We start from the raw sequence: 72,089 nt of genomic DNA, 5'->3' as shown, positions 1-72,089 counted from the left end.
GCGTCTTTGTTGGCCTCTTTTTTAGCCATCAATATTGTGAGCCTTATTTTCATCTCGGCCAAGAAAATAGGCGGCTCTGAATCAAAAAGAATTTGCTCCAATGCAATTTACCGTGCGTCATGTAGTATTGTCACCAAGTTCACTTTAAAATAACCGGGAAAAATAAAAGAGCCTTATATTAGCAAACAAATATTAAATAATACTGTGGAAATAAATTATTCATGCAAAGAATCGAAGTCGCTATTTACGCGACAACGTTAGGCCCGGTCTGAAAATTTGGCGCCAGCGTTGTCGGCGTCGGCGTTATAAGCGAACAACCACGGCATCCCATTAGCAGTTGGCAATTAGATGGTGGAATGGCCGTGCACTGAAGGGTCATCGGTTTGTGGGATGTCATGACATCGCTTTACGTGGTAGAGCAGCCAGGGGCTGCTAACTGAGGTTTGTCTTCGAGAAACTAGTGGGAAATCGAGTCCAGCCTTCCAAGACCCTTGAATACGAGGTACACACGCAGCTCCTAGGCCGACGTTTGCTTTTATCTTATAAATTTGGCTGTAAACAGCAGATAGCAGATTTTGCAAGACTTTTCTGGGCACCTCTTGGCGACTGTAGTGGCCCAGTGATCGGGAACGAAAGTTAGATCCCGGCCGCAACGGCCACCTTTTGCTGGAGTGAAAATCAAGATACTCGCGTATAGTACAGGGTGATCCACTCTTAGCGTGAACATGCAAGTATGCGACCGCACTCTTCACAATACCAGTGCATCTGTCCTGGCCCTGCATAAACGCTAATTGCCACATGATTCAAAGCACCCCCTCCAGACCATCCTGCACGCACACCACTTTGCTCTGATGTGCGGTCATGTAAAAAAAACATGAGCGCTTTAAAGAGTGCGGCTGCAGACTCGCACTTCACCCTAAGAGTGGATCACCCTGTACGTATCCTTGCACGTTAACAAATTCCTCGCCGAAATTTCGAAGCCGTCCGCTACATCTCCTTCACAGCTTATCTTGCTTTGGGACGCAAGTTTTATAAACCGAACAAATCGAGGTATCAGCTGACAGTGAGTCACCGCTATAGGTAAAATGTCAGCAAAAATCTACAAAGGGGCTCGCTCCCGTGCTTTATCAAGTCTTCGATATCTTGGTTTTGCTTGTGAAAAATCTACTGTAGCTTTTGATGCAGGAGCTGGTACTTGGAAATAGGAGAATTGTGCCAATGAGAAAAACATTTTTGATTTTCAGAACGAAGTTGAGGGATCATTTGGAACGCCGCTCATTCCTCGACTCAAGTCACGAGAGACGAATCGGGATAGCCATTTAACGGAATTCCTAATGCAGCTCAATTCTCCTTCACGAGGCCGCGCTGATGGAAAAATCAATTGCCCTCCTTCTAGCGAGGTCTATTTATTCAGGTGAAACCTGGGAAGCTGTGTGCATATAATGAAAACAGCACCTGGAACCAGCGCCGAAAAGACCAAATTGTTACTTTATGCATCGCCGGAAGGAAGACCATCATCGTAACAAAACGAGAATATGACTTAGTTTTTGTGCCTCATTTACTGCCCTTTGTTCCCCTTTTCATGATGCGTCCAAAAGCATAGTGAGCACACAACAAGATGAGACGGAGTTAGAAGTAGTTGCCAAATCGCGTAGATTTTTTAGTTAAGACTTCATCTCGAGATTTTTGGATCCCTATTCAATTCCGCTACCCCAATGCCCCGTAGGCAGGTTCAAAAACGTTTTTAAAAAGGCCTATTTAATAATGGCAGGAGGCAGGAGGCCTTTCACATGAAATCTCACAACTGTATACGCTAATTATTTTTGTGACATAGATGAATAGATTATGCGCAGAAAATAAACTAGTAATTAAGTGTATGTGTGTGAGTGTACATGTGCAAACGCAGCTACAGACTCGAACGTCTCGCGTAGTAGCGCCACGCCTTCCAAGGCGAAGCTTAAATATCACTTGATTTTTAATACCCAATGGGAACTTACATCGTTCTCGCCACTGATTGTTATACACCATGAACTTTGCATCAAATGATATCAAAATGCATTTAGTTTCTGTTTCTGTATCTTAAGCATGCTAATTGATTTATTACTTTCACAGATACACTGTAAACACAAACATTTTGACATTTTCAGTGGAACTTTGGGAATTGCGCAAAGGTGCTCATGAGTAATATGACCGGACTTGAAATGAAAATGTCAGATCTCGAAATGCTGCATGGCCTGACCATGCGAAAACTCGGGCCACTGCACTTTCTTGCATAACAATAATAAGGCTCTTGGAGAGGGCAGTGCGGGCACTTCGCTGATCATGCAGTGCATAATAATCGTTGCCTAGTTTTAGTTCACAAGGCTTCTGCAGGGAAATAGAACTAGTCGATGAAACTTTGATTAGTCAAATATTTACCTCGCTACCCAGTCAGACGAGATTTCGACCAACCTTGGATTTCATCGTTGCGAAATGGTCAAGAATAGGTGACCCCCTTCACCCTTCTCAACTGACTCATAAAGTCACGCAGGTGACCAGAACAAAAGGCGCTGTTAATGACAACCATGCAACTGACTGCACGCCTCCTGCACAAGGAGCAATATTAATACTCCATGGAGCCTGCCAGCTTGTTCGAGGTGGCGCTGGTATCTGGGATTGTTTGTAGTGTTTGCCTAGAAAACGCTACTACAGTGGTACAGAAAAAAACGCATACGCAAAGCTTACGCATCTCGATTGATAAGCGCATCAAGCGTCAACTGCCGCAGCTGTGTGGATGAAAATAGGTGGCGCGTATCCGCGCTGTGAAGTCTCCTTCGTCTATTTGCAACAAACGGATCAGGTAGCGAAGAGCCAGCAGCCGGAAGGAAGCAGACTTTATTGAAAAACCCCAGTTGCGTCAAACAGCTTTTTATCTGGCATATATGCCCGCTGTAGGTCTCAGATTAGTGTGGCCTGTCGGTGATGAAGCTTGGACCGGTTGATATCGTTCCTATCTAGCGCTCAAGCCCGACGAACTAGTCCGGTATACAGTTCACAACTGGCAGACTATCCCGTTTGGACCTATGCCAGAGTTCTTCAAAGCATGCAAACATACACCGTGTACTTTACAATACGGGTTACGTGCATTCTTCACAAAAGTGATCGAAATTATGATGTCATCGCAGCCTAGTTTTTGAACTATTTAGCTTGTTCCACTGCTTGTTAGTCGTTGCTACCCGTGATCATAGGCCCTAATTACAAAACAATGTCTGTGGCTGGTCCGCTTTGTAGTACACATTCATATCTGTCGGTAGACTTTGTAAATGGCAAATGGAAGCGAGAACTTAGCCCTTCGCCAGCAAAAGGGGTACTTTTCTCACGCATAACTGATTCACATTACGGACCGCCGAAATATTTACAGATAACTGCATATCAGGTGATGTTTAGAAGTAGGTATAGTAAGTACGCTATGCCATTATAACAGCCAGGTGGAAAGCGGGCGGCGAAGATAGAAGCAAGTGTATATATTCCATTTTCTTCAGCTTCATTCGCAGTTACTTTGTATTTTATGAGCCAGCCGAGCTATCCCGAGTGCGTGGACGCTTTTCAGTGGAGGCGAAAAGTTATGCGCCCGTGTGCTGTGCGATCTCAATCCATCTTAAACAATCTCAGGTGGTCGAAATTTCCACTGCCCTCCTCTAGGGCGTCTCTCATAGCCTGAGTCGCTTTGGAACATTAAATTGCAGAACTTAAAGTAAACTAAACCAAACCAATCAAGCTTTCGTTCTTTCAACGTTGACTTGCCTTTTACGCATACTAATTCTCAGCACAAGTGATTTAATAACTTCGGTACTCTTCTGGGACCACTTCAAACAAAACGCTGTAATATTACACGCATTATTGCCCCAGATATCTGTGAACGAAACAGGAATTACACGAGTTCTAAGACATTACAAAATAGCGAGCCCTTGCAGATCACAATCTTTTGGCGAGCGAAAACGGTGGTGGGTCATATGAAAGCAAGGCATAGCTTACACCTCCTGACAGCCAGAAAAGGAATCAGAATGCTTAAATGCCTATCTACGACAGCACTTTCTAAACATTAAGAGAAGGTTCGAAGTGTGAAACAGCACGGTTCTGCTACATTGTGCTAGAAATAGTCTGTGGAAGATGAGGAAGAAATGCCACAAAGAGTGGAAACAATTCCACTGCAATTAGTGGGGAACACAATTTTTTGTTCAACGCAGTTGTTCATTACCTGTTAACCTATTTATAAGGATAAAAGCTTTTTCGTCCCATGCTCGATAAACTGCTTGATTTGCTACAATATAGCATGAACCCAAAATTTTCCTTGACTGCCATGGGGCGCAGTATTTCTATGGGATATCTTGTAGAGAGCTTTAAAAAAAATCTGTCAGTTACGGAGCCTAGTACACTGTTCCTACTTGTCCACGAAAATGAGGGTGTGAAATTCGATGTATTTATGATGTTCACCCTCCACTCTGTACGGCGAAGGTGAACGGCAGTCAGATACACTGAGTTGAATGCTTCCTCGGCGAGCGAGTATTTCATGTAATCTGTGACTTCCCTAAAGGGTGAACTTAACCTGAAAAGGGTCTGCAACATGTTTGTAAGCGTTATCAAAATATTATGGTGTGCAGCAAACGCAAGCGCCATTAAATTGTATTGATCGCACATGTAACCTATAAAACAAAATGCGAGCTCCCTCAGCCGCGCATTTCACGCCGACACTTACCTGTTTTCTAGGCTACCAAACGGTTTGGACGCGACATTAATATGTTCAGGCCAGTGCGGTACCAAATGAACATTTTGTCTATCCCCGAACACATTTGTTGTCAATGTTGCCGCCTAGTTATCCTTCCCTTTTTGGTGCAAGGCAGACAATGAGGCTTTTAGTAATTTTATTTATTTATTTATTTACAATACTGCTAGCTACAAAGAAGGGGGCTGTTGCAGGCTGCGAAAATACAATAACCCTGATATTACAGAGAGAGAGAGAAAGAGGAATACAGACGCAAGGCCATTCAGCAGACATGCGGGAACAAATGGATACCATAAATGTAAACGAAATTGCAAAGTAAAAAAACCATCGCAATATTACACACTATTTGGAAAGCACTGTGCGAATGTTTCCACATCAACAAACGATAGAAATTTATCTATGTCCGTTTCTTCAACTATATAGTTATGCAGATTGTTCTAATACTCTACTGTGCGAGTAAAAAAAAATATATGAATACACTGTTTTTGGCAAGACAAGAAAGTAGACTGAGGGCATGGCGATTTCTTGTGGCATAACCAGGTGAGAAAATTAAATATTGCGAGCTGTTGAAATTGAAAGGGCCCTTTTTATTTTAAACGTGAGACGTAAACGGCTAACTCTATTACGCACAGAAAAACGTTTTAGTCCTTTTGAAATGAGCTCTGTGAGAGATTATTTGAAAGGCGTTTTCTGCAGTCTTGTTTCGCGGACTGCCGTCAGCAAACTACGGATATACAAAATAGAGCCAGGGTGCGAAAGTTTTACTTTTATCTACATTATGTTCTGAGTCATATTCGACTAACGGTTACGTGTGTTGTTGCATGCAGTTCATTTGGACCGCATCGAAATCATTATTTTTTACCTTTCACTACTAGACCACTTACTGCCCCCGCCAGCAAATTTGTTCCGTTTACACTCGAACGTTTATACTCGCTCTGGTAGTGGGAAAACGTTTCATTTGCGGTAAATATTTCAGTTATGCTACAAAAAAGTTTGCCACAATTCATCATCATCATCATCATCATCATCATCATCATCAGCCTGATTATACCCACTGCAGGGCGAAGGCCTCTCCCATATTTCTCCACTTAACCCGGTTCTGTGCTAGCTGCATCCATTTGACCCCTGCGAACTTTTTAATCTCATCCGCCCACCTAACTTTCTGCCTCCCCCTGCTACGCTTTCCTTCCCTTGGAATCCAATTTGTTACCCTAAGCGACCATCGGTTATCCTCTCTTCGCACTACATGTCCTGCCCATGTCCATTTCTTCTTCTTAATTTCCACTAGAATGTCGGTAACTTGAGTTATTTCTCTGACCCACTCTGCACGCTTTCTATCTCTTAATGTTACCCCTACCATTTTTCGTTCCATAGCCCTCTGGGTTGTCCTCAACTTAAGTAGAACTCTCTTGGTTAGCCTCCACGTTTCAGCCCCATAGGTGAGTACAGGCAAGATGCAACTGTTGTATACTTGCCACAATTGTGAATAAGTAAATTACTGAAACTATTGTCACTCAGTGGTGACACTGCCGTCGGCGATAAATGTGAAGGCTTGAAATTAATTGAAATAAACTGTTTATTCGCATGACTTGCGCCCACAGAAGAACTAAGCAATCGGTGGCGGCGATAGCAGAAAGCGAACTCGACGGTTGTGAATCTACGAATGCCGGTTGCATAAATCAGAGCTCAATATGAAGTTGGTGAAGAACCATCCAGATAACAAGCCAAGGGAACCTGCAAACAGCTCTAACGATACACAAATGTTCTGTTTTGCAGCGTTCAGTCCAGCATACTCTCGGTGCGCATCTAGTGTTACAAGTAGAGTGATAAAACCGCTTCTCGGGACAACGAGCATGAGCGAGGTGTTTCCATGTGTAACAATCACAGTGCTAAGGACGCGCGCAGGCGGCTGTTGGAAACAACGAAAAATGCTTCCAATGCTTCGCGGTATTACTCCCCGCACAAAAACACCGCCTCACTTTTCTAAAATAAACAGAGAATTGAATACGTAAACATGAGAAAATTTAAAGATTAAGGGTTCTTTTGCGTGCTTAGTATAGCTTAAGGTGAATACAATATGCACAATTTCCGGTCACGCGCGTCTTTCCTGCGATGCTGTCACGCCGTTGAACATGACTTCGTAGTGCAGTTCCCCGACGAGGCGAAGCACTTTGTTTTGCCCAAAGTATAGGCTCAGGAAGTGTTCACTTAGTACACGATAGCGTCTTGAGGTCCATACCCAAACTTGGTCAGCTGGCTTGTACTCTGCGTCGCGTCTTCGTAGGTTGTATCGCCGGGCGTCGGTGCGTTGCTGGTCCCTAAAGGGGGTATGAAATGACTAGAAAGGTCACTGACGAACGTTTTGAATGTGTAGAACGAATGAGTCTGAGCGTTCCCAATATTACAACTAATTGGAACAAAGGCAGCGATTTATTATTTATTTTGATAATCTGCGCTTTTTGAAATTCGCGGGCTCCACGGTTCTCGCGTGGCGGTGAGATTTGGAACTGTTCTGACTTGAGTACCTACGTAACAACTACCGAGAGTGACAGACCACAACAGGCTGCTATTGGCTGCAGCCACGATGGCCACTACGTCACATGCATTATCACGGACACACTTCCGGTAGCTGCGAAAGTCGTCTGCTCGAGTGCTGCATGCACTGCATGAGTAAACCTCTGAGATTGGCGCTGCGGTTCGTGATGTTAACCGAGAATGTGGTGGCATTCGAATTGAATTGAATTTTGGAATTGAAAGTTCGTGTCGGCGCCGGAGTGCGAAAAGAGCACGAGCTGGTTCGAATCAGCACCGTACCGAATGTACACTCCTGCTTCAGATCATATTTCTGGAGCAGCACATAGCAGCATCAACCTTCGTGTCTGATTGACGGCGCAGCAATAGCATACTGCAGTCCCGTCGCGTCTTTGAAGCATCGATGATTTGTGCGGTGTGTTGATAAATAAATGGAACATGCGTCAAAAAAAGTCTGCTTTCAACTTCATCCCGAATGTGCACAAGTTCGCACTGGTTAAGTGCAGCCCCGCATGCTGCCAGGTTACCGAAGAGATGTCGTCCGCGAACGCTGCGGCCGACGACACCCCGGTCCTGCTCTGCTCCCTAGTCTCCGCTAGGCCTTAGTTTGGCATCGAAACAGCGTTTTAGAATCGGTCGTTTCGCTGCCTCTAGCCTAGCCGCTCGCGTGCTCCTGTGCGCGATTCTTGCGTTTTGCTGCCGAACTGAGTGACGACATCCGCTGCCGAACTGCTTGCGCCGAGCACCTTTGCTGATGTTTTGCGCTGTCTATTCTGACTCTGACGATATGTACACATGAGATAAAACACGCATGCACGTACATATTGGCACTTCTTAAACTATGTGCGAAAGGACTACAAAAAAACATAATTCACTACACTACACGTTTTGTTAATCTCAAATATTAAGATTCGCGGGCGAATAATTCGAGCTCACATGTAATCCGATATCCAAACTTCGTAGCGATCATCAGACCGTGCTCTCGCCTATTATATGTCTATACATTCTATTCGTTATGCGCCACAAGAGATGCCTCTCGCCAACCATCATAAAAGCGCTACTGGCTAAAAACGACGACGGCATATTTTTACGCGTGCAACTTGCACGATCGTCTGCCAGCATCCATGCAGAGTCGATCTACTGACACCGGAGACTGAATGCGAGAGAAGGATTGGGTCTTGTAGAACGCCGTGCTCGGTAGGACTGCACGCTACTGTTTGTTGACTGGGACAGGGATATGAAAGAAAGTGCTCCTCCCCGGCGGCCGCCGGTGTGTGTGGACAGCAGCCTGCCCACCTGCAGGCATGCGCTCGCGAACGACCCAGGTCATTCGGGCTGCCATCGCACACAATTCCGATAGGCCAAAAAAATGAAGAAACTGGCGGCCGAGGAAGACACAAGACAAGGTTGAAAGCCATGCAAACGCAGACGAGAAGCGAGAGGCAGGGACCGTTGAATGCGTGGGCGATGCTCGGGAAAACAGGCACGACAACCAGAAGTCTGCGAACCGAGCGTAACCCGACGACGTTTCATAGGCGGGACGGAGTTCCCAAGCTGTTTTCGTCATTTTTTCCTGGTGTCTTGGAGTGTTGAGTTGAGGAAGAAGAGGAGGAGCGCCATTTTTAATCGCCGATATCTCCGGTGTTATTGAAGCTAGCTGAAAACTTCTTGCGATGGCTTATGAGGGAAAAGCTATCGCCCGACCCCTGGGGTTTACCTGATTTTAGTCATTTCATAGTCTATTTTCGGCGCAGTGCGAGTCGTCGGGCTTCCTCTGCACGCTGCAGGTAGGCTTCTGAAATTATCGTGATTCTAAAAACATTACAATTTCAAAAGATAAACAAGTGACGTGCACGCGCCCAGAGTACGGGCTTTTTTTTCTGGTTGGGGCTTTGAAGGGAATTAAAATCCAAGGCTTTAAACCTGGTGGAGAATGCGTCTTATTTTCCGGCAAGAAGACCAGGGTTGCTTCATTTTTCTAAACAATGGAACCTGTTGGTTTTGTAAAACAAAAGACGCATGGTTTAAGTATCAAGGTGCAAACAAAGATTGTAATTATAAATTATAGCTCCTTCGCACCCGTCAGAAAACCACCGCCGCTGCCGCAAGAGGTCCGGCCATTCATCTTTCCACGTTCCTAGTTGTCATAATGCTTTAGCCACAACACCGCAATAAAAGAACAGTTTAAAACTTATACATACGTAACATTTATTATAGACGTTTTATCTGCAGATGTACGCATGGTAAATGCGCATGTGGTCTGCTATACAGACGCATTTAAGATGAAGGAGCTTTTTTTTGTGTGTTTACGCGCACTCTTTAAAGCGTAAGAGAGGGAGCGCGTCCATCATCCGTCATTTCCATCGCCTTGGCTCTCCATATTTATTTACAGCTCTTTTCTTACTGCTGTGCGCGAAGCGTGCAACGCGGTACGTCTTATGTAAAGAAAAAACCTCAATTCTCGCTTTCGCGAAATACACCATAAAACTCAGACCCGTTCTTTTGTATTGTCTTTTGTGTTCGCGAAAACAGATATATTCCTCCACTGCCACTATCGGAATAATTTTGCAAATGTTTCAGCACGGGTGAGAAAAACTGTCTTAACTTTATATTGAATGTATGCACTTAGAAGACTCTTATGATTTTAAATGGATTGTTTTCATATCGTAAGAGTTTGCTACCAGGCAGACGCAGTACTGGCGACTGTTATTTGACTATATACTCTGATATATATTTCAGTCTCAGAAAAAGTGCGTAAAGGATTCAAAATACAAACACGTAAAACATGAAACCGAAGGAAGTCTAAAATATATTTGATGCTATTCTGAAATGGCCAGTCAATATGAAAGTACAAGCACAAGCAGGATACCACTCGCATATGACGGCAATTTAATGCAGGCTGCTACATGAAAGGTGACGAAGTGAACTGTGAAAAATAATGAGATTTGAACTGACACGATCGCTCGTGGCAGGACCGTGAATATAGCTGATGTGCGGTACAGTAATGGACAAAAATATTTATCGTACAAGTACTAGATACAAACTTTTGTTAGTTATGATTTGTTTTGTTAGCCATGAATAATTACATGTAATGCATCATATATCTATACCTATTGTTTTAGCGATCATTAATAACTGATGTCAGTGCCTGCCGGAGAAGACATTTATTTCTCGCAAACGACGTTCAAGGAAGTGAGCTTTAATGATTGCAGAGGCACTATCTGATAAAAGGGGCCAAACTGGACTATGGCGCCCTTTACATTCTCGTCGTGAGCCGTCTCTTCTTTTATTTTTTGAGAAATCTTGCTGTTAAATTCCCGCCGTGTCTTCTCAATCTCCTCTGCAGCATGTTATCTATGTGAAAATTGTCACATTCTTGTGTGCCCAAGGTATAATCCAAGATATAGAAAGGGCAATGTGCAACACGGCATAGATATAAACCAAGCCCGCGCCGCCGGTGTAAGGCTACAATGTTTACTCGAAAACGTCAGGCTACACTGTTGCTCTGAGCCAAAAGATGAAGTGAGGTGATGCCTACCGCTCTCTCTATACACTGAAATATGATAACTGCCCTATTCTACGACCGCTGCACATTCGCATCCCCTACCTCACCTGGCAAAAATTTAGCAAAAGCACACTGTAGACTGCGACAATCGTGCTACAGGTAACCTCCATTACGCGCAGAAAGGCATTGCGACGTAGACACGGTGATACGATAGACTGTTGTCTATAGCTTACGGCTGTGTGGTAATGAGAATGGGTGGGGCACAAGTGTCAAAAATGAACGAATAAAATATTTTCATAGGGCATGCACACAAACCGGGCTTATAACAAGGATGCGGACGGCAGCTATTCCGATCGTGTTTCATATCCTTAGCAGTTGTGCATATGTTTCCCAGAAATTTTGACAGAGGGGGTATTTTTTGAATTGATAGCAACACAGAAATATCTATTCATGGTTTATTTAATTCCGTAACAAACCCCATAACGAAGTATACACACTGCTAACAGTTTGCATATTCTAAGCTGTTGGGTATTGGTGACAATGTAGTGAAAGAGCTTTGGGGAGTTTCACCAGCAACGATATAGATTGTAACAGAGGAATTCTAGAACAGTAAAAGACGGAGGCCAGGTGTCCTGATTAGATCGTAATTAGACTAAATGAGTAGTAAAAATAGATGAATATACATCCTGCCTGACGACATCCAGCTGTGATAATAAGATATAAGACAGCTTCTACGAAGACATGAGACCACCGGTGAGTAAAGTAAAAAAATTTGAGAGAGACACAAAAGTCTGCCTAATGGCATTTGAGTGCTGGAGTAGTGGTAGTAGTAGTGGTTCCCACCACTACTACCACCACCTAGTAGTAGTAGTAGTTGTGGGGGTGGTAGCAGGTGGTGGAGTAGTAAGTGGTGGAGTAGTAGGTAAGAGTAGTAGTGGGTAGGTAGTAGTAGGTATTTGAGTAGTGATTGCAGGCGTTGTGCGACTATGGCATAGGCTTCAAGAATTGCCGGGACAGTTTTCGCAGTTTTCGCAGGAATTCAAAAACTTAGAAAACAAGAATATCTTCCTCCATAAACGGAAGAGTATGGCTCAGATTAAAGGAATTCAGGGTCTTACAAGGGAGAAATATTCTGCTTTAAAGGCCATGGTCTGCAAGAAAAGTATGACATCTTTCTGAAATTATTAATAGAGCTTAACGGAAGTTAATAATAAAATTATTAGAAAGCATGTAAGTTTTGGGAAAGATCGTAATAAAGAATGGTAAAATTGACATCATCTAGGCAACAAAGAAAAGAACACTGGCCCGTTGTTCAACAATCAAAATTTAAACATTAGGAAGCGTATAATGTAGACATTTATCCATGCGCTAATGAAACTGGTGGCTTAAAAGTGGCCGAGAGGAGTTTTCCTGCAGGAAAAACGAGTGTGCATTCAAGGACAGGCATGGCATTCTCATTACGAATATGGATAAAATAGTTCAAATAGGTACAGATGGGTCCACGAATCAACAGGTTACGAAAGTAATCAATACGATGATACGAGTGCAAGCAGCGTCGAGCAATTTAATTTAGCACCGCTAGTGAAGGCAGGCGTAAGTAAAGAAACAGAAAAAATGAAACTACAGAAGTCACCTTGGAGAGGAATAGGTATGTCGTGAAAGAAGGTAGGGAGATAGTTCAAAACGCGTCTACACTCTGTATACGACGTGTATTATCGTCTCGATTGTACAAAATCCTTGGAAGAAATTAAGGTAACATTATCCTAAAATCTAATGAAAGGGTCAACAAAACATTTAGGTTGCATGTCGAATTCATCAAGGTACTCACAGATAAATCTGCGACAACCTCAGAATTTCATCAGTCAAGACACAAGGCATCGCATCGTAAATATTATAAAAAGACGACAAGGCATCTTTTTTAGAAAATAGTATGTTGACAAAATTATGCATATGACAGCAAAATGCGGAAATATAACAAACTCTAAATTCATTTAATTTATTAGTTGAGAGAAAGCATTTACATAGCCATAATATCCGCAGTCATTTATACATGAATAAAAAATCAAAACATAGGAAATCGAGATGCAAAAGCGCATGAAGCTATCTATAGTTACCACTTCAAAATGGCAGTAATAAGCTCTCATCAAAACTGTGCCATGCAGAGACATAATCTTTCAAAAGATAACAACCACATATCTACGCGAAGTATTTACACACATGGAAATGCAGTAGCTCTGATTAAGAGTTAATGGAGAACGCTCTAAAACTGCAGTTTTCTCGTTAAATTTCTGTCCTCAGGATGTAAGACGACCAATCGGAAAGCATTATGAATGATTTTGACACTCGAAGCAGCTCTTGGGCCTAATATTTATTGTATGAAAAATTTATTATTCATTACCATTTCCGAAAGAAAGCGAATTTTTATGTAGGTAGAGAGGCGGTGAAAGTTGTAGGGTTCTCAGCCGAACAACTACAGAACAGTTCTGTTGTTACTACGCAATGTCGCTTTGTTTTTCGGCAGTGAACCTGTTGAGGAAGAATATATTTCTACATTAACATCATAATTTTATGTACTCACAGCAGAAATATAATATAGAACTACATACTACAAGAATTCACAAAATAAAACCTACGGGGCCTCAAAAAGCACTAGAGAACTTCTAGAAGTGTCAGCTAGATGTTACTACAAAACTACCAAATATATTCTTTGGTGTTTCTACCATGTTTGTGTAATTTTTAAGGCAAAAGGCTTTCTTGGCTCTTGCGCGCCTAGTGGAGAAAGTGCGTTCAGAAAACATGCGTTGTACAGCTATTTAAAGAAAACTATATCTCTACGAAGGAAAGAACGACCTACATCCTGCTATCTTTAGTACAGTGCGAAATTGTAAATAAATTTACCGACACCAGAAAAATATAAATTCGGGCTGCCGCGGGAATCAAAACTCCATCTCTCAGATCCCCAGCCGAGCATTTTAGCCGAGGCTCGGGATAGTAAACGGCACTTCGTAATTCTTCTTGTCTACCGTGAAGATGATAGTTAAATAAATAAATAAATCATGTTCCCACCGGGAATCCAACCTCCATCCCTCGGATCCGCAGCTGAGTGCTTCAGCCAACTACACCATGCCTGGGATCGTAAAACGCACATTGTGATTATTCTTGTGTACAGTCAGGATGATTGTTGCGATGACAACGACGCTACTATCAGCGATAATGACAATGATGGCATTAGCAATGATAATTACGGCATATTTAGTTGATGATAATTAGAGGAAACGTGATGCACCGTGCGCTCCAGCAATGCTCAGGCTATCGCATTTGTGAAGTGTAGATTCCACAACGCGTTAAGAATTTTAAAGATTAAACCTATACTTGGCATCCTATAGCCTATAATCTAATTTAGGTTCTTTATTTTTTGTCTCTGAAAAAATATTATTTTGCTGACAGATATAGATATCTCTCCTCCTTTTCACCTTTAACGCTCAGTTGAAACAAAGATTTATTGTCATGTAAATGTACTAATGGAGGAATTGTAAAAAAAGCTACTTGTTAACAGCTGTAGGCCAATACAGGAAACACAAATTCTATACAGTCCAAGAACACGTGTACTAAGAAATCACTAAAGGATACACAAAATGCCTATTGTACAATGTATATAAAGTAAACCATGCTACTTAAATATATGGTGAAGTTATTGGCTAACAGGAAAACAATATTTGATATTTGGTGATATTTTTACACACAAGCGTGCACACGCACACGGCCACACGCACACTGCATGGACATGAAGGAAAAAAAAAACTTCGGTCGTGCAAAGATTTCATTTCAGAACGGTCGGTGAAGGCTTGTGCCGCTTCCGAATTTTCAATTAAACTGGGTTTTCTTTCAGGCTTGATCCTTTCTCATTTTACATCGGCAACCAAGTCCAAGCAAGCTACTTTATGTTTATGTGTATATCAATGGAGAAAGGGACCGCGGTATCGTCTTCTGGGATGGGGGGGGGGGGGGGGGGGGGGAGGGGCAATTACGTAACGTACGATCGATGAAAGATTTTTGGTTTCTAAGCGTCTTAATTCAGTCGTCAGAACTGGGATAAATGTAGTTAGGTTCCGCTTGGGCATGATCACAGTCACGCATTCATAGACGCATCATTATCACAGCACCAGAACGTTTTCAGTATGTTGATGTCAACGGTTTTTGTTTTCGTATAGAGCACAGGTACACCTTATGGTTCCTCAAAAGAGCATTATGGGACATTTATTATTTGAATCACAATATATCTGAATCACATTGTTACCATCGATGTTAGAGCTAAGTTTGACGATACAAGTATTTTTTGTACTGCTGATACTGGCGAAGAACTGTTTTCTTTAGGTAATTCGTTGTTATCTAAACTGGTTGCATGGGCGATAAAAACTATTTATTAGTTAATCAATCTAAAACAGAAGCAATTATCTTTCGTGCCAAAGGAAAGGATGCTACACCAGATCTTGCACTTACCCTAAACAACAACAACATTGGAACAGCCACAGCATTTAAAACTTTAGGAGTTGTATTTTCAGAAAATATGTCTTGGGACAAGCACGCGGATTATGTATCGTTGAAACTTGCGTCAGTGATAGGCGTTCTTTACAAACAGATTTTCTCCCAAAACACATACTGCTCCTGCTGTACAATTCCCTTTTCTTATCCCACCTAAGCTATTGCGGTATGGTCTGGGGAACGACTACAAATAAAATATCCAAAAGCTTGCCAGGCTACAACTTAAAATTATTAGCGTCATAAAATACTCTCCGTATGAATATAACACTGATGAAGTTTTTCTAAAGCTGGTGTTATACAACAAGGTTGACGACTGGGCACGTTGGTATGGGTTCATACTTAACCAGCCAAAAGACGAGACACAGTTATACGAATAGAAGATATGTGCAACTTTAATTTCTGTGCAACACGGATAAATGAACGCAAAGCCAACAGTAATATTCTAGCGAGCTTAGCAGAACTTTCCATCAAAGAAACCTCCCGTCTTGACACGCCACATCGGGAACACTGGAATATTCATCCCTATTGCAGAAACTTAGCAATGCAATCTTAAAGTTATAATATCCCTCAGTTATTAAAAATGTACCTAAAAATAACATTGACATCTTCCAGCACAGCCTGAAACGCCTTAAATATACCTTTGGGACGAGTGCTGCGTTCTAATTTAAAATGACCCTAGCGACACAAGTAAGTGTTGTCAACCATTTCAATTCAATTTTAGGCATGCCTGACTGCAATGCGAACACCTGTTTGCAAAGCTATTTTTGTATTTTTCAAAAAAAAACTACAGTGCTCATTAAATTTTTCTTTTATATCACGTTTATTAGTGTCATTAACTTGTTTTCTTTACTATCACATTGAGAGCTGTCATGCTATGTATAGATGAGTAGAATTTTCATTTTTTTATTATTCTTGTGCCTGTGCATAGTACTTCCTGCGTTAATTTTGTCATCATTAGAAAGTGTCTTTGATATGTTATGGCCACACATTGTTGTGCTGTTTATTAGGTTGTAGCTGGGTATTTTGTACAACGTGACCCGCTGCTGCTTGTAGTGGACGAGGTCCAGTCAAGCTGCGAAAAGCGGCTTTTTACCTCGTCTCCACCATGTTCAATGGAAATAAATATTTATCTTATTTTATCTTAATCTTAGATTTTCTCCTTAGATTGACGGTATTGACTCCTAATTTTGATTAGGTTTCTTTTTTTATATTTGGTGTCAAGGAGCTTTGGTTGAAATGCACACAATCATAATGTACAACTGTGATCTAGATCAAAACTATTGTTATATAAAAAAGGGAGAGCTCAGATTCTTGGCAGCACATTCCCATAATCCTAATGGCTACCAGTGCAACACCCGAAGAAGAACTGAAGGAAAAATAGAAATGTTTTTTTATTATATATATTGAGCCCAATAAGCAACACCTGAAGAAGAACTAGAGGTAAAATGGAAATGTTTTTTATACCATCAGCCCACTAAGGAAAATGAGGAAAATGGCGAGCGAACAAATGCGAGGAGCTACACTACAAAAATACAAAAAAAATTGGAGAACAAGCAGCGACGCATTACGAGGGATTCTCCATTCTGCTAAACCGTTTTTGCACGGAAGATTTGAGACAGCAGGAATATGAAAACAGCAGAACAGGAATAAAAAAATAAACACACACAGGGAAACGAGGACGTGAGTTTTCTTCCTTCAAATTGAAAACACTAGAATTACCGTAAACAAACTTTCTTCTGAGCTAAAGAAGCTATTAAAATTTTGGAGCGCAATAAAAGTGCATGACTAAAATTCTTCGAAATAAATGGTGAGCTTGCTCTACGGCTCAGAAATTTTTCGATAGCGGAAATCACAGCGTTGGGAAATTGCGCTATAGCATACTGCCTTTTGTTTCTCAGAATTGGGTCATGCCTTTAGAGAGAACGCGAGGCTGGCTCGATTTTTTCTTTTAGTGAGATTTGCTTAGAGAAAAAAAGGCTGTTATCTCTGCTCAAAACAAACTTGTTTTTTAATATTTCATGGAAACGTAAAATCATTGCCTAAAACACAAAAAAGGACGTTTTGGTTTGCAGCTAAAATAAAAACCCTGGCCTATCTAACTGCACAATAAAGCACTCTGGGGGTATAAAAATGATACACTGTGCGATTTAATTCACACCTAGAATATGTTTGCACAGAAAAAGATCGGCTTTGCCGCGACAGGAGCCCTCGCCCTAGGCCAGCCATCAAATTATCTGTCACCCTGTCGCCATGCTGTGCCGTCGTCTTGCTCGTCACCACGTAACATTTCGGTTGGAGGTGCGGTATACGTCATCCCCATCCTCATCGTGGGGCGTTGACGCCATCCGTACTTCGGGACAATCGGCCGAGAGCCCGGGTATTGTCGCGAGCTTCGTCCCAGCCCTTCCTGCCCAGACCTGACCAGACACAACAGCTGCCGCCCCGTCCCCAGCCCGGATCTGAATACAAGCGCACAGACGAACGAGACCAGATCAAAGACCTGAAGGAACCGAAGGACGCGAACATGCAACCCCCGCCCATGCCGCCCGACGCAACTTCGAGCCATCGGTCCCATGGACGTTTTGGTGGCGGGTGGCTGGAGAGCTCCAGGAGAGGCGGATCACCCAAGCATCATAAGATGAGCATGCTTGAAACAGAAAAATGGCAGGAATAGCAGAAATAAAAAAGGAACGTAGCTCCTCAGGACTGGTGTCAATATGGCTACGAACTGATTAGCCCAAAACAATGAGCTACAGTGACATGAGTGTGTCAAATGGCGTAAGCGGCGTAATATTATTTCTCTAAACGTTTCTGATGTCTCCACCAGTTCCAGTCTCCTAAAGAAGGCTTTACAGAATGAAATTTGTTGTTTACTTGCTCTTTCCATGTAGCCTGCCATTTTTCTCTCAATTTATTTGATAATAGCTTTACACAATCTTTTTACGGAAACAAGGCATGACTGATAAATAGTCTTGCCTCATTGACTCTCTAGGACAAATAGCGCCACCTAACGCGTTACAGATCTCCGTATTATGACGTTAAGAATCCAGAAATATTACGGCAATATTTTTTAATGTGTTATTATGAAAGGTGCCATGACTCAGGAACTTAACACGACACCGCAACTTGCACTATGCTGAACCCACTGCTGACATTGCAGGTTCTGGCTGGCTGCTGCTGTACGCCCTCTTCCTCAAGTTCCGTCATCCGTTCGCGGTGGAGACTGCGCGGTCAGTGGCCGAGTGCTCGGCACTTATTGGACGGTACTCTGCATTGAGCCCTTGATACCGCTGCTACCCTGGCAACGCAGCCATTCATCGACGTCATCAACCATCAAACTTGCCGACCGAGCAGATATAAACTTCGTCATACCACTGATCACCTGGACCACGACACCGGACGTTGCAGCATGCGCTATCTGCTTCCGAAATTACAGGTTAGTTATATCAACAACTGCAGTGAATATAAAACTGCAAACCACTGGTTTGCAGAGGTGCCTAGACTCTATGTGATCAATTGCAGTAGAGCTGTGAGAGTGTGCTGTGACTGCACAGAATTCCATATGTTATTCCTACAAATAGGCTCATAGAGTGACGTTGAGCTGAACCCAGGTCCACCAGCAAAGCGCGAAAAATCATCTGTTGCAGACGACCTAATCATCTCGAGGAGGCACAAGTGGCCACATTTAAATAACTGAAGGCTAGGCGAGACAACCACGGAAGTCTTATATCCAAGCTACATAACCGCATTCCTTTATTGGACTTCGCTCGCAAAAAAGTACCTAAACGAGGTGCAAATAGATGAAACAAACCAAATAGAGCTTACGCGCTTGCCGTTATTCATACCGCCAATATTGATGCACACATATGTGAAGAAACAACTTACCTTTTTGGGGGACTTGGAGACATCGAAAAGTAGAGCTGGGAAGAGCCTGAACACCCTGAACTGAACCTAAGCTGAAGCACAGTTTCGAGACATGTGCTCTACTGAGCTCGGTGTATAACTGGAAGCAGGTTGTATAAAACGTGCACATCGACTAAAAACATTGCGCACCCATAAACACCGGCCAGCCATCGTTAGGCTAGCTCATAGCTCATTTATGGACTTAGGAAATAATTATGGCGTGTAGGCCCGACTGAAAGGCATAGTGTATGCAATCAGTGAATATTTCGCTCTGAAAGCAGACTTGCTTGGTCTAAACTTCTTAACTCAGAAATGTGTTTTCAAACTACGACTTGATCAAGTCTGTATTTGGAAAAAGTGCTATGATTAAAATTTTGTTACTGACTCGGTGACTGAACTAACCGCACCTGTTCCTAACGCCGATGGTAATAAATGACGCGCAAGAACTAATGCTCTCAACAGACGTCCTTCATCAAACCTCGACATCCAAATCGCATTCACCAACTTAAGGAGCATTTTTCCAAAGCGTGACCAGCTTCAGAGTTTTATCGACAATATTGGCACTTAAATTATCATTCTAACCTAAACGTGGTTGACGGAAGAACTCTTCGAGAACGAGTTGCTGCCCACTCATTTGAACTTCACATTGATCAGCGATGTCGGGGTTGGCGGTGTAGGGGGTAGCGTTTTAAAGGCCATATGAGGCACATTGCCATCATACACAGTGTACCAGAACGACATACTAAAAGTAGAATGGATTTATGTTCAACCTTAAATGCGAAACTTGTGTTCGGCGTTTCTTATGAACCAATAGACTATGGCCCATCTTTCAGCAACTCACTGTACCCTAATTTAAAATACATTGGGGACAACAATCCCACCTAAGCTATCTTTCTTTTGTTGACTTTAATATTCCCCAGAATAACTGACCCCTATTTAGCGCTCCGGGTGCTTCGCAACCCAGTCAGCCAAAGCAAGTCATTGATCTAACACTTGATTTCAATCTCCATCAACCAAATTCCCATTCCATGGGACGGAATAACACTCTCGATCTCTAACTTACGAGCGAATTTGTTTACACTTAAAGTGCAGCGATATGCCGGTACCTGAAAAGACATTATTCGACTACAGAAAAGGAACATTATAGCTATCAGCGTTTAAACTTCATGGTTTGACGTGTATTTCCGCGAGTGTTACATGTCAATAACGGGTAAATCATAACTGAAAATAAGTATATAAAGGAACAATGGTAAAATTAAGAAACAATCACATAACAATGGATTAAATCCAATCATAATTAGTACTTTACCGTAACCTTGAAGCATCTCCTAAAGAGAAAGACATGCCGGCATCGCTGAGCTATTCATCTTAATCCCTACTACACGTGGCCGATAGTGTCAGTGCGCCGACAAGCAACGTTTGCATACGCCTGTTTTACCTAGTTGAACGCATAATGCTAGGGAAATTCCTGAAATATAGTGATGCTGAGATATTCTTTGTCGACAGCTTGAAAGCAGATATTCATGGAGAAAAATATTGACATATACAGAATTTTGGTAAATAAATTGCGCGCTGTTTCAATCATAATGTTGTTCATGTCGTTCCTTTTTTAATTTGCTCTCGAGAGTGATGTGGCTTAGCCAACGTATGTGTCAATATGTGTATGGCCTTCATCGCACTTTGTACGTAGTGCTCCTCTGTGTGCTATGGAGTCAAGGCTACACAGGCTGATTTTTAAAGGTTTTTTTATTCGCCTCCTAACAACAACCTTTTTGTTGCAAAATAACTTTAAATTTCAAATTACAATGTTCTTGTCGCTTTTTGTTTTGAGGCTTTCAAAAACGTCTGCTCAAACACCGATGCAGACAGCAACGCAAGGAAATATAGTAATAAGTAGCCTGGTTTGACAACGAAGCGTCATGACGAACAACCCCGGGTTTCATAATTGACAACTCAGATAATGATATAGCGACATGAATGCCGACTCGCGCAATCTGAACTGTAACCCCAGGTTAGGTTGATTTGCTGTCTTGAATACTTAAAGGGAAAAAAAACTACTTTGGGAAGAAATACTTATAACGTGGCTGCAGTCGCGGCTACATGCCCTGCAAGAAGATATCGTTCTGCAGCTCTCCCGGACGCCGGAATTTTAATCGTAGTTGTAAAACAGGCTTGCAAATAGCTTAACAGGTGGTGAAGACTGGACCCAAAAGGCGGTTTGCGCAACAGCAGCATAGCAGCAGGCTGCAGGGTAAAACAAGCAAACTGGAAAATTATATTTCTACAAAATAAATGGTTGTGCAACAAAGAAAGGACAATAAATATTTTGATACCTTGTTTTGTAAAAGAGGTAAGAAGCCCCAGCAGAGTTCCTCGCCGGAATGCACCGCCATGGGACTAGGCCTTTATTATTAAGTCGGACTGCTCCTTTGACCACGTGTGACGCGCCGCGATAATTTTGACATGTGCAATGCGCTGCTTCCACGCGTACTAAGACAGCGGAGAAAAAGCGCGCAAAGATAAATGGTTGAAATACGTTTAGGAGCACAACAATACTTAGCCCTTTGTCCGCTGAGTTACAAAGCAACGCAATCGCTCAGCGAATAGTTGCTAGTGTTAGAAATAATTTTTGCCTGCCTCCCACCCCCAACTTTTCTTGCCCAGATTTCTAAATGCCTACTGTTAAGACGACGTCGTGCTCGCTTGCTTCCCTGCCATTCTTCACTACTGGGTTCTTCACTATACAGATTAATTTATAGATGAGATAAATTTCATTATAGATTACTATCATAACTGTTTTGCCTCTAGACACTTTTCGGTGCCTTTAATTAAAGCTCTTAAGCACTTTTATATGTATGCCCACAATGCAGTAACTGCAATAAAAGATTGTGCACACAATGTCATGACGTCCTCTTGGTAGCTTCGGTTTGAGGCCGCCTTTTGTACCAATTCAATCAAAACTAGTTCTGCAAAACATCGTTAACTTCAAGATCGGCTAGTTTCTAATCTGTTGTTCGAAACATTTTTTTTTATTTCTAACTTTGTTATACATTTTTTTCTATAACAGTCCTTAAGATGCTCACGTAAGAGAGTTGAAGCATTCTGTAGTTTTTGCAGAGAAAAATTAGTAATTCAGAGAGACTGATAATTCAACAGCCAAGATGGATCTCAGGCAACGTTGGCTGCTTCAAACGCGTTTCTTATAAAATCGCTTTGTGTGATCTTGCTCTAGGAATTTCCGAGCGCGTGCGCGCTCTAGAGACATAATCTCTGGCATTGTTCATAAAATATCTTTACTGGAGCTATTCGAAGAACCTGAGTGGGAAAGTGATGGACATGAGGTAATAGTGAATATATTTGCCATCTGCGGTTTCCTCGAGTGCGGCGGAGTGCTCGAATTAGCCTGGTCTAGGATCAAAACAGGCCGAGGTGAAACCTAGGTCTAGAAAATTTATGTTTAAGAATCTAAGCCACCTACAGGTGTCAAAAGGAATTAGGAACTTATTATCGCCACCTATGCACTGGATATGATAAAGAAACATATCTACATTAGCGAATAGCGACCGCTTACTCCTAGCGAATGGCAAATACGAGAAGAGTGGAACTAAATGCAATTCGCAGGAACTCACAGGTGATGAATAGTTGTTAAAGAACGTCCCTAAAGAATAATGACATACGAGCGGTATCTTACCGGTGCTCACCAACGAAGGGGAACTATGTAGACTAAAGAATCGAATCAAATTGAATTGGAAGCTCTTAAGTGGGGTGTGGAACGAACGATGTTAAGTGTACGTTACGGGGCAGCAACGGCCGCGGAGTAGGTCAGACAACAAATGGAAGGTAACGATATTTTACTCTCAATCAAAAACAAACGATGGGTACAGGCAGAAAATACAAAGCTAATGCAAGATACCCGGTTTTAGTTAAAGGTATGAGACGGTATTCTGAAATAACGTAAGAGCAGCAGGAGCGGAGAAAAACCAGGCAGTCGGATGAGAATAAATATGCTGCAGTGATAAGGTGACCCATGCACTGGTTTTTGGAAGGATATGGGAGTGGTGTTTTTCCTGCTGTAGGCGTAGTTTATTTGATTATGATCATGACAATCTCGAAGAACATGACTTGCGGATAGAACAGGACACTTGAAGAACAAGACGAGGAAGTTTCTTTCAGTCAGCTAATTCTCAATGGTTAAAGCCCTTTCGAAATAGAACGCACGAAATGAAATTGGTTGCGTAGAACTGGCTGTATTAAAGCCCCTTAGAAAGGTCGTGCGGCGCACTACTTGTTTTTCTCTCATGCACCAGAAACAATAGTGTGTGGCACCCTGGTCGACAAAGTGCCTGCCGTACCACCGAATATACACAAGTATTAAGCACTGCTGTATCGGGAGCGTGTAATTGGCAAGCAAGCAGATCGAACGGGAGGGTTTTCTAACTCATGACCTGATGTGCTCGTGATGAAAGGGCTACGGCTCTCAATGGTTTGTATAAGTCCACTGCACGTAAGCTGCCCCCATACACATATTTGCAGTATTACTAAACCTGGCTGTTGACACTCACGCTCACAGAAGGATGCTGCAAAAAAAGATCAGTAGAGAGTTCAGCAGTTGTGCATACAAAAAAAATTCTTAAAGAGGAACAGGTTCTTCACATATAAGCGGGGCAAAACTGAGAGGAATTAAAAGGCAACATTTTTGGAGAAAAATTATACATTTCAATAAATTCACAATAATTCTTTGCGCATAACCTTGTTTCAAATTATTCAAGTTAAGACCCGTAGTGACATGGTATTCTGCGTGCACTTTGATAGTTGCTTTTATAGATCGTGAAGCTTTACCAAGCTTCCGGGACTACGGTAATCGAGCTTGCCTCCTCTGCTGCGCCGGCACCGGTATCGTTCCGTAGGTATTCGTCGCTAGCAGTGTCATCTACAAGGGCTGGCAAGGCGATATCTTCGACACCATTTCTGGCTGGCTCTTCGGAGTGCGGTAACATGGCTTCTCGACGTTGAAGAGCGGACCACAGCACAAACGCGGCAGTGGAGGTAGCGATCAAGAACCCGATAACCAGAGGTGGAACCAGGTTCAGCCAGAACTGCGTGCAAACAAGGAACCAGTCATTATTTAACTTTCAGATAATTGGATCCTTGACATAACTCTGGCGAAATGAGACTGAGGCGTTGAGGCAAACGACCAATGCCTGGCATGGCGTAGCACAGATAACGTTTTTCGAGATTGTGAAACCTTCTTCGTGCACCTTGATGCGGCGACGGTATACGACGGCGGCGGGGCATCAATTTATGCCCTTATTCGCGGCTCTAGATCACTTCCTTTGGCCTCAACGCATTAGTCGCTGCTTTCGTTAACGGGAGCAGAAGGGGACGATGCCGCGTTGGCTGCAACAGGTTAATTTTTATCGCGGCCCTCAAAACGAAAGTTACAGAATTCTGACCGACATCATAGCTGCTCAGCCTCCATTCCTATAAGGTCACTACCTCCGTCGAATGAATACAAGAATACGCTTAGTTGTTTGAGACCTGTAGTCATAGGACCGCTTCTCGAACCATGCAGCGAGTTAGCTCTTCGGGCCGCGCAGTTTTCTCGTTATAGCAGTTGAAGAAGTTCGCCACTGGGCGAACACAATTTACCCTTGATTTCTAAAACGTTCAGTGAAGTGAATTGTTCCTACTGAAGTGTATATGTAGGAAGATGTCGGGCTAATTCTACTGATTCACTTGAACATACCCGGAAAGATAAAAATATGAATGCGTTGCGATTTCAGGTGCTGTGCGAACTGCACCACTACGGCGGGGCTGTATGAGTTTCTATGCTCGATGTAATGTGATCCTTAGTTTCCGTGAAGGCGTTCAACCGATCTTGCTACATGGGACAAAGGCCAGCCAAGTATAAGGCAGAGTCTATGTGTCCATCAAGTGGAAGCTGGCATGATATGAGCGCTGATTGCAAGACTCCGCCAGATTGTTAGAATGTTAGAAACGCACACAATTAAGTGTACTGAATGAAATGTCTGCTTTTCTCTGTTTTTTTTTCCTTGTAGTCGCCAGTAACGTCTCTAGGTACTAATGAGAACATGATTGCTTATCTCAAACGTGCTCCATGTGGGTTTTTTTCTTAAATTCAGAACCACAATGTTACCTAAATGAGCAGCAACAGCAACCCGAAGTAGTTACTTACTAAGCACAGTACTGTTATATGAATTACAGGAACCTGAATAAGAAGCCAGGAGAGCAGTGAAATACAGCAGCAGCTTACTGCATTGTAAACATTTGTGGGGCACTTTGCACCACTAAAGAGTGATAAGGCGAAGCCTTTGTCTGAAACTTCTCTTATTTCTGGTTTTATTCCATCTGCTTCAGTAGGCTGTGTGGTGCGGCGTTCGAAGAAGCGCCAAATAAAATGCGCCTGGATCGGTATGACGCGATAGCGTAAGCTACCAGCCAAAATATAAAGCTGCGCTTTAACCGAGCCGTACGAACGCGCCTGCATGGCATCGGGTTGACGTGAATGCAAGGGTCTTTGCAGCCTGATTTTGATATTACCCTTCTATATGAAAGGAGATGCCCGAGTTCGCAGTGCTCGGCCATGTCGGCTTTCAGCTACCTCCTCCTACGTAACGAAAACATATTAAGGCGTAAGCCTTAATAAGGCGATAGGTTTGAAAGATGTTATGCTGAAAATCCGACCTTATAAAAATCACAAGCACGGTTCTGGCAAGCGGTAGTCGTGAGGTGACTTGGCCGGGCACTGATTTGACCGACGGGTTTCTTGACTGCTCAACATCACATGAGATGGTAGGAACTGCCAACTCGGCCATTTAAAAAAAAAGAGAGTGAGATGGAAATATAATCCTCCGAAATGCTTGGACGATGAATTAGACCTGTGGCTCTTAGGCCACGCAGGCACCTCTGTACGGGTGTTTTAAAAGAAAGAAAAAATGTTTTAAAGGCACTTTAGACCGCTAAAGCAATGAGGCGAAAGCCTTTCTTTGAAACGTCACTGTATCCCGCTCTACTGCGTCTGCTTCTGTGTGCTATGTGGTGTAGCGTTGGAGGAAACGCCAAAAGAAAGGCGCAGCAGGGACGCCTGAATCGGACGCCCGGTGGGATGAGCTTCGTGTATGCGTGGATCATCTGGTGATGCCATCGGTCATGACGGGATATGACGTCATAATGACATTAGTTATTGTTATTAACCATTATCACACTGACATCATGATGATGTCACATCCGGTCATGAAGTCGCGTCCGGTCATGGCCGGTCGCATCGCCACTCGATGACGTCATAATCTCTTGGTATCCCACAGAATCTTGCGAAGAAGGTAACAATTATGGCGGATCTGCACTCGTGAGCCTGTTAAGGCTGCTGCCTTAAAATTCATGAAACATTTAACACGGCTGCACATAAGTAGACAAAGCGAAAGTGTATGACTCCTCCAGGATGTCTGCGAACCTTATGGACACCATAGGCGAATCTAGACGACGCGAAGGTGTCGAGGGCATTTTGAAGCGGAGGTCCCAGGAGGCCAGCCACATGGGCAGCGGTGGGCAGAGGACAAGCAACGGACAAGAAAGCTGCATGGCATTGTGTCACGCAATGTTGTATATTTTTCAAGACATCTACCGGTACGAATGATGTTTGCCAGGTGCGTGAAGAAGTAGTAGAAACAGATGCGCGATGCATAACAAGAAGAGAAGCAGTAAAAAATGAAGCGAGCTCTGCCGGCTTCACTCGCCACAGGTGCAAATACGAAACGGACGGCGCGGAGGATGCGCGCCACCAGGCGTACACGTTCAGCGCCATATGAAACACTTGCCGATCCAGTTAAAATAGACTTTGCAAGTATGTATACGTAGGTTGGTTTTTCACATAACTGTGTAGCTTACGACTGTGTCCCATTCAATGTGTACTGGACAATAACGGGACAAATTAAAGCAATAATGACTATGTCAGATGAGAGAGAGTGTGCACGCCAACGATCAGCTACAATAGGAGCAGCAGGCGGGAGCCGTTAGCGCTTTCGATCCTTACTTCTAATTAGCAGATTAAGTTTACCGCAAAATGTTTCGTCGCGTTTGGGGCCCTTCAGAAGGCCAAAGGTTGTGATTTAACAAAAAGCTTTTGTGTCAGTTAGGCTCCGCCTTGAATGATGGTGGTCCTGGGGAATTAGTATAAGGTGGAGCAAACTGCGTACGAAAAGGCGAAGGTGTGATCAAATACCTGTGCGATGTTGTCGTGAAAGATTCCTTCTCGAGGAGAGCTAAGTGCAAAGTTCAATTCAGTAAATATTTGTTTTTGCTTATGTTTCGTATTGTTCAAATTTATTTGATACAATATTTAGGCAAAGTGGAATATTTCGATTCGTAATACTGCACTTGCATTAATACTTCACACTACAAGAATGGAAAATTAATTTCATGTAATTTACATGCACGCGGCTTGGTTAATAACAACAGTAATGGTACATTACAGCCTCGTACAAAAACGACGATGAAAGCGAAGGCATGAAGTTCTAATTGGAATAATTAGGAAGCATGTTTAGGAAGCAGCAAGGCTTCCCTTGGAGCATCCTTTTCTTGAGGTAGACCACAAACTACCCATATTTCTTCATCATTTTGCTCATTGAAGTAAAACATGCCTTGCTGCACAAAAAATTGGTCTGCGCTTATGCAGTACTTCGTGCCTGGTGGTTGAGATGACGCAGAGTTTGGAGTGGCAGAGTAACAATGCACGAAAAGAAAAAAAAAACGTCGCGGGAACACGTCAGCTACGCGTTCAAAGGTATTTCTTGATAGTATTGGCTTTTTGGTATACTACTCTCACTTAGTTTCATCGTTTGCCTACATGCACCCTCTACTCAATTAATTGCCTATGCCTTAAATTATATTTCCGGTAACTGGTGCACTCGTATCACCATAGAGCTACTACATTATTCGGCTGCCGGTCAGAAGTGAACAACGTGCAAAAATACATAGCTCCTCTCCAACAAAGCCATACGAGCGTGCTGTGAGCCTAGGTGTAGAGAGCCTGACTTCAGAAGGTTGATTCCGATCTGACTCTCAAATTTATTACGTCATGAAGTCCATCAGCAAATCAATTTTCGATTATATGTCTTGCCAGGGCCATCGCTACTGCTACTTCAGCTGATTAATCTCCAGTAGACATCTTCGCCAGCTCTGACAATGAACTCAAGCGGAATCAACAGCCCCAGCTTCTTGCCCTGCTTGGCCAGTTCTGTGCCTCCTTTGATTTATCACATCATAGTTTACGTCGCACATCGTTTGTTAAGCACCGGATTGACACCGGTACCCATTCGCCCCTGCGCCGAAGTCAGCGTGTTTCCGCGACCGAACGTCAAATTATCCACGAACAAGTGGCCGACATGCTCAAGCGTGACGTCATTCAACCTTAACACAGTCTTTGGGCCTCTCCTGTCGTTCTTGTCACCAAGAAAGGCAGCTCCAACCACTTTTGTATTGACTATCGGCGCTTGATATCGGCGTATTGATGATGCCCTTGGCTGTTTGCAAGGCGCAGAATTTTTCTCATATTTGGACCTCTGCTCTGGATACTGGCATGTCCCGCTGGCCGATGCAGACCGTGCCAAGACAGCTTTCGTGACGCCAGACGGATTGTACAAATTTACCGTCATGCCGTTCGGACTGGTAATGCACCTGCCAAGTTCGAGCGCATGATGGACACCATATTGGGCGGTCTCAAATGGAAGACCTGCTTGCGCCATTTAGACGACACTGTTGTTTTCTAGTGGTCGTGTATATTTATCTGAAGTGGTTTCATCCCTCCTGCAGCAATGAAACATCACCTATAGAACTACTACGGCCTACCACCCGCAGACTAATGGCCTGACTGAAAGATTCAACCGAACCCTAGGCGACATGTTTCCAATGTACGTGGCTGCCGACCATTACAATTGAAACACATTGCTACCTTTCCTCACGTATGCATACAACACCGGTACGCAGACCGCTACGGGATTCTCGCCATTTTTCATACTAAATGGACGTGAGCCATCTTCAGCACTCGACACCATACTTCCTTATCGACCCGATTCTTCTGAAGCCACCACCGTTCGCTCACGTCTTCCGACCAGGGCCGACAAAAAAATTGTTTTGACTCCGCTCACGCCGCCGACAGCTTTCTTCCGCAAGCTCGTGTTTGGTTATGTGTGCCTTCTACATCATTTGGCTTCTCCTCCAAGCTACTGCCTTAATATCAAGGCTTCTATCACGCCCTTGAGCCACCTCACCCATCAATTACATTGTTGAGCCCGCCACGCTTACGCCAGACTTTCGAAAACGTGGGCGTGAGACCGTCCATGTTTCTTGGCTATATACCTACTACGACCCAGACGTATTGTTGTCCCCTTAAGTCGCCAGAATGGCTCCTCCTTCTCCTGGGGTAATTGTAACGAAGATGACCTGTCGCCAGCGCGCCGGCACGAGATGCGAGCACCAGCTGTTCGAGCCAGCGCCTACCTTGCAAGCGCCTACCTTGACCTAGCCATAGCAAACGTGCTCGCCCTACACTAAAACCCGTTAAAAATAAATAAATAAATCTATAGATAAACTTACTAATGCCACCTGGTGTCCCCATGTTCTTGCTGCGCCTGGAAGAAGAGGACACTGAAGTTGACTCGCGTGCTGTGCGCCGAACTTTGCCTGCTGGTACAGCTTCGTCCCGTCGTATTCCACGTCTAGCCCTGTTGTCCGTGACATATTTTGGTGGAGGTGCTGGGTCCCGATCCCAGTATATGTCCCGCACTCCTCCGCATACCCAGGATTCAGGTCCTGTGCCAATTGACACGCCTGTTCACCGCGCTAGCCGGAGGAACCTAGGCCTACCACCTGAGCACGGGCCGTTGGAATTCGCCACCGCAGCCGCCCCTCGACCTGTCATGCAAGCTCCAACGTATTACACTTTCCAGAACCCACGATTGCCTAAGGCGTTCCACGGCTGTCAGACGGAAGACGTCGAAGACTGGCTCACCCAGTTTGAACGCGTCGCCGCATTTAATCAGTGGGACGATGCTGCAAAGCTCAGGAACGTCTTCTTTAGCCTGGAAGATGGCGCTCGTATTTGGTACGAGAATCGTGAAGGCGCCCTAACATCGTGGCGCGAGTTCTGCCGCTGCATCCTGGACACCTACACCAGCCCGGATCGCCGAGAACGAGCGGAAAGGGCTTTACGCTCTCGCATACAGATGCCGAACGAGACCATAACCATGTACGTGGAGGACATGACTAGGCTGTTCCGACGATCTGACCCGGCCATGCCCGAAGAGAAAAAGGTACGCCATCTCATGCACGGCGTTAAGGAACAACTGTTCGCTGGGCTCGTGCGCAATCCGCCGAGCACTGTTGCCGAGTTTCTTTCGGAGGCAGTCACCATGGAAAGGATGCTCCAGCAGCGGTCTACGACCTACGACAGGCCGGTACTGGCCGCTTCGCTCACGGAGCCGCATTCGGCCTTCGGGGCTAGTCCGGACCTTCTTCGCGACATCATCCGCTCCATTTTGCGTGAAGAGCTCCAGACGCTCTTCGGTGCACCCCAGCCGACGGTCGGCTCTATCGCTAGTATTGTCCGAGAAGAGCTCCAACAAGCGTTTCGGCCTTCGGTACCATCGGCTAACCCGCCATCTTTTTCCACCGAGTCCTGTCGGCCAACCTATGCGGACATCTTGCGACGTCCCCCAACTGATTCCACACAATTACCGCCACCTGACCAAGGCTCGCTGTATTCAGCCCACCCCGAGCCGTACATCGGCAACCGCCGACCACCCCACAGAAAGGCAGACCTGTGGCGTGCCCCAAATCGGCAGCGCCTGTGCTTCCACTGCGGAGAACCTGGCCACCTGTATCGACAGTGCCCATATCGACAACTGGGACTGAAGGGTTTCCCCATCGACATGCGTAGCCCTCCTTTAGGCCAACGACCCCGGGATATCGAGGACTACGTAGCCCAGCAGCGCATGGCGCCAACTTCTAGACGACAGTCACGATCTCCGTCTCCACACCGACTATCATCGCAGCCCAGCTCCTCCTGGATGGCGCAGCGACGGCCGTCTAGTCCGAGCCGGGAAAACTAAAGACAGCGACCTCAGGGGGCGAGGCCGCTTCAAATCGACGCGACGAAGACCCCCCGACAACGCCACCTGTGAGCGACCGCGACTTGACGGCCCCGACGACAGTTCGTACACGTGAAGATAGACTCTCGCTGGATATACCCGTTGTCCTCGACGGCTATAAGGTTAGCGCATTGGTAGACACTGGTGCTGATTTTTCGATTTTAAGCGGGAAGCTAGCGGCGCTTCTAAAAAAAGTGATGACGCCATGGTCCGGCACGCAGATTCGAGCCGCTGGCGGGCATGTGGTAACTCCGAGCGGTCAGTGCACGGCGAGAGTCCAAATTCGCAACTCCACGTTTGTTGTAAGCTGCCTTGTAATACCTGACTGCTCCCGCGACTGTATCCTTGGTGTCGATTTTCTTCGGGAGTATGGGGCCATTATCGATCTCCGGAAACGTACCGTGACCTTTTCGACCGAGAGAGCGGATGATACTTACACCGCAGACCGCCAAAGCCACGCCCCTCTTCGCATTTCCGCCGAGAGCGTTTCTATTCCGCCACGTACCAGTGTTTTTGTGACCGTTAACTGCGATGAACTGCGCGACGGAACGGCGGTCGCTGAGGGCAACCAGTCCCTTTTGCTCACCCACGGCATCACCTCGGCGCGGAGTCTCATCCATCTCCGTAACGGCCGATCTGAGCTCCTGGTGACTAACTTCACGAACGACCTCACGATCGTCGCCTCAGACAACCGAGTGAAAGCACCGGCCGCAGGGATACTGACAAGAAGGACGCTTACCTTTCCGTCTAACTCCACCTCCGCTTTCTCTTCGCTGGCCGTCTCTTCTGGTTCCTGTCTAGGTAGATTTCGCAAACGCCGCGGTTCGGCGTCCGGCCCCAACTGGTGATAGGGTTGTGGTGCTTCCACAGCGCTCATGGCCGTCAGCCATTCCGTTGCTCCACTTGTGGACAGTGCTGTTTTGCACACATGACACGGGAATTGCAGCACACATCTCGTTACAACATAACAGAAAAAGAAAACAAAAGTTGTCCACGTCTGCATTACGTACACTTCAGTTCATCGAATAATGAGTTAATTTGTCATACATTCTCATAATTAGCTGAAACTCTGAAATGAGAAAACAGGTCAATCCCTTAAAAGAAATAAATATGAGTGGTGGTAATACAGCGGTGGTGGCGAAAAGGTGTCTGCCCAGTTTCCCGATTCAGCGTCCCCGCTGCAATATTATATGTAGATGTAGAGAAGTGGTTTTTAAGGCGAAAGTGTAGCAGCTTAGGAGTGGCGTCCGCAGGACGTGTGCACAAAATCTCTGCGCGAGGTGTGTCAGCGAGATTCCACGAGAATGCACAGGATATCGGCGGGGTTCTAGTATATAATGACCGATAGCTATAGTCAGTGATAGATCATGATAGTCACTGATGAGAGAGGGACAGACAGACAGGAGAGGAGGGAGGGGTGAAGGGAGCGGGAGGTAAAAAGAAAAAGTAGAAGACAGCGGGAAAGTGTCTCCCTCTATACGCTCTACGTGGCTTAACTTTGAACGCGTCTAAAATGTCGACGTAGGACCGTCGCAATACAAAAAAAAAAAAAAACTGCTTCACGATGTTGCAACTGCCTCCACTTTACCCTCTTTGGAACCTTTTGTGGACTTAAAGAAACAGGAAATACCCGCTTACAGAGTAGATCCTCCTGTTAGCTCAGAGAAATATGCAGGGCGGTACTTGGATACTGCTTCTTTCAGTATTGAAAAGTTAAATAACTTTTGTTGCAGGTAAATTTTCCACCGCATGGAAAAAGCAGCCATTGACCTTTCAATGGGGGCTCGAAAAATAAAGAATAATCGCCGTATCTCGCATTCTCGTTGTGTGCATTTCTGTTCCGCGAGATGAAAGTATTTATATGCATAACAAGTTGGATGTTTTTTTAATGATCAATTTCACTTCTAATCGCGATCAGCTAAATCGTGCTAGAAAGCCGTTTTGTGAAATTGTTTGCTATTCATGAAAGCACGAGGATCCATGTACGATGGAAACTGTGAAGGGAGCACCGGATATTGGCTATGGCCATAAAATACTGAAGCCAACAGACAGCTCACCGGTGCAGTGGTAGTTTGCTACTCCGTAGGTATAGCGTGTCGATAGTGGCCTTAGAATAGATTTCAATACAAACAGGAGAGAAACACAGAACACAAAAACATCTGTCACCGATGCGTTGTAAGCGCGCGTTAATGTTCCCCAGGTGTTGTAAATGGTTCCGCCAAACCTCCGGAGCTTCCCTCATAGCCCACGCGTCGGTTCGGAAAACTAATGCCCCGAATTGACAGTTCACACAGAAAAAAAAACTACACGGAATTACTGTATTTTAGGCCTCCTGATTAGGCCGGGAAGGGGGATATTCCATTGCAACCCGCAGAGCGCTCACGAGAGACAGGTGCGTTTCGAAGTGTAATTAGGGTAGACTAAGACTGCAGAAAATTTCTTTGCTTACGGTTCATTGAATTAGTGGACGTGTTTAGGCGCCCGAATTTCGATGGCATGGTCCTTGCTCAGATGAAGTGGTCCTCGGAGCGTTGCACACAGCAATAGGCTTTGTCTTCTTCTTCTCATTGTTCCTGAGGCGGAGCCATAAAGACGACAATCAGCAACCATGTCGCGTCTGCTGCAAACAAATATAACATTCCTCGTGTATTCTCCAGTATGTTTTCGGCCGGCCAAAATAACCTCAGTATTTCGTTTTGGGGTAGAGAAGCGCTAAATTGTTGCCATTTCAATTCAGCAAAGACGACAAGAAGGCAAACAAAACACCACAAAAAATAATATTTTTTCCCACTCGGCCGTGGAACAGGAAAGAAACAGAACGACGAGAGTTTATCCAACTAGGTAAGTGATTTTGTTTTCGCCAAAGCGTTTTGATCATACGAGTTGGGAAACTCCGCTTCGAAATGTGATTATATTTCTCGGGTGCTTATGGAGTGTGGTGCCATCTAGTATCAGCCAATAAAAGTTGTCTTCTTTTTCCGTCTTTACCTTTGTTAGCACGTAGTAATGAATAGCTCGTTTGTTGCCAATCTTCGAAGGGGCTGAAGCCTCTCCAAACGTGGTCATTCGGCAGTGAAGAAGCAGTAGACGATGATCAAGAGGAGAATTATATTTACACAAGAAAAATAGTATACATTGGCAAACTAAATTACAGCAACAAGAGTCACACAGACATCTGTAACTTAATTAATAGAAAATAGGGCCGCGAATATTGTCGACTTCTGCAGGACATTTAGTGAACGCTTGAGGCAATGGCTGCGTCAGCGGGCTCTCTCTGCACCGATGTCTGGCGACACAGCGGGAGGCCGCTGGGCTGAGTTGCTGCTTGTCGCCTTCAACAGGACATTTAGTGAGCGGTTGTGGCAGTGCAAAAGGCTTTAAGCGGCGTCTTCCTGCACCGATGTTTTGCGCCACAGCGGGAGATCGCGGGTCGAGTCGGCCCTAAAGTGTTTCGTAGAAGCGTGCCGCTGTTGTTCCCGGCTGATAAGGTGCGTCTGCCGTCGCTTCCTCGAGACGCCTCGGGGCGAAGGGGCGAAAAAACCAAGCCTCCAGCGAGCGCCCAAGTAGAGAGGGAAGAAAAGGAGAAAAAAAAAAAAAAACAGCGCTGGCTCTTTGGCCTCGGCGCGCGGGGGGGGGGGGGGGGGGGAGGGGGGGGGGGTTCGACCGCCAGCTGTACTCCACGCGCGAGTCGCTTTTCACTGCGGCCTTACACACGCGATCTGGACCTGGTCACGGCTAGCCTCCGCGCCCGCTACACATCTGCTCACCACCTTCAGACTTACGAAGACTGGACAGCCCCGAATACCAACGCCCAGCACAAGTTTAGTGCCCTGCTAGACCTCATGTCGCTGTTTGGCGCCCTCAACTTCACCTAACCCCCCCCCCCCCCCCGCCCCCTTCCCCTCTAGGCCTCAGGTCATCCTCATGAATAAAGATTTATGAATGAATGAATGAATCTTAGCGTTCAGCAAAATATTCCGTTTTTTTTTCTTCTTTTCTCTGTTAGTTGCCTCTGCAACTCTTACGCATAAGAAGTTTTTCTAATGCACCCGTACAGATGATTTTATTGATGAGATGGTTGGGCATTTATCGACAATGTCACAATTTACAGCGAATACAAAGTTTATTTTAATGACCGCGCCCGCCGCCACTATCCGTATACATCAGAAGTTTGACCAATCAAAACCGCCGTTTTCTTTATACATGAGTCATATGGAAAGTTTCGCAATTGGTAATATTAAAGCTCCCTTGTTGTTTCACGTTAGGCTAAATAACGTTTTAGTATGCCCAAGTTATAATGTACTTACGTTTCTATGAATGCTGCTCGCGTTTCCTAGTCTAAACGGAAAATAGAAACATTGCTATTTAGAATGAACAGTTACCCTTTTACTTCTTAGTAGCTGCTCTAGGTAGATTTTACTGTTCTTAACAATTAAGTGCCTTAGCAGCGCTGAATGGAGGCAAAATAGAACTCGAATAAACAGCAGTGTTTTGTTTGCTCTATGTATTTTTTTCGAGCTGCAAGAAGAGTGAAATGTCGTGCTCTTATAAGGTCACAGTGTGTAAATGCTGGCATTTTGCGAACTAAAACGATTAGTGCATGCATCCTCGGCATGTGATTTATGAAGAGAAGCTCTATGTAGGTGGAAGAATAGTTGAATTGCGATTGAGTATCAGCTCATCGACATTTCTAGGGTGCATATAGTGTGCGCAAACACATACTCTATCCAGGTTACAAAATTTTTAAAAACACCTCCCACAATAACTACGCTAATGAACGGCGAACATCACGATACGACACAAACGGGTAATCAGGTGTGACGATTGTATAGCAACAGAAACCGGATTGATATATTAGTTGCAGCCGTACAAAAAAAACTTCATTTTAAGCGTGTGCGATTCATAAATTGTGAACCGACACCGCGAGCTTGTTAGCTGCGTGTTTTTCCCTAAAACGGAGGCGGTGGTATGTTTTTCCCCAACGTAGGGTTAGCGCAGCCACTGATAATCTGTGGAAAATTAAGGTGCAAACAGCCTAAAAATGTCATCAGCGCGGAAGAAGCAAGCAGCCAGAGCCAGCTCTAAAAAAATAAAGCTTTAAAGCACCAAAATCGCTAGGTATATTCAAGACGTTCTGAGAATATAGGTGGCGCTTGATTTCAGTGTTTCCTTCGTTACATGCGACATGTAGTCATTCACGCCTGATTTAAAGATGAGTTTTAAAAGAAATAGACGCCTTAGAATCGTTGCTGGAAGCCATGCATATGAGCGACCTTTGATCTCGGTGTGTGTAGCACATAATTTTTGCATCTTCAAATGCTTTCGTCTACTAAACCTAAGGGACGGGAGGAAAAATATTGTTTTGTCAATCCGACCGGAGATCTCACATCCGGCACTGCCTAAACGAGATCGAAATGTACGCGTTAGCCCAATCATAACAGTTTTTCCAGATGCAGGCACATAGGCGGTATTCATAGAATCTAGTCGGCTGCCAACTGCGTACAATTCCGAAAACATGGTCGCGCTCATTCACGGTTATTCCCTCAGGTACCCGCAGCTACACTTTGCAAAGGCGTCAGCCCCCAAACTAGATTATATTTTGATTATTCAGTTGGAATGCAACAGTTTAGATTATTAAGAACGCTGGCTGCACTCAGTGCTTGTTAAAGATAGCGCTATCAAACTCTTCTGGTATTATCCATGTTCCACTGCAATGAGCAGTAACTGCAAATCGAAAGGCACTAAGGGCTTCCTTATGCCTCGGGGATTCAGCGGGGTATATAAAGCATGCATCAGTGAACGCTACCAATTGGTAGAACAGTTACAGGCGCCGAATTAACTGTGCCACTTTGCGCGTAATGAGGGACATAACGAGGGCTCAGCCTTCTTCTGTGGGTAATCCCCGAAGGCTCCCTAAGCGGTGCTCCCATCGAGTAACAGGCATTAGTCCTCTCATCCATCGAACATTTGATGCGGAGCATACCAGCCTAGCTAACTGGATCGAACGTAATGCGCCTTAACGACAGCTTGCATATGGGCTTCGCGACAGCTTAATTGCAGTAAGACTGTACGCCGTCCATGGGCTCGTCTATAAAGAACAGTTTCCTGGCGGAAATGAAATAAGAAAATTGCGGAGGTCAAGATGCTTACATCCAACGCAAAAACGTAGCGTAGCGCTTACGTAGCTCTCCTGTTGCTAACCTATTAGTAAAAACTACCATTCGTGAGGAAATTATTCATAGTAAATTAAACTGGACTGAAACTCTCTATGCTACCGCTGACGAAGACGATATATACTGTACGCTGGAACAAGGATGTGCTTCGAGAATAAAGCATATAGGCACGCCATAAATGTCAGATTAAACTATTTGTTTTTACAGATAGTATCCACAGAACGTACTATAGCTGTTCGAAGCTAATTTATTATTACGAGGAGTACTGCCATCGTGTTTACTTTCTGGTTGCTAGCAAAAAATAAACATTGATGAAGCTACGTAATGTGGTTCTATGAGTTGCAGATATATGTTATTTTTAATGTAAACACACTCAAGTTCGACTTGCAACCAGGGCGAAAAGCGCTTTCAAGAATTTCTTCACAACAGAAAATTTTAACTTTCTTCTTACTTTTTTCACTGACGTGTTTTTTTGGGACTTAAGATTTCAAGTTTTTATTTTAAATAACGGTTCGAAACCGGGACCATTTCCTACTGTTCTAGGCAAAATGTGAGAGAAATCAGACAGCGGGAAGATTACACAGCACAAATAAAAGTTTTTTTTTTTTTTACGTTTCCTTAAAGTGCTGAAAGTAAATCATGTTTCCCTGTGTTCTTTTTTCATTCTTTGGTCGAGCATTTTGTTCCGTTCGTCTCGTCTGTGCAAGGGAGGTATTCGAAAGCGCTGTCAAAATTTTCAGAGGTCGCAGACTCTTTTTTTTTTTCTTTCGCACAAAGAGCTTCGACAGGTTTACGCTCACATAAGCGCCTAATTCAATGAAATCATGGAAACAGTATAGCTAGTGAGTGACGTATACACGGGAGAATTGAAGCATGGTAGCACTACTTATTCGCAAAATATTTTACGTTGCCCTAAACACACGCGCTCTTGACACGTGTACTCCGTGAAAATGGGTCGGAGAGAAAGCTCGTGCGTAGCCCGCCAAAAAATCACATTGCTCGCATTTTCTAACATAGGACTTCATTAGCGCTGCATTAAAATTGCAATGAGCTTGAACAATCATTAGTGGTAATCTCCAGAGCGACCCAAGTAACAATCAGAGCAACTGTATTTGCCGCGATCCTTGCGTTAAATGTGTGCCAAAGGCTTTGTCGAATAAAACTACAGATCTGTATCATACACACGACAACATATTCTGTAGTTCTATCGTAAACATCAGAAATGTATGTAGTTCCGCAGTACTTGCCAGCGGTACGTTTTTTCTGGAGTTTTTTTCTGCAGTCTGCAGTTCTATAGTTCTTGTCTATTGTATCTGCAGAAACGTTTTATTCAACTGCAAAAATTTTTCTTGTCACCAACAGGCTAAATATCAAAAACAACACACAAAGTCTTTTGTGATCACGAAAGAAGAGAAATTAGAACTACAGAAACTGTTCTGCTGTCGACAGCAGAACAGTTTCTGTAGTTCTAATTTCTCTTATAGATTTGGAGGAGGGGGCTGCAGCAGCTGTGCCTTCGTCCATTTCCCTGCTCAGACGCGTCCTATATTGGGCGTGCCTTTGCGAGGAAATTATGGGATGTGGAGCCAGGCCAATTACCACTAGCTGAATACGATATTATTTCGAAGTTATAATTATCTCGCGAGCTTTTGCCTTTTTTTTGGGGGGGGGGGGGGCGTGCAAAGGGGAGAGAGTGCAAATGACATCAGGACATCAAATGACGCAGGAGCTCGGGCGTAAGAGGAGGATTTTTAGCTTGTGTGGTATGACATAGAACACGCGGCAATAACACCTGATGCCTTATTCAGTGAACAGGACAAAAGGCTCCGCTATCAAAGGCGGCATAAGACTCTCTCGCGGGATCTGTTTGTAGTGTTTGTGTGATATTTAAAGCCTGCGAGCTACTGCATGTAGTATTCTCATCGGCAGAGGCGGAACAAATATCAACAAGAATAACTCCTTAGGAGTGTGGGCCATCAGTCGCTCTACCTTTTCATCTAATCTGGGAGGTTTCTTCGAGCTGTACGAAAATATCAAGGGACACTTATGCTCCGCCGTTAGGAGTATGACGCGATACTGTTTGACAGGCATGGGTGGGTTTTCACTTTTTATTTTATTTTTACACGATACTCAGCATAAGCAAATGTTAGATTTTCATTCTGGGCAATTTAACACCTTTAACCCGTCCCCCCCTTTTTCCTATTTTGTTAGTGTTTTATTTAAGCAATAAATCAATTGAATACAATAATTCTATAGACTTCTCACTGTCTATAACACAAATATTCATCATCAGCAACTTGAACCAAAAATTACGATAGAATTTTTTTCCGCAACCCGTGTTTATTTCCAACACGCGGTGCCGCCTACTCTACGCAAACTACTATGGCAACGGTTTTTCTATCATTCAAAAAAAAAAAAATAGCAATGACCAGAGCGGCTGGCAGCGTCTTATGAAGTGGCGAAAAGTAGTAAAATTCGAGGAACATTAAATTTCATGAATACTTGGGTTATGTTTAAATGAAATTCAATAACGTTCTGCCAGGAATTCCTGCTGACGATCATGATGTAAAAAATAGCGTGAAGCACACGGTGTCCTTCGCGCTATTTTTTACATCATGAACGTTCATCAAATCTCCCAGATTTCTGCTTTACTTATGAAGAATTCCTGCGCAGGATTGTGAGCGAGCAGTTAACATAAGCGAAGCTCCTTCAACCAAGTGCAGCCTTTCTGCATGCAAAGCGAGGAATGTAATCGAACTATGTATACGACCATGGTCGAGCTCGTTGCAACTTGCACAATCCCGTGCGGCGACTGCCCAAAGCGGATCAAAAAACCATCACAGACATATCGGCCTGCCGCTGCAACGGGGCCGTGGAACTACGGCCGCAATCAATTTTTTTTACTGAAACCCCGGTTTAAAGCAGCACAACCAGGATGCGCAAATGCGCTGCTCACATGGTTTTTCCTTTTTCTATTTTGTGGGCTTTGTTTAAAGCTTGGAAGAAACTTACATGCGAGGCTTTCTCTATCGCAAATAAATTTAATGGAGGTTTCATAACATGTTCTCCAGCTTTGAAAATCACATTTATTGTCTAAAGTGAATAGTTAGTAAATTAGAAAAAAAATATTTACTAATAATTTAACCGTAATTTCAAAATGAAAATATTTCCTGTGGTGCGCCAGATGGCTGGCAGCTATGCAAGTGGTCTCTCTGGCCTACCTCATGTTTTTGAAGCCTTGGCTAAAGTTAGCTTGGACGCCATATATATATATATATATATATATATATATATATATATATATATATAAGCAGATAAAGGAAAGGGAAATGAGGGTGCTCGTTATAATACAGGAAGGAAAGAAGCCAACAGTCGGCGAGGCCAAGGAAAGCATTGGGGATTATGTTTTATGTCTCTTTTTTTTTTAATATTTACTTGGATATATATATATATATATATATATATATATATATATATATATATATATTGTAGTGTGGTAATCTTCATCGATATAACCACTGACATGCGTCGCGTGCTGCCGCTCTCAAGGACGAAGAAGTTGTTCGCTGCCTTGCTCTTTCGCCACGCCTGACGCTTCGCTGCGAGTCTCCCCTGAGCGGCTGGAATCCCCTGGGTTCACCGAATAAACACACCCCTACAACTGGTGGAGGTGCTGGGTACGTTCCCATCCACCCTGGAACTTAGAAGCCGCACGTTGACCACTGCTTCCACCATGCCAGACGAGACCACCTCGACATCGGCGCCCCTACCAACCACGGTACTGTGTTCTGGCGTTCTACGGCAGCGTGATCCATGCCTCTTCAGTGGCAAGGCTGACCAAGACGTCGACGACTGGTTGTCGGCGTATGAACGTGTCAGCAGTTATAACAGATGGGACGACACTATTAAGCTAGGTAACGTAATCTTTTACCTGACCGACGTGGCGAACCTCTGGTTTCGCAACCATGAGGCAGACCTGCCATCTTGGTCTGCATTTAAGAAGAATTTTTCGGAAGTGTTTGGCCGTCCTGCAGTTCGCAAACTCCGAGCAGAACAACGCTTGCGTGAGCGCACACAGCATGCCGAAGAGTCATTCACAAGTTATATAGAGGACATCGTTGACCTGTGCAAACGTGTCGACCCAGTAATGTCCGAAGCGGCTAAGATCGGACACATCTTGAAAGGTATCTCCGAGGACGCGTGTCAGATGCTCTGGCTGAAAAATCCTGCCTCCGTCAGTGAAGTGATTAAACTTTGCCAGAGCTACGACGAGCTTCGAAAGCAGCGCGCTTCTACCCGGCGGTCCGGTTTTAGAGACGACACCATTTCTACACTAGCACTGGGTGGTTCTACTTCATCTGAGGACAGCCCTTTGATTCAACAGATAAAAGCCTTCGTTCGCGAAGAGGTCGCCCGCCAGCTATCCCTGGTCCCTCAATTACAAGACACTGGTCGCCTTGTTCCTGACATGGCTCCGTCTTTGGCCCCTACCATACGGCGTGCCGTGCAAGACCATATCGATGATGTCCTTTCGCCCAGTTCCGTGCTCTCGCCCAGCCCAGTGCTTCCGACCAGCCCCGTGCCACCGCAAGTAACGGCACCACTAACGTACGCCCAAGTTGCGGCCAGGCCGCTAATGCCAACCGCACCTGTTTCCTACCAGGCCGCCCCTTCCAACCATCCTTCACCATCGCCTGGGTCGGCGTTCCATGTCCGTATTCCAAGGGTACGCCAACGCCCTACGAACCCCTGGCGCACCGCAGACAACCGGCCAATTTGCTACTCTTGTGGGCTGCCGGGCCATGTAGCCCGTCTTTGCCGCCAACGCCTTCCACCTTCTTGCCCTGACCCCTGGAACTACACGTACGACGCCGACCAGCCCTCGCCGAGAACTCAACCCGGTTCCGAGTTCGTTCCTCGGGACAATCAAACGTATACCTCTCGCCGATCATCTTCCCCTCGTCGCCGTTCACCATCACCGCTTCCCCGACGTTCTACCGGCGCTGTTGAGGGAAACTAACAGTCGCAGTTCCCGGGGCAAGAACTGCGCTTGGTTCGAACTCTTCAAGTCCTCCGTCTTCTCCCGCAAACGTAATACAAGTGTTCGTCGACGGTGTCGCAATACTCGCTCTTGTTGACACGGGCGCTGCCGTATCCGTCATCAGTGAATCTCTTTGCCGTCGTCTTCGCAAGGTGACCACCGCACTACCCGACTTTTCGCTTCGCACCGCTTCATCCCAGCGCATTCATCCCTCAGCAGCGTGCACGGCCCGTGTTCTCATCGAAGACGTCTTATACACCATCGAGTTTATTGTACTGGCTCACTGCTCACACGACATCATCCTGGGCTACGACTTCCTTTCCGCTCATCATGCCGTTATTGACTGCGCCCGCGCGGAAGTTTCCTTTTTACCTCTTTGTGATACCGTCTTGTGTGACGTCCCTACCCGGCCTGCAAAACTCCTCGTCGCCAGTGACACAGACATTCCTCCATTTTCTGCTGCCCTCGTTCCACTCTCCTGTGAAAGCGTTATTAGTTCGACTGTCTTCTTCACACCTTCCGACGCCGCTTCACGCCATCCCTGCCTCCTGCTTCCATTTGCTGTCCTCAAGTTCGAAGATGGCCTTAGTGCAATGTACGTCTCAAATCCATTTTCGTGCCCGTCCGTCCTGCTACGCGGCGAGTGTCTCGGTCGTATTGAAGAACTTGATCCCGAGCTTGTAAATACTCTTCCTGCAACGCCTACTTCATTAGACGTTAATGTGCTCGGCTCTTGCGATACAGCGACCGCTTCGACACCACCCGATGTTCTTCAACAAGCTATTGACGCAGATCTCCCGCCCGCACAACGCGATCAACTCGCTGCTCTTCTACAGAACTTCACTTCTGCCTTCGACCTTCCTCACACTGCTCTGGGTCGCACGTCTGTCGTTACGCACGCAATCGACACTGGTACAAACGCACCTTTACGACAGCGTCCTTATCGCGTGTCGGCCTCTGAGCGCCAAGTCATTGCTGACAACGTGGACGACATGCTTCGCCGGGGCGTCATACAGCCATCTAACAGTCCGTGGGCTTCTCCGGTTGTTTTGGTCACCAAGAAAGATGGTTCCATCCGGTTTTGCGTCGATTACCGTAGGCTTAACAAAATCACACGCAAAGATGTCTATCCTTTGCCGCGAATCGACGATGCCTTGGACTGTTTACAGGGAGCCGAGTATTTCTCCTCTTTGGATTTGCGCTCCGGCTACTGGCAAGTACCGATGGCTGATAATGACCGCTCGAAAACTGCCTTTATAACACCGGATGGATTATACGAGTTCAACGTTATGCCCTTTGGCCTCTGCAATGCCCCGGCTACTTTCGAGCGCCTGATGGACACTGTTCTTCGTGGACTCAAGTGGCAGACCTGTCTTTGTTATCTGGACGACATCGTAGTTTTTTCTGCCGACTTTTCTTCTCACCTTCTCCGCCTAAAGGATGTCCTCACGTGTCTCGCCGGCGCTGGGCTTCAGTTGAATTTGAAGAAGTGCCACTTTGCCGCCCGAAAACTCACAATTTTAGGCCACGTAGTTTCTAAGGACGGCATCCTTCCCGACCCCACCAAACTTCGCGCAGTTGCAGAGTTCCCGAAGCCAACCTCCCTGAAGCAGCTTCGGAGCTTTATCGGCCTCTGCTCCTACTTTCGACGTTTCATCTTGAACTTCGCCTCTATCATCGCTCCTCTGACCCAGCTCCTTGCCGGCAGCTCCGACCTTTCCGCCTGGACTCCAGCCTGCGATAAAGCCTTCGACACTTTACGCCGCCTTTTGGTTTCGCCGCCCATTCTACGCCACTTTGGTCCGGCTGCGCCTACGGAGATCCACACTGATGCCAGCGGTATTGGGCTTGGTGCCGTCCTTACCCAACGTAAGCCTGGTTACAGCGAGTATGTTGTGGCATACGCCAGCCGAACATTGACAAAGGCATAATCTAATTATTCAGTCACAGAAAGGGAATGTTTGGCCATTATTTGGGCTATCGGAAAATTTCGTCCTTATGTGTATGGTCGACCGTTTTACGTTGTGACCGATCACCACGCTTTGTGCTGGCTTGCCTCTCTGAAAGACCCATCCGGTCGCCTTGCTCGCTGGGCTCTTCGTCTCCAGGAGTTTGACATTCATGTCATTTATCGATCAGGCCTAAAGCATACGGACGCGGATGCTCTTTCCCGCTCGCCATTGCCTAGAGATAATTCGTCTGACCACGTCTGTGCCTACGATTTGTCGACTCTTACAACTATCGACATGGCTACCGAGCAGCGGAATGACCCCTGGATCAATGCACTTTTGGATTTTCTCTCAAGTCCTACTCCCGGTCATTCATCCAAAGCGCTCGTCCGCCAAGCCCACCACTTCTCCATTCGTGACGGTCTTCTCTATCGCCGCAATTATTTGCTTGATGGACGGAAGTGGCTTCTAGTCATCCCGCGTCATCTCCGTGCCGACATTTGTGCTGCCTACCATGGTGACCCACAATGTGCTCACGGTGGCGTATTGAAAACCTACACGCGCCTACGTCTGCGATTTTACTGGCGTGGAATGTACCGCTTCGTAAGACATTTCGTGCGCGCTTGCGAATCTTGTCAACGCCGAAAAACTCCTCAGAAGTCCTCTGTTTCGTTGCAGCCGTTACCCTGCCCTGCTCGTCCGTTTGACCGCGTTGGCATAGATCTCTATGGCCCTCTTCCGACTACTCCTGCTGGAAACCGGTGGATTATTGTGGCAGTAGACCGTCTGACTCGCTACACTGAAACATCACCGTTACCCTCTGCCTCTGCAAGAGACGTTGCTTTGTTCATTCTCAACAACTTGATTCTTCGCCACGGGACTCCGAAGGAACTGCTCAGTGACCGCGGACGCGTTTTCTTGTGCGACGCTCTAGAGGCCCTACTGAAAGAATGTCGCATCATTCATCGCACCGCTACTTCTTACCACCCTCAGACAAATGGCCTGACAGAACGCTTCAACCGTACTCTGAGTGACATGCTGGCCATGTACGTCAACGACGCTCATTCCAGCTGGGACCACGTTCTTCCCTTCGTAACCTACGCGTACAACACTGCGATACAGACCACCACCGGATTTTCTCCCTTTTTTCTTCTTTACGGGCGCGAGCCAACCTGCACAATGGACGCGCTTTTTCCTATACCGCCCTGATGTTTCTGAATCGACGCCACTCTCGGACGCCGCCCAGTACGCAGAAGAATGCCGTCAGCTCGCTCGTTCGCTTACAAAGGAAAATCAGTGGCAACAAAAACACCATCGTGACACTGGTGAGGCGCCTTCATATGCGCCCAACTCCCTGGTGTGGCTCTGGGTTCCTGCCACAACCGCCGGCCTGTCAAAGAAGCTTCTTGCTCGGTATCACGGTCCATACCGAGTCCTTCAAAAAACATCTCCTGTGAACTACGTAGTTGAGCCGGTTACGCCATCTGCGGACTTGCGTCGCCGTGGACGCGAAATAGTTCATGTGGACCGAATCAAGCCCTACTACGATCCGTCTGTCCTTTCGGCACCATGAGTCGCCAGGATGGCTCCTTCTCTGCCCGGGGGAAACTGTAGTGTGGTAATCTTCATCGATATAACCACTGACATGCGTCGCGTTAGGGTGTCTAGAAGGGGAGGTGTGAAAACCGGACAGGAAAAGCTGGTCCCTTCCGCGTGATTGCCGCGCGGCGGCGCTGTTGTCAGCGGCGCCGTCAGCTCGCGCGGCGCGTCGGCTTGCGCGAGCAAGGACAAGGCTGTAGTCGAAACGCGTTCTGTTGAATGTTTCGAAGTTTTAGCAGACACCGCAGGTCTTCAAACATTATAAAGCTTAACTAATACTACTGTTGACATATAAACAAAGAGAAACAACAGTATCCTTGGGCATCTCAGCGAATTTCGCGCGAGTTTTCTGCTAGCCGAAAGCACATATTTTACGAATCTATTAAAACCAATCAATTTTTATGGAGCTTAACTACGACGGAATGTGTATATGCAAAAATTTTCCTCTTCTTCTTGGTGAACGCGATAGTTATTGCCAGAATCACCCGATTCTTGTGCACGTTACTTTTTGCAGCGGGTGTTATCGCGCTCGAAAGCGATTGAATGCGATTAAACCTACCAGAGCATTACTAAACCATCACAAACGTGTTGAAACGTTTCAGAGCCATTTCAACTACTTTTTCCTCGACTATTCGCTGCTCGTGCTGTGGTAGGCGTCATGCAGCCTACGTAAACAAAATTAAGCTTGTTGCCCGTACAATAGCAAGATCGTGTGCTGCAACCAACGTTCGTGCATTTTGGATATGATCAGTTCAGTTCAGTCGTGTCCGACTCTTCGTGACCCTATGGACCATGTCACGCCACGCTTTTCGGTCTCTCACTATCTTCCTAACATCACATAACTTAATCTGCAGTGCCTCGAGGATGCCATCTAACCATCGCGTTCGCTGCCTACCCCTTCTCCGGCGACCCTCAACCTTTCCCAATATCAAATCTTTCTCCAGCGACTCCTCTCTTTTCATAAGATGACCAAAGTAGCTAAGCTTTAACTTTAGAATTTGACCCTCCAATGAGCAGTCAGGGTTTATGGTCGACAATATCGACTGATTTGATCTTCTGGCAGTCCAAGGAACTCTCAAGAGTCTTCGCCAGCACCACAATTCAAACGCGTCAATTCTTCGGCGGTCAGCCTTTTTCACTAGTCCAACTCTCGCATCCATACATCACATCTGGAAAGGCCATAGCACGAAGCAGGCGTCTCCTAATTTCATGACTGCAGTCTTCTTCCGAGGTAATCTTGGAGCCCAAGAACAGAAAATCTGTCACAGCTTCCACTTCTTGTCCACTGATGCTCCAGGACAAGAACGCAATAAAATCATGCAACGTGTTCCTGGACAAGCAAGCTTTATTGGCACACAGCAGAATGTTTTCGACCAATTTCGCTGTTTACTTCAAATCACACAAAGCTTTGTTCTTTTACCTTTCTTTTTCATTAATTTCTTGATTTAGACCCTTCAAAAGAAAGTGGATTCTGGTGAGGCAGAAACACCTTACTACCGATTTTGTGATTTCAACACAATGCTCCACACAACCAATCTGTGGCACGTTTGAGCTCACTTTCTGCAGTATGCTGAAAACAAATCTAGAATGCAGACGGGTTCTGCTGAATTCATGTGTCAGCCTGTTTTCAAGAGTTTGAATCAAATTATACAGTGATGATGATAAATACAGTAGCCCACCCACTCTTTACAAGCATCAGCTGGAAGATCTCTATAGGGACGCAGTCTTTCTCCACAAGGCAAGCCTCCCTGCATGCTATACAGTTTGTCGACAGCACACGCTTCCTGGCCACATAGCCCGCAATATAATATACCAGCCGAGCGTCGCTTCGCTTTTCGACATTGTCTGTGCGGTCTAACGCGACCTCAACAGCATCCAGGGGGACTGCAGCCCACTTCGAGAGCTGATCTGGGCAAGACGGTGCACGGAAAAGACACTTTTTCCGAACACGACTTGTAACCCGAATCGCACCCGGGAACAAAGCACCACCTCTGAGTTTTTTTTTTCTTTTACGTCGGCGGCATTTCTGCCAGCACGCAGCGAGGGTATGCAAGCAGCACACGCAGGAAATCGTCCCGAAACACACAACGACGACGGGTCAAACCGCGCTCTGACTACCTTCACTCTGCCGCCCCCTCCGAAATGCTGACGGCGCCCCAGACCGCGGCGCTCCCTGGCGGCAGTCACGCGCAGGGGGCCACTCCTCTCTATGGGCAGCGCGCCGCGTTTTTCACACCTCCCCTTCTAGACACCCTAGTCGCGTGCTGCCGCTCTCAAGGACGAAAAGTTGTTCGCTGCCTTGCTCTTTCGCCACGCCTGACGCTTCGCTGCGAGTCTCCCCTGAGCGGCTGGAATCACCTCGGTTCACCGAATAAACACACCCCTACAATATATATATATATATATATATATATATATATATATATATATAGTTTATAATAAGCTAAAAAGTGAAAGTCAAGTGTTTTTGTCCAGCTGCACAGAATACTAGTCCGGAAATTATAGATGAAACAGACTTCGAAAACGTAAAGTTTTATTTTGCTTTGTTCACTAAACTGGCTCTATGAAGCTTCTTCCGGATGCCTATACCTTATGTATGTATGTATGTATGTATGTATGTATGTATGTATGTATGTATGTATGTATGTATGTATGTATGTATGTATGTATGTATGTATGTATGTATGTATGTATGTATGTATGTATGTATGTATGCATGCATGCATGCATGCATGCATGCATGTACAGCGTATGCATGCATGTCATAAATATACAGCCCGCCGCAAAGGGATGCGGTGCGAGTGCAGAACCGAGTGGTGGCTTTCCTGCCTCTCATGCGCGCTTGGTGCGAGGGTATAGAGGTTGAGAGAGAAAGTGTTTCTTGATCTTGGTCGACGAAGGAAGGCGTAGTCGCGCTGGCTTCGTGATAGTAAGCGTGGCGTTCGCATTATTCGTTTCTGGCGCCTTCGCGGGGGCGCTTGCATCAATGTAGTGCGCCGAGTTACCTCCGTCATGCCCTCTGAAACGCTCGCGCGATTCGGGCGACAGCGCTCTCACGGGCTCTGGACGCGAAAATGTTGCGGCTGATTACCGCTATCTTCATTATTCGCGAAGAAACTTCAGCGACTAAAAACGTTTCATGCACGCTTTACTTTTCAGGCTCCTTTTCTCTCCCTGGGATTGTTAAAATGTTTTTCACCATCTTTCCTTTTGAAGGTGATAGTCTTTTAGGTGTCGTTAGCAATGAATGCCAGCTACGTCCAGCGGCCAGAAACCGCGATACCAAAAAAAAAAAAAATGGCGCAACAATAACGCAACGGTCGCGCAGTCTTGTTGGTCCATTAAAGAGGTTATTCTGTGGGGTGTAAAAACCCAACACGCTAGATTGTGTCAAATTAACAGGGTGTAAATTTAAACTAAGAGTGAATTGCATTAAATTAGCGGTGTATTTTTTTGAGAACGTGGTTTAATGTGTTGGTTTAGACAGCTATTTGTTAAGAGTAGAATCTGACAAGAACGTTCATAGGATAGAAGGTAGAGGAATAATGGAACATTCTCTCACATTGACCTTTAGTGAAAGATTCCATGCACGGTTTCATTTTCATCACAGAAAAAATCTGTAAACATTGATTGCTTACCCCTTTACATTACAAGCCCTTCCTACTGCAGCAAACAAGACCTACGCATTCAATAACACTTGCGATAGAAAATAAAGTGTTGCATGAATTTTTTATTATATTCTCTCGCCTTGAGTAATGCAAAAATAAAACAAAGTGTATACATGAAGAGAGAAAGGGGTAAAGGTATGGGAGACACTTAAGCTCCCCCTTTAAGAGTATGACGTGATAGCTTAGGCTACCACCCCACATATCAGGCCCCGCTTTAGCGAAGCCATGTGAACGTTCCTGTCAAGCCTTGAAACAGCATGCCTGAGTCGGCATCCAAGAGCAAGGTTCATTCTTATTCCACCTTCGCACCTCAAATGAGCAGCCTGAGTGCGGTGCTCCTCTCCCCTTTCTATATCATGTGGCCAAATCAGTACTCTGCCATGTCAGCTGCCTGCTACTACCTGCCGGTGCTCTTTCTGTGATTTCTCGCTCAAAACGCTGGCGCCGAGGCCGAATTTTCGCGGTAATGTCTTCTCTCACGCTATCTCATTAACATTCTTGAAGGTTTAAGTCAACACCGTAGAGTGCAACTTTACAAATGCTCTCCACGTTTCACGGGTATTCACGCAATAAGATTTGTCAAAAAGCACATTGACGTCTGTAATATATTATTGATAAGACTAGGTCAGACTGCGAGCTGTAAACGTTATTATAACTCTTATAGCGTATAGTAACGGCTTCTCATAGCGGTTTTTGTGGCCGGATGGGCATCCTGTAGAGCATGTGGGCATAGATTTCTATTTACCATTTTATTTTCATTATGGCAGCATAGTCCAGGCACGGGCAAGATCATGAAAGAATTCTTATCAAAAATGCAGATCAGTTTTGTACTGGTATAATAAAGGCGTCAGCCTGGCTATTCTTGTGTGCCGGTGGATAAGAGGCTTGCGTCAGTCGTTATGAACCATCCCTGTTCTGATCTTCCCTCTTAGAAAGCAATTCGCTCATTAGCCCTTGCAGTAAGCTGCTTGAACATGCCATGTAAACACACCTACATCTCACCTTAACGGCAATATTTCGCTATGTATAAATCCGCTTACATTTTGACAAGAATTCTACTTGGAATCACATAATTCAATATTTGTACTTGGTTTCGGATGTATATATTCATTCTCTTCCACAGCAGAATTGCACCTATTCTTATTGCCATTCGCTCAGTTTAACCATTAGTCCTATATCACACTGGAATTTGGCCAAAATATTGAGTCAATCCAGACGTAAAAGGCAGGGTGATGTGTCAGGTAGTAACGAATACATGACTATAGCAATATCAGCCGTTTTAGGAGTCATTATTTTCTAATATCGACAAAATGCTTATAGGTTTTGCAACCTAGAAAGGAAAGAATTTCTCGTCCTGGAGCATCGCTGTATTGAATTGGCACCGGCATACAGATAAAAATATTTTCATTGTACTTTTACGTATGTCGAATATATGCATCGTATTGCCATTAATTATTGCATGACGATTTTAAAGATGGCTAATAGGGAATATTTACTGATTTAGCAAATACTTCAAATACTTTTAAATGAAAAGATGACTTCCATTAGCGCTTCTGAAACTTGCCCAATTAAATAGCGAGAGCTGAAAAAGATTACACTATATTTAGGTTTTACGAGCACCCCCACTTGCATTGAATCGTTCAAGCTTCCCAAGTTTTTTTGTCAAATTTAAATCACTTTCGAATTTTTCTACAAGCTGCAGTGTCCTGTATTCCGTTTCATTTCCATTAAAGTGTTTTAGGCTAAGTAAGAGATAAGTTCTGTATGTATTCAATTTGGTGTAGGTTTGAAACTTTGTGCACATTGTGCTATTGTCCTTTCTTAGTTTTAAACCACGTTTTAGAATTTATGTCTGAAACAATTAAAGATAAAGGCTTATAAAGGTGAAATGAACAGTGTATACCCATGAGCAAAAGTGGAGACCACACAAAGGTATACAATTGCCTTTTTATACAAAAAGATGTACCAGACGAGATTGCTTGGGCAAAATGACAAATATATTTAGGAGGTACCTAGTGCATATCAGAAAAAAACCCTTCACAGTCAGAAAACGATGGCGGGCAGGTTTCTAGCAGGGCGTGGTCTTTTCACTTTTGCTCACGACTGTACATACTTTCCATCATACGCGTCGTATAAAGAAGCGCTTGACTGCAACTGGAAAGTCTCAACAGCATTTTGAATAAAATTTCATAGCTCGCTTCAAATATGTTTCAATGAAATAAACGCACTAACATATGCCGCGTCATGAGCAGGCACCTGTACTACGCCATGAAACATTTTTACATTGGCGATTACTCTAAAAATAGCGCCACGTGTACAAAATGTCTGAAACGAAAATTTTGAAAACAAGCACTCTGCATGGCGCAAAGTAGCTTCACCTCATTGCATGCTTTCATGTATAGTTCACTAGGCTCACTATGCGTCCAAATGCATTCGTCCCATCTGTTGCACAGTACAAATGTAAGCATACTCATTGCGCCGACATTGACCGTTTCGCTCTTATTTGCACGGACGTTAAAGTCGGCTTCATTCCACACCTTTTCTGCTTCGCGATTGTATACAATCCAATCCAAGTGACAAATATATCCGCCACTTGAGTAGACTGCATCCAAGAACGACTTGTTGATATAGCCGGCGTGAAGTATTCATCCCTCAACTACCGCATGGCATTACTATACCGTCTTAGGTGACATAAAAATATCTTCTTTTTTTTTTTTCAGACTAAACATGATGTTCCGGAAAAAGCGTACTCATTTGTGCCTGCAAAACACGGACTCGAGTAACTACGCATACATTCTTGCAGTGCTGTGGTCTAGGAGTTGCGTAGATTGCACCGCTACGTTTTTATTTTAGTACGCACGTAGATGGCGCAAATTGTAGAAAAAAATATGTAATAGAAGTGGTTAAACAAAAATCTTACCGTATTGATGACTGCCGAGGAACTTAAAAGTGCACATCCTTTCTCTCTTCTGCTTGTATTCTGCTTCCGACCGTAAGAGACTGCGGGGGTGTACTGTTTTGTGGGAATAGCGTTAGATAGCGCAACGCGTGTGTCTATCGGGATATTTTTTGTCTTTCTTTCGTTTTGAAATTTGCATGCGCATTTTTCGAAACCCTTTCTTTGCCTGCGATTACGTACACTGTAGGACAGGTTGATCTTTTATTCTTACTCGCATTGGTGTTCTCTTCCTAAGCGCCCTTCTTCAACCTTACTCTAGGCAAGGGGAATTACAAACATGCTTTCAGGCAGTCGACATTGCGTAGATGCGTGCAGTGTAAAAAAGAATGCATTCCAAGCATGCTGAATTCATATGCGCTTAACATGCTTTAAGAATCAGGTTTTATTTTCCAGTAATCACACACTGGATTGATCCCTGTGCTGACAGCCAGAGATATTACTTGACAAAAGCCCAGGAACTATTGAAAAACGCCCAGGAAATCTCTGTCAAAAATTGCTGATAAGGTTTCGGATAAAAAGGTATGGGGAACAAAGGCTCAGTAAGATCATCAACACATCACCTCTTCCTATTAAGGCGTGGCTTCACGGCAAGCAGATGTTTGTGCCATGGTCGGTGAATGGCCGCCTGTGTAACACTCCAGAGACAATTGACCTCTGCTTTATTCAGTTCTGTGATGTGTTTCATTCTGTGATATTCATATAGTATTTGTTTTTTTACCCGTTCAGAAGACCTGTGATGTGCCGTATGATTTGCTTATGTTGATTGGGCTATTTAATTTAAAACAAAAATCCTAGAGGGCACTCTGGATCACTAAACTGCGATAAGGCGAGAGTCTTTGTTGCAGATTTGCATAGGAATCTGCAATTGGAACGACAAGGAAGAGGAAGAGGTTTTAGAAACTGGGGCGCGCGGTAGAGGCTCCGCGCCATGTTGGCATATATATAGCCGAGGGACAGCTGTGAATTAAATGCATTAAGAGATGCCCTGCTGCCGGTCCTCCTTCTGTAGCCTCTATCTTGCGGTGATCGAAAGCCCTTCACTATGGCACTGGCTTAGAGGAGGTCGGCGGGGATCCCTTGGGATGTCGCGGCCTCCACCGCGCGCGGGATAAGCCAGCCTTGGTCTGCTGGCTCGGAAGTACGCAGGAGAGACTCCCACGTCTCTGGGGTGTTTGAGTTGTCTGTATTGTAGTGTGTAAAAGTCCACGCCAGCCCAACCGGCCCTTTGACTGGTCCCCTAGCTGTTTTTGGGCGCAATAAAAAAGTTCACCACCATCAACAATGGCACATCTTTATCTACGCTTTAACTCTCACCTTCACGATGAGGCGATAGCGTAGGTACCAGCCAACATATAAGGTCCCGCTTTAACCTAGCCGTATGAACGCGCCTTCGTAGCCTAGGGATAACATGAATACAAGAGCAAGGGTCTTAGCAGGCTGATTCTGATATACCCCGCCCATATGCAAGGAGAGGCCCGAGTTGGCAGCTCCTGCCTAAAGTAATATCAGGAAGCTCTACGTCCAGTTAGTGCTCAACCATGTCAGCTGCCAGCTATACCGCCGCCCACGTAACGAAAGCGTTATGTACGGACCGACGACGGACAGACGGACGGACGGACACGATCCGCGAGCGTGAGCCATTAAAGGCTACCGCCTTAAAAGCCGAATTATGGGCAGTCATGATAAACCACCACGATCATCGAAGTCTATTCTCAGAGAGCAGTGCGCTTTCATGTGGAGAATGTATGCTGCCCTAGACAAGCCGCCTAGTTGCCTACCGTATCTCGATGCTTTTGTGTGCCTGTATACCTGAATTTTGACATATGTAATGGTGGGGAAATTACTGGGTTTTAGCGGGTTTACATTATGCAGCCCAGTGAATTGAGTTATTAGCTGTTTTAGGTTATATTCTTAGGTAGTTTTCCCATGCTATACAGACAAATAAAGTTGACATGGGGTAGTCGTTTGGGTGCTCGGCTGAGGAGCGAAGAATATCAGTTCGATTCCTGGCAGTGACACAATTTTTATTGCGAAAGCGATACTCCGACAACCAAAGCCAGACCTCGGGTGGACACAACTACGCCATGAAGAGGCGTAGCTACGGTCTCCTCATAAAAAAATCAGCCTGCCATGACATTTGAATTCACGTTATCCATATGCCACGGGCAGTAGCCGCCAACTCGGGTCGCTCCTTTCATATGGGAGGGTGATATCAGAATCAGCCTGCCAGAGCCGTTTGCATTCTCTTTACCGGTAAGATATGCAGGCACGTCCATACGGCTTAGTCAAAGGGGGAATCTATATGTGGGCTGGTAGCTTACGCCCTCCCGTCATACCCTTGAAGGATGAGCTGAAGTGTTCCCAATGATGTAGCACGTTACACAAATAGGGCGTGATATGGAAATAATGCAGCAGGTAAAAGAAGCTTCCGTCGTTGCTTTCGCAATTCAATAGGGTTAACCAGAGTTAAACCACAACTAATTCTTTTTTCTTAAGCATGCGTTTTTGGCCGACACTCTCTGTCCACACAACTAATGACCAAGAAAGGCTTTTGCCATAATAGCAATAGTTTCTTCCTTCTATCAAGGACACCAGACAACTATGAAGAATACCACTGCTTGTGTAAGCAGCGTTCAAATGAGATTTGCAAGACAACCAGAGCAATTTTAAGTTTACAGCGGCGATTTAAAAATCTTTATGCGGTATATACTGAAACAAGTTCATCTCTCTCGAGCCAGGAGCTAATAAGAAAAATACCAACTCTAAGCGGAACCAAAAACAAACAAAAAATAAATTACATAAATATCTACCAAACAGCCTCGTTTCCTGACTGCGCCCTACCATTTATCGTCAAAAATAGAAGCGATATATGCTCGAATCTTCTAAAAACCTTATTTGCTTCACTTCACTAAGGGTGGTTTGTAGAGAGCATCCTTGAATTTCTCAATAGTTAATAAATACCAGACTCATTTATGTTACGGTAGCTCAGATGCATCCGACATCCACACTGATTAATGCGCTAATGAATCATTTTATACACACTAATAGCGTCTACCTTGTCGATAAGATGCCTTTTAGGCAATTTTAGTTGGTAAATGAGCCTGGTAGTTGATCCAATTCGGGACGCTAGCACGTCCTTAAGAAAAAAAGCTTAGTATTTTAATGCCCTTGGCCAGCATAACGTACGCGTCCGGCAGGTGGATGTTTCAGACACCTGGTTTACGAAAAAAAGCCTCCCAGAAATCTGCTTCTCACATAGGCTGTTTTACATATTGATTTCGGATAGTGTGAAACACGCAGTTCTCAGAAAATCCACTGTCGATGTTCACCGCTCGGAATTGAGAGTGAAAAATCTCTGGAGTCGCTCTGGAAGGTGGTAGTTGGCAGTTGCCAAGACCATGCAATGATTGGTAATTGGGATGCGTCGCGTAATGAAACCATATGATTTGGCGGCGTTGCTAGCTGCTACCAAATCGGAATTTCGTGTTTGTGATGGAAATTAGAGGGTGGAATTCAGCCCTACAGGACGCTTTGTATCAGAGTTTCACGCTCTCCACGTAAGTCATGCAGGCATGTTCATACAGGTTTGATAAAGCTGAAATTGGTATTTATGTAGAGCATGCTTTCATATAATCTTACATGTTTGGATGTGTGTTACTAACGGGTGTCTGAGGGGCATTAACAGTACGAATTCAAATATTAATAATTAGGGTGCAGCTGATTGTATGTGCACTAACGGGGCTTCCACGAAGCAAGCCTTCAAACGTAAGCAATGAACGCCATCGCTTCATTAGGCAGGTTTAAATGTTCTCTCAAATTGTTTTTGGTCTATCTTGCATGTTTTTATTGGCATCGCTGCCCTTGCAGCAAATACGTTCATTGGAGCAGGTTTCTGTGCAGGAAAGGTAAATGAGGGCATGATAATGACTCGGAGGATATCATTAATCTCAAGACAATGGCGGTAGGCCAGTTGATGACCTTGTTTTGATCATTTCGCACTTGAGGTGGGACGCCACATAACCTACCTTAACCCCTTCTAGCATTCGACAATCACAGTGAGTCATAAGTTGTGCTAGATGAGCTATGGGGATAACAGTGGATTTTTCACACCTAGTTTCCATTTATATTTCCTTCTTTTGTTTGAGCATCAGCTCAGTAAATCGCACACTTGTTATGACTAGAAGCTGGGAGAAAAAAACAGCGTATTTAAACTGGAAATTGTTAAACTATTAATTCGTTAACAGTGTGCCTTGTGGTGTACTGCACCATGACAAAATCGGCAATATAGGACAAATCTCACCTTCATCAGCACAGACTTAACGCCGTGTTACGTATTTTAGCAGTAGTTTGTTCCGTAATTAGCGCAATTTGCAGATGTTTTAAGGGCAGTATTACGATGCGAAATATAGCCTTCTACCATATTCTTTGTCATGTCTTTGCAACTACCAAGAAACAGAGAATACAGGCTTAAGAAAATATGATACGGAAGCTCTTCATGCACATTAATTTTGTGCGTTAGTGATTTTCTTTTTATTATGGACACTGAATGGCAGCTTTGTTTCAAAATACCTCTGATATATATCAAAAGACGACATCTTAAATTTACCCTTGCACTCTCCTTAATTCAAAGAAATAAGACAAGCTCTTCTTCATACAATTTTCCCGCGCTTTCAGTGGACAGGATTAACATTGCTTTGTTGTATTTACGTGCAGCCATCTACGCGTAGGCACAAGCCTTCTCCCTAAGCCAGTGTGTTACTCCTATGCTGCTGTATAAATCGTATAAATGTCTAGAAACTGATTCTCTGCGGGGGAACGTGACAGGGTGAACAATGGTGCAGGAATAACGAAGGCCGCGCTACTCCGTGAAACAAATGGTCAGTGCGACTAGAGATGTCAGTGCTGCGGGCAATGATTCAACAGCGTGATCGCTGTGGCGATTATTCTTCACGGCACCACATAGATGCGAAGAGAGAAGCAGGAACAAATGCTCCGTGGACCTTCATTATTCCGCACGTCTACCAGGGATGCGATGTTACTTTGTCACGGGATCCGAGGGCGTACTATCACTACTACTCCTCGCCAAGCTACAAATTCTGAGCCACTGCCTCCTCTCGCATAATAAAGTGACTTGGGAATAATGTTTCATTCCCTTCACTTTCGTCTTCGCTTTTGCAGCGATTTTCGAAATACGCCTACAGGGGCGCCCTTAGTTCAATTGCAATATCTCAGTTATGCAAAAATGTGAACACCGTGTCACGAACAACCAATATAAACCATATTTCACGTTTAGTACCGACTACTCACTTTATTCGCTTTTAGGAAGCTCTTTTAACATTGCTAAAAATCGGTAGTTTTTGTCCGCGCTGCGGTGCTTAATAATTCTTTCTGATGCAATTTCTCCCCTTTCACACTATAAACTGCGTATACAGTACCTTAAAGTGCGCAATAAAAGCCGCTATGAAATTATTCTACAAAAGGTAGTAAAAATAAAGAACTTGGACGAATGGTAAAATATCATAGATCATGAGAGTTCGTGCACTTCACGTATGCGTTATCAACTGTCCACAATGCCCGTGAAGCGACGCCCATGTGATGAAAACCCCGAGGCTACTATTGATAAAGCATTAAAAATTGCGATTCCTACCGAGATGCAGAAGGACGACGCTGGACGCTGTGCACTCCTTCCTTCTTAACGCGTCCTCTTTTCAGCGGTTTTAACCTTCAACTATGCACCAACTGGCCCAACAAGCTACGCTTCTTGAATCCTACCGAGAGTTTGCCTTATGGCTAGATACTTGACGTCGTCAAATTTTGGGTGCACACAGATTATTGCAGACCTAGGGGACAACCTGCGGAACAGCATTTCTTTCGATATCATCATCAGTGTTTATACAGCGCCACGCATGTCGGCGAATACCACCAATTGAAAAAAGAATTTCGAGAAAAGGAGAAGCGCAGTTTATTCTTATGTGGCCGTTGTTGTTGTTACCTTAGGAATGTCTATTACGCACTAATCAGTAAAATTGTGAGCGCTTTTTCTTAATATTGATACAAACTATAGTCGACGACGAAGCGGAGACAATCAGTGGCTAGTTGACCTAGACGATGAAGTTGGTTGCCTGGAACCGCGCTCAGACCGCTGCTCGGACCGCTCTCGGACTTCGGCAGTCTTCTAGGCTTAGGGCGTTGCCTGGACGTTTGGCTCTGTAGACCAACACCGATCTGTGACGTAAGCACGATGCGGTGGCGCTTCTATCGTCAGCGTTGGCCGATTGGGGGTGAAAAATAGGCTTAGAGCCCATAGGAATACATGGAAGCGAAATATTTCAAAGCAGTTTTCAAATTTCACCGGTCATCTCTGATGTCGTCATTCGGTGCAGAGCAACCATGAACATCCTAGAACAGATCACGAAAGTATAATCTCATTAACGAGGTGAAGTATTTTTAAAACACCGCGAAACGTATGCGGGTGCGAATTGGGAGGGCGACCCATAGAAACACATGTAAACACAACCTAGCGCAACGTTTTGCTCGGTTCAGCAGCGTTGAGCCCTTCTCATTTTTTAATGAACGTCTTGTACGACGCCCCGAAGTCATGTTGCATGACACACTACATTCTCTTGCAAGTAATGCAAGTCTAACGACTTGCGAGACCGCTAACAGCACGATAAACTGACCGCGCACAGTTGCAGACGACCATATGCATCACCTACGCTGTCGTTAGCAGACGCTCCGGAGCTGGAGGCGGCCTCGTTGGGTATCGCCAGCTACGTTGTTGTCTGCTGCAATGCGCGAATCTCGTTCGGTTCATATTGTCGTATGGCGTTTGACAACTGCTTTTTAAATGTGATTCTAGCTGTCTAGCACGTATCACTGTAAGCAAAACTGCGCGATTCGCTGCACCCATGCTTGCCTTTTGGCGGTGTCTGGATTCATAACACAGGTTATTCGGGGAGTTTTAAAAGTAGACTGCCTCCGTAATGACGCACCCTACTTTATCACACACTTCTTCAAAGCGCTGGTCAACGTTTAACGACCGGCCACCACTTCTGATGCTCTGTGAAATGAGAAAAATGTTCCGGTAAGTTGTGCTTACATGTATTTCTACGGGTCGCCCTCCCAACTTGCACCCCCATAGGTTCGCGGTATTTTAAAAATACTTCGCCTCGTTAATGAGATTTCATACTTTCGTGATCTGTTTTAGGATGTTCATAGTTGCTTTGTACTGAATAACGACATCACAGGTGCCCTGTGAAATGAGAAAACTGCTTAGAAATATTTCGGTTCCATGTATTCCTATGGGCGCTAACCCTATTTTTCACCCCAGTCGGCTGCGACGCCGCAAGCGCCCCCTTTGTTTGTAAACACGGTGTTGGTCTATACCCGTTACAGTCTGGTGGAGGTGCTGGGTACGTTTTCCCACGTTTACACGCTTCACGACAGATCTGACTCCGGTCCACCAGCGACTCAGTCGCCGCCTCCGCGGACAGTCGCCAGAGGTTGGGCCCCTTTCCACCCCTACGAGGATCACGCAGCCGCAACTCTCGAGCCACCTCGACATGGCCACTGATCTCAGGTTCTCGGCTCCGATCCTTTGCCACCCGCCGCGAACACCACCATCTTTTCACGGCGACGTCTTCGAAGACGCTGAGGATTGGCTGGCTACCTTCGAGCGAGTGGCTCGGTACAACGGCTGGAGTGACGAGCGAGAACTCAATAATGTTTACTTCGCCCTAGAAGAGTCTGCGCTTGCGTGGTTAGAAAACCACGAGGGCGCCCTTAACACCTGGCAAGCATTTTGCCATGAACTTCTGACCACCTTCCCCAACGCCGATCGCCGCGAGAAAGCTGAAGCTGCACTTCAGTCCAGAAACCTGCGGCCAAATGAAAGTGTACGCATGTTCTTTGAAGACATGACCCGTCTTTTCCAGCGCGCAGACCCCAATATGAAAGAGGAGACGAAGTTTCGCCACCTCATGAGTGGAGTTAAGCAGGAGCTGTTTGCGGGCCTCGTTCGCAGTCCACCGCGTACCGTTGCTGAATTCCTCGCGGAAGCAACGACCATGGAAACGACGCTCCAACAGCGGGCCCGGCAGTACAACCGAGAAGTCAGCAGCCTGGCCCCAGATGTTTTTTCGTCGTGCCATGGAGGCGGTGCGGACGCCTTACGTGACCTCATTCGGTCGGTTGTTCGAGAGGAACTCCAACGTTTCCGTCTGTCTTAGAGTGCGCCAGTGACCTCACTGACCGAAGTCGTCAGAGATGAAGTACGCCAGGCTGCTCGTGAATTCCCGGTCACCAACGTACTGCAGCGCGGCGATGAAATGCCCACGCACACATCCGTTGTTCCTCAGGCAGCTGCCTACGATCCTGTCTCTAGCATGCCTCCACGGGTCGACGACAAACGAACGTACGCGTTCGTTGCACGTCAAGCAGCTGCCTGTGGTCCTATTGACCCGACACCGGTGGTTAGTCACATCAGTCCGTATGACGTATCGGCTCAAGCTGTGGTGCCTGTTACACGCCCTCGCAAGTCGGACGTGTGGCGTACGCGGGACCGCAGGCCAATCTGCTACCACTGCGGGGAGGCCAGTCACCTTTACCGTGCATGCCCGTATCGCCGAGTGGGACTTCGCGACTTCGCACCCGATGCGCCGTGTCCACGGATCGGCGAACGGCTGCTCGAAATAGAAGCTCATCTGTCGGCCCGTCAGAGGCCTGGGAGATACAGGCGCTATGACTCAGGATCGTCATCTCCGCTGCGGTACCGTCCCCCAAACCCTCGCAGAGACCCCAGCAATACTGAGCGGCGTTCTCAAAGTCCACACTGGGAAAACTAATTCCAGCGGTCTCCGGAGGCAGGGCCGCTGCTGTCGAAAAAATTGAAGATCCTCCGCCGCCGATACACCGATACGCTGATTTCTCACAGGGGCAGGGTAGCGACAGCATCCGATGGGTTACTTCTGATTTGTGCGTGACACTTGACGGAACTAACACGATCGCGTTATTTGACACCGGTGCAGACTATTCAGTGATGAGCCACGCCCTCGCCCAGGAATTGAGCAAAGTTGTGACGCCATTGTTGGGCCCTAGCATTCGCACGGCTGGAGGTCACCTCATTAGCCCGGACGGAAGGTGCACAGCCCGAACTGGCATCCGCGGTTTCGTCTACGTTGGGGAATTCGTTGTCTTGCGCGAATGTTCGAGAGATTTGATTCTGGGGCTCGACTTTCTGTAGGCAAACGGTGCTGTCATCGACCTACACGAGGCACGAGTCACATTCTCGACCAAACGGGCAGTGGCACGCTTAGACACCCGCGATCCCTGTAGCCATGCTCTGTGTATTGTGGAGGATGATGTCACCGTGCCACCACGGTACAGTGTCGTAATGCGCGTGCAGAATGACCTATTTCATGACTTTGAGGGCATGGCGGAGGGTCATATCCCGCTGCTGCTTGAGAGGGGTCTCATTGATGCCCGAGGCCTCGTCCACCTAGTGCTGCACCACCGTTCTGCTCACCAACTTTTCGAACGAATTTCAGCACCTCGTCAAAGGCACGGTAATCTTCTTCCTCCAAGACGTCGCGAAGTGTCCACATTTGTGCACCGTGGAAGAAGCCCTTCAAGACGACACTGGACCTCGTCACGTTCTGCCACCTGTTGAAATAAACACCGAGTTATCGCTGGCTCAGAAGGATCTTCTTTCGGCTGTCTTGGCAGATTTTGCAGACTGCTTCGCAACGTCTTCCAAAGTGGGCCGAACTCCGGTCGCCAAGCACCGTATAATAACAGACGAGACCACGCGCCCCGTATGCCAACGCCCATACCGCGTTTCTCCAACGGAACGAGCAGCGATTCAGAGACAGGTCACCGAAATGCTTTCCGACGATGTCATTCAGCCGTCTACAAGCCCGTGGGCTTCGCCGGTTGTTCTCGTCAGAAAGGAGGACAATACTCTGCGGTTCTGTGTCGATTACAGAAAACTTAATCTCGTCACTAAAAAGGACGTTTACCCACTTCCCCGCATAGACGACGCACTCGATCGACTGCGAGATGCATGATACTTCTCGTCGTTAGACCTAAAAAGTGGGTACTGACAAATAGAAGTGGATGAGAGAGACCGGGAGAAGACCGCTTTCGTGGCACTCGATGGCTTGTATGAGTTTAAGGTGCTACCGTTCGGCCTATGTTCGGCACCGGCCACGTTCCAACGCATGATGGACACCGTTCTGTCCACGGTTTGAAGTGGCAGTCGTGTTTGGTTTACCGGGACGATGTCGTCATATTTTCGACCACCTTCGACCAACACCTAGAAAGGTTACGCCTTGTGTTAAAAGCTCTCAGAGACGCCAATCTGACAATCAAACCGGAGAAATGTCACTTCGGCTTTGAGGAACTTCGCTTCCTTGGTCACGTGGTCAGCGCAAAAGGTGTTCGCCCGGACCCTGAAAAGACAGCTGTCGTCTCTGGCTTTCCGCACCCTACTGACAAGAAAGCGGTTCGACGGTTCTTAGGTTTGTGCTCCTAATACAGACGCTTTGTACGAGACTTTTCGCATATCGCAGAACCGCTAACCACACTGACTCGTGATGACACGCCGTTCCTGTGGGGAAGTGAACAAGAGGCCGCTTTCCTTGAGCTTCGCAGCCGCCTACAGAATCCTCCAATACTAGGCCATTTTGACGAAAACGCCGCAACTGACGTACACACTGATTCCAGCAACGTTGGGGTTGGTGCAGTACTAATTCAGTGGCAAGACGGTGCAGAACGGGTCATCGCTTACGCGAGCCGAACACTTACCCGCTCGGAAACCAACTATTCAACAACTGAGAAAGAATGTCTGGCGGTAATATGGGCCCTCACCAAGTTTCGATCATACCTGTACGGCCGACCTTTCCGCGTTATAAGCGACCACCATTCATTATGCTGGCTCGCGAACCTCAGAGACCCCTCAGGACGATTTGCTAGATGGAGCCTTAGATTACAAGAGTATGACGTAACAGTCGTATACAAATCAGGGCGGAAGCTTCAGGATGCTGACTGTCTGTCGCGCTCGCCCATCGCCATATGTCCAGAAAAAACGACCGATGATTTTCCCTTTCTGGGGGCTATTAGTACAACCCAAATGGCGCAACTGCAGAGAATGGACCAAGAGTTAGCGTCACTAGTCGACTATCAGCAGGGCGTCGGCGCCCGTATTCGCCGTGTTTTTCATCGTGGGCTTCAAACGTTCACTCTGCGTGGTAACGTGCTCTACTAGCGAAATTTCGCTAACAGTGAAGAGACGTTTCTCCTTGTTGTGCCCTCCGAGTTTCGCCGAGATATATTGAGTGCCTGTCATGATGAACCCACCGCCGGCCACCTGGGGGTGAGCCGTACACTTGCACAAATTCGTAAAAGTATTATTGGCCCAGGTTACCTCCATCGGTGCGGGCTTATGTACGCTCATGTCGTGACTGCCAACGTCGGAAGTCTCCGCCATTGAAACCGCTGGATTTCTTCAGCCCATTGCTCCACCGAAGACCCCTTTCCATCAAGCGGGCATGGATCTTCTCGGTCCTTTTCCGAAGTCCTCGTCTGGCAACCGTTGGGCAGTCGTCGCGACAGACTACCTAACACGGTACGCAGAGACCGCGTCCCTTGTTAAAGGTACTGCAGCCGAAGTTGCTCAATTTTTCGTTCATAACATTGTCCTACGTCATGGTGCCCCCGCCGCGGTAATCACTGACCGTGGAACAGCTTTTACAGCTCGCCTAATCCGGTTGGTCATGACTCTGACTCACACTAGCTATCGACGTGCGACGGCGTCTCAGACCAACGGGCTGGTGGAGCGCCTCAATCGCACCCTCACCGACATAATTTCTATGTATGTGGACGCAGAACATCGCACCTGGGATGCGATTTGACCCTATATAACTTTCGCGTACAATACCGCCACTCAAGAGACGACGCGACTGACCTCATTCTAACTTGTCTTCAGTCGCCAAGTGAGCACGCCGTTGGATGCCATGATGCCAGTTAGTCCTTCTTGCGGCTCTGACGCCGAACTTGACGCCGACATCTTTGTTCAGCGTGCTGAGGAAGCGCGGCAACTAGCACGCCTCAGAATCCATCGACAACAGGCGAATGACGCTGCTCGGTATAACCTCAGCCGAAGAATCGTCACTTACGAGCCGGGCGACCTCTTCTGGGTTTGGACACCTGTTCGTCATCGCGGCCTATCTGAAAAATTACTGCGCCGATACTTCGGCCCTTACGAGATTGTTCGCCGTATCAGTGAAGTCACCTAAGCCGTTGTTCCCGTAGCTTCAGCTCCATCCCGAAGGCCACAGCGTCCTGAAATCGTGCACGTGGTTCGGCTGAAGCCCTATCATGATCGTACATGACTGAACTTTTCGTCAACGCCCCTGGATCCTTGTGACACTTTAGTTCACCCTTTCGCTGACTTCCAAGTAGCACCGCGTCGCATCGAGTCGATGCTACAGAGGAGGGGGGCAGTGGTACAAACTATAGTCGACGACGAAGCGGAGACAATCAGTGGCTAGTTGACGTAGACGATTAAGTGGTTGCTAGTTGGCGTAGACGACGAAGTTGGTTGCCTGGAACCGCGCTCAGACTGCTGTTCGGACCGCTCTCGGACTTCGGCAGTCTTCTAGGCTCAGGGCGTTGCCTGGACGTTTGGCTCTATACCCGTTACAATATTATTGATTGGAGCAACCTGTTGAGTGAGGTAGTGTTTAATGAGGAACACTCTTTTTGACAGGCCTTGAGGTTTTTCTGTTTTAACAATTATTTGTGGGGGTGAAAGAAATATTCATTCTCAGTGATTTACATTAGCCTGGAGCATGCGGAATAGTTTTCTTGATATGGCATCATACTAATCAACAGTGCGGGTTTTTCTGTTATTATATGGATGAGTTCTTTTACTTCAGGGAAATGTGCTTTTGCTGATCTTGTTTGCAACACTGCAAGATTGCCTTCGCTTCCACCTCATCACTAACGTAATTCCTGCTTAAGGTTTTGAAGCTGAGCATTTAAATAATAAATATATGTAAAGCGGCTGTTATTATACTTAGAGATGAAGCATGCCGCGTAGGTTAGATGAAGAAGGTATTGAGAAGGAAAAATTGTTGGAAGACATAGGCTTCGCGGATTAACACATGAGTCAGCGAGAGCTCATGACAATTTCGCAGGAATGTGGTTGCAGTTGAAGGCAGGCTGACCAGTATTCGCGGCAGATGTCTGTGGCTGCGTGCGCGCAGGCGTCTTTTCATTCTCCGTAGCACTTGGAAACCGTTGGAGGCTGTCGCAAAGGTGCCGCCGCTCATGTATCTCTTTCAATAGCGGCCGCAGGGAATTCGGACGGTTAGCCGAGCTCGCCATGGAGGAGAAATTTCAGAATGTTAGGCCTGACCCTACGCAGCGTCCGCCTCACTCGATGCAACACGATCCATAGCATCACTCGCGCAGGCATCTGGGCACTCCCAGTCTGACGCAGTTCCCTTGATGGGGCTGGAACAGGTAGGTCACCGCCGCTTGCTGTGGGGGCTAGCCTGCCACCGAATTTTCATCTGTTGTAGGCCGTCATTGCACCCGCCACCGCTTCGGTTGTGGACGACGCCTGTTGTGGCTGCGCGCGTCTTGCTCTCCCTCTTGCTTTTCTTTCTTCTCTATTTTCTCTTCTCTCTGCGTGAGGTAGCGGAGGTGGCTCAGCTACAGAGCCAGTAGTAGGCCCGTGCATTTTCTTTTCCTTTTTCCTGCAGCCACAACAACAACAACTCGTTGGATGAAAACACGAAGGCGCTGCACAGGATAACTGTTTCAACAGAGGCCACAGTCAAACCATGCAGCCTGCCAGGCTCCATTCAGCGGCGCAATTCGAGATGTTAGGTCTACGAGGCTTGCTGCTTGCTCTGTCGGCCCCATCGGCCTCGCTCAGCGCACAGCATTATGCTTGCGCCGTCTGCTGTTGAGTGCACCTTTCGCCGAAAACAAACCTTGCCGCTTCAAAAGCGAGACTGATAAATCAAATACGGAAAGAAGCGTACTTCCACTGGCGTATGCTTACCGAACAAAGCGTCACATCGGCCTTTCTCTATCTCAATTGCCAGACGTTCTTTTTTAAACACCGTTAGAATTGTAGATTCACAGCTCCGTCAAACCTCCGCTAGAGCTCCGCGGAATACCAGACAGAGTGGCTTCGGGTTTGATAAGGTTCAGTTCTCCGTTTAAGCGGAGTTCGTACCCATGGCACGGACCTAAAAAGCGGATGGCATGCCGTTAGTGCTCTCTTTTTGGGTTTTTGGGTTTAGTGTGTACCTAATCATTGTAGTCATTATTCTCATAGGTAAGCATTTTTATCATTTCCAGTCAGTTGAGGTCATTAAAAGTCATTTCAGGTATCGGTCGTTTCGCACTCATTTTTAGTCATATTATGATCAATTTACTAGTCATCATAATTATTCAATAATTGCATCGTTATCAATGAATAACTTTCGTTCATTACCAATCACCATCAATCGTTTTCATTCCTCATTTTCCTCCTGATACATCTGTTATTAGCATGTGGCCCATCAGCGCGGAGATCTGATGCCCAGATCCCACACACAAATCCGGAGCACAGGTCGGACGCACAGATCCTGCGCACAATTCTCACGCACAACTCCCGAGCACGGATTTCGTCCCATGAGCCAAGAAAGGCTTTCGCCTTAAAATTATTCCGCTGGGAATTGTAAACGAGCGTGAAAAGGGCAGATGCTGCTGAGATGCGACATTGACGCCGCGTTTACAGAAATATGTTTAAAAGCAGTAGACTTAGGACTGTCTTTATGGAACACTCATGATGTATATACAGATAGGTTACAAAGCTCTACCTGAATAAAGGGAGCGGAAGAGCGCAGCAACCATGCAAGAAATATTATGCATGGTTGCATCATGCGTGCCAGAGAAATTTCGAGAGTGGCTAAAAGATCATTCACAAAAATGTATACGCGTTTATGACAGAAATTTTGCGTTAATGTTTACAGTTGCTTATGTTGCCGCAGTATTGGTCCGAAGCATGAGAACCAAACAGGGTTGGTGAATACTTAAAACCATGCTATTACTGTCCTACAAATTATGCGGAAAGAAGAAACGAACGACACCATTGATTTTAATTCACGGAAATTGCCGAGATCCGCTTGAATTGCTCTCTCCCTACTTTTTGCATTGTCCTAAAGTTTGAGTTCCTGTACCTCTTTCAACGCATTGCGCATCAATGTGGAGGTAAATCCAGACCTAGGCGTGTTTCGTGTTTCCTTGGTTGACTCCTGTTCGTTGTAACTAATCTGAAATTTTTGTGTCAATGCTGTGAGCAAGAACTTCTACAGAATGCTATGATAATTTAGAGGGAATGTTTAGAGCTACAGTGCGCACGCAACGCCGCCTCGTTTATTCCTGCTTCAGTGTAAGTAAGAATGCGCGTTTTCTAAATGCGCCTAGGAATTTGCTCTAGCCGAAAAGAGCCTCGAATCTCTTTCAGTCAAGTAGGTCACCGTTTCTTCGGCGCCTTTATTGTGAGAGTGTCTAAAGTACTAGCTGGATGATAAATATGAGCGAAATGTACAAAATACCGCAAGTTTTCAGGTAACTTCTTCAGAAAGGACACTTGTTTAGTGATGGTATTCCGTTTTTTGGTCCTACAGGCCTACATAGCGTAAAGAACGGCATAATCGTCTCAAATGTACTATAGAGAAATATTCAGTTCCGTTTTAACATGAGACTTTTCTGATATTGTGTAGTACAATTGTCTAGTTCTGCAGTTTGTTCTGTAGTACTTTTCTCTGCAGTATTTCATTCTGTAAAACGTTTCTATTGTGACGTCCGAAAATTGTAATGTTACTATAAAAATATATGTTGCCAAAACGAGTTCAATTTTAAAAATAGCATGGGCATTTTTGTGTTAATTTTTGTAGGCTTTCGTTTCTAACTGGGTTGTTGATAAAATATATACCCGTCCCGCCATGTTCCACAGCGGCGCTCAGCGCTAATTACTCATAAGGGAGTCATTTCCTCGGCAATTATACGCCATTCCACCCTACTGCTTCGTCGTAATGAGTAGCTGAAATGTTTCGCAGAATTCCTTCACACCTAAAGAGGCTTATTTTTGGAGGCTGGATATTGAATTCGCGGAAGTACTCTCAAGCTAGAACGCAGTTGTTAATTGCCAATGCGGTTGTCTTGGTAATTTGTATTATAAAACTACATAATATCCCATAACTCGAACAATATAGAACACGACACAAGCTTGGCTGTTCTCTCTCAATGCTATAGACCCACTCGCTATAACCTTCACAAACGTAAATTTGTAAACTCATATCCGACGAAGTTTGGAGCTGCAGTACGGGAGCGGTACTATGGTAAATCGGTGCTTTGGGTACTATAGCAAATTCATAGAAATAAGTGAACATCTTTTGCTCGTACGTGATGGCATCCATCCCGATGTCGGTGCAGGCGCAGTCACTCTTCCTGACACCCTGGGGTTTAGAGATACCAGTTGTCGGTTGAATCAATCTGCGGTAGAAGCTAGCAAAAAGCGATTGGAAGATTGGTGGCTTAAAAGCAGAAAAGTTGTATAGTGTTAGCAATGTTAGCAATGTAGAAATTAAAATAATATAAATGGAATGGTAGTATAGTTAACCGATCTATAATAATATTTAAGATATAGCAGAAAAACGAGCATGATAGCAACTGCTACCACCCAGTTTCAAAGGGGACACTCCTATATTCCATCCATGTATCCATCCGTCAGTTTAAGAGAGACTAAACTAATCGCGCACAAAGGTGCAGCTCGACAACGAGCACTTTAAGAAATATTTGCCAGGATACGTCCTGCCCATTGTTGGCATCGAGGACAACTGTGCATACTGCCCACACCCTAGAATGAAAACTACTTAGCCAGTCGAAACGCAGAACTTTCTGTTTAGCCTTGGTGTGTAAAATATAAACTGACTGTTTTAAAACAATGTTTTCTCAACATATTAGTTCTTGATCCTCTATTCAAATTTAAACAAAAGATTTGGAAACAAAAACACAGAAATAAAGGCGCGAGTGTGAACCTTTCCGCCCTTTCGTCAATAAGATAAGAAGAAACGCATACTTGGAGGCTTTTTGTTGTTGCCGGTATTACTAGTAAGCGTGTTCTTTGAAGAACATAATAACTACAGTAAATTGCCAACATTTTTTCAAATGTATCTTAAGATAGCGTAGCAGCATCAGGCAAAAATATATATTTCCCTCAAACAGCATTTGTAACATGAAACACCGACACAATCATCTTTATGAAGGAATTCGAATAACATGGTAATTTTACATCATGTGACTGGGCCACAAATTGCTGCCAGGTAAGAACAGCGTTTTTCAATATCATATACAACCTGTTCATTCGGATTTCCAGTTGCGTAATAAAGAAGTAAACAAGCAAGTGGTCACCGCGACATATATCGCTGCGGTGCGTGCTAAAGTAATAGTTCTTCATAATGAAGAGGCGGCTCGCGAATGACGTTCGGGAAATATAAAGACGAGTATTCCAAATAACCTTAGGTGCTGGAAAAATAACTGTGTTGAAAGGAAAACAGCAGAACGCTTCATGCGGAAACAAAAAATGTTTCGGTCATCTTGTTTGTAGCAATGAAAAGCTGTATCGTGCTAGCGTCGGATTAAGTGCAAAGTGATCAGTGGTAGGAATAAAACTAGGATAGTAGAGTTTTCGCTGAATGATGCAGCACTGTGGTGTGTTTTTTTGGCCCTCAAAGTAGCAAACACACGCTGACAGTCACGCTACGTTATTGACTTAAAGTAACAAATCAGCGAAACGCTTCGTGTAATTACGCATGCGAAGGAAACGAAATAACTATCAGAGATGTGAGGATCTGTAGACGCAAAGTTCTCGATGTTTATTAACCCATCTACATTGAGCTGAGTGCACAGGTATAAGCACATTTATTGTGGGGTTCCAAGCACTTTTATTCCTTTCATTACAGATAATAAGCGGCCAAATTGGGAACTTTGAGCTCGTGTTTATTTTTGGCCTAGGTTTATAGAACCGAAAACTATTTCTAGCCATCGGCATTCCTGTACTGTACGAGATTTCACCTTCATAAAGTACTAGATGTTTGAACAATGCCAAATTTTCTTTAAATCAAGGGACACTACGAAGTTTTGTCTTAGCATTTATTCGCTCCTATATATTTAACTCCGTTTGACGTAAAGGCTTCGGGGAATAATTCAAAAGCGTCATTACGCACCAAATTCTGTTTGGTGGTATAAAAATAGCATTTATCTTTATCTGGAATAAGGGTTGCGTTTACACTGTGATTCGTCAGCAGGAAAAGCGACCTCTACTTAGGGTTCAGTAACCAGCGAAAGCTTGGAGCGCCAGAATAAGGGCAGGCAAGTTTATTGGTTATCAATAGACCAGTCCTTCCAAATTCTGACCCTGATAAAGTGTTGCAATGCCTGGTGTTCTGCTATCCCCGATATTGGATACCCAAAGCCTAACAGCATACAGGTTCTCGGCGTGTTTCCAATATCAAAACAAAGCAGAGCTGTCTTTACCGCCCACGTCGGATACGGTTGGGAAAATGCGCGGTGGAGGTGGCCAGCCGTAACAGAATAGGATCCTGAGAACAATGTGCGTTGTGTCTATTTATTTGCTGTGCTGTGTTATTTTCTCTTTTGTAGTATAAGTAAAGAAACCTTCGCAAAGACCGCTGACAGGACCCAGTGTTGATTTCTTTTATGCTCTTCCAGGTCTGCGAGCGGGGAAGCAATCCCTATTCCATGTCGCATTGATCCCGGACACATTTGTTATTTTCCCAGTATAACAGTTGCCAGCCTTCTTTGAGCGGAAGAAGAAAGGGGGGAGGCCAATCTCTGCTGATAGAATCCGTGCTCGATTTTCTTGGGCTGGAAGAAGAGAGGAAGTTCTTTGCTCGAACACCTCTGTAGCTGGTCTGAAATAGAGGGCTGAAGCATAGAAAGAAGCTTCGAGGTTTCCTTTCGCTTTGTGTTTTATGTAGTTTCTTTCCTCAAGATGAAAGGCAAGTTCGCGATAGAGAGATTGCATCTGGGGTGAGTGCTTTTTCACGCGCATAGCGGCTCGCAAAGCAATGGGAGAAAGGAGCCTAATCATAGAAAAGCCGCGCAACATGCCAAACCTAGTTACTAGCGCTCAGTATGGAGAACATACGCTTGTATTTAGTGGTAACACTTGCCCTGATTGCTCTTGTGGGGCTACTTTAATCGTTTCT

At 45.4% G+C, this 72,089-nt stretch overlaps 1 pseudogene; it reads left to right on the top strand.

The window, feature by feature from the left end:
- The first annotated feature begins 26,703 nt into the window (after positions 1-26,703).
- LOC146186693 (uncharacterized) lies at positions 26,704-66,690 on the top strand (annotated as a pseudogene).
- The last annotated feature ends 5,399 nt before the right edge of the window (positions 66,691-72,089 follow it).

This window comes from Amblyomma maculatum, chromosome 6, assembly GCF_055883805.1.
Source record: "Amblyomma maculatum isolate TAMU_Amacu chromosome 6, ASM5588380v1, whole genome shotgun sequence".
In the NCBI taxonomy this organism is placed as follows: Eukaryota; Metazoa; Arthropoda; class Arachnida; order Ixodida; family Ixodidae; genus Amblyomma; species Amblyomma maculatum.
The sequence above is the reverse complement of the archived record's forward strand: the minus strand, read 5'-3'. Positions and strand labels throughout refer to the sequence as shown.